This window comes from Manihot esculenta, chromosome 18, assembly GCF_001659605.2.
Source record: "Manihot esculenta cultivar AM560-2 chromosome 18, M.esculenta_v8, whole genome shotgun sequence".
NCBI classification, from domain to species: Eukaryota; Viridiplantae; Streptophyta; class Magnoliopsida; order Malpighiales; family Euphorbiaceae; genus Manihot; species Manihot esculenta.
The window spans coordinates 4,614,894-4,686,202 of NC_035178.2; the positions used below are offsets into that span (position 1 = coordinate 4,614,894).

At 33.7% G+C, this 71,309-nt stretch overlaps 5 protein-coding genes, 1 long non-coding RNA gene and 1 pseudogene across 16 annotated transcripts; 4 read left to right on the forward strand and 3 right to left on the reverse strand.

Moving 5' to 3' along the window:
- The first annotated feature begins 6,599 nt into the window (after nt 1-6,599).
- On the forward strand, nt 6,600-10,013 carry LOC110606637 (probable beta-1,4-xylosyltransferase IRX9H). 3 transcript variants are annotated; one of them, XM_021745538.2, is made up of 4 exons: nt 6,600-7,885; nt 9,059-9,308; nt 9,406-9,619; nt 9,751-10,013. In XM_021745538.2, the coding sequence occupies exons 1-3, from the start codon at nt 7,053-7,055 to the stop codon at nt 9,574-9,576; spliced, it is 1,254 nt and encodes a 417-aa protein (XP_021601230.2). In that variant the 5' UTR covers nt 6,600-7,052; the 3' UTR covers nt 9,577-9,619; nt 9,751-10,013. The 3 variants fall into 3 exon arrangements, with proteins under 3 accessions (XP_021601230.2, XP_021601231.2, XP_021601229.2); XM_021745539.2 differs by having other exon boundaries at nt 9,894-10,013; XM_021745537.2 differs by having other exon boundaries at nt 9,406-10,013.
- A 570-nt stretch (nt 10,014-10,583) lies between these two features.
- On the reverse strand, nt 10,584-33,747 carry LOC110606635. Of its 9 annotated transcripts, none has more exons than XR_002486543.2 (29): nt 33,310-33,747; nt 32,596-32,755; nt 31,472-31,564; nt 30,856-30,958; nt 30,541-30,703; nt 23,828-24,002; nt 23,057-23,185; nt 22,328-22,921; nt 21,571-22,197; nt 20,261-20,329; nt 19,285-19,398; nt 18,962-19,207; nt 18,135-18,182; nt 17,832-17,975; nt 17,239-17,403; nt 17,075-17,137; nt 16,797-16,934; nt 16,326-16,436; nt 16,125-16,208; nt 15,993-16,040; nt 15,237-15,311; nt 14,526-14,621; nt 13,246-13,326; nt 13,099-13,170; nt 12,414-12,458; nt 12,222-12,305; nt 12,028-12,131; nt 10,920-11,338; nt 10,584-10,822 (listed from the first exon to the last, which is right to left on the reverse strand). XR_002486543.2 is itself a non-coding variant. In XM_021745530.2 (29 exons), exons 2-29 carry the CDS (start codon nt 33,504-33,506, stop codon nt 11,224-11,226), a joined length of 4,143 nt encoding a protein of 1,380 aa, XP_021601222.2. In that variant the 5' UTR covers nt 33,507-33,516; nt 33,590-33,743; the 3' UTR covers nt 10,824-11,223. The 9 variants fall into 9 exon arrangements, 7 of the variants coding, with proteins under 7 accessions (XP_021601222.2, XP_021601221.2, XP_021601223.2 ...); XM_021745530.2 differs by lacking the exon at nt 10,584-10,822 and having other exon boundaries at nt 10,824-11,338; nt 33,310-33,516; nt 33,590-33,743; XM_021745529.2 differs by lacking the exon at nt 10,584-10,822 and having other exon boundaries at nt 10,824-11,338.
- Nucleotides 33,748-34,699: 952 nt separating this feature from the next.
- LOC110606638 (ubiquitin-fold modifier-conjugating enzyme 1) lies at nt 34,700-36,862 on the forward strand. The gene is made up of 3 exons (XM_021745541.2): nt 34,700-35,234; nt 35,332-35,393; nt 36,490-36,862. Exons 1-3 carry the CDS (start codon nt 34,902-34,904, stop codon nt 36,617-36,619), a joined length of 525 nt encoding a protein of 174 aa, XP_021601233.1. The 5' UTR covers nt 34,700-34,901; the 3' UTR covers nt 36,620-36,862.
- A 1,880-nt stretch (nt 36,863-38,742) lies between these two features.
- LOC110606866 (phosphoenolpyruvate carboxykinase (ATP) 1) lies at nt 38,743-44,378 on the reverse strand. The gene is made up of 12 exons (XM_043952873.1): nt 43,866-44,378; nt 43,613-43,794; nt 43,339-43,492; nt 43,144-43,228; nt 41,340-41,440; nt 40,637-40,935; nt 40,314-40,487; nt 40,131-40,196; nt 39,729-39,907; nt 39,460-39,629; nt 39,210-39,378; nt 38,743-39,118 (listed from the first exon to the last, which is right to left on the reverse strand). Exons 1-12 carry the CDS (start codon nt 44,117-44,119, stop codon nt 38,975-38,977), a joined length of 1,977 nt encoding a protein of 658 aa, XP_043808808.1. The 5' UTR covers nt 44,120-44,378; the 3' UTR covers nt 38,743-38,974.
- Nucleotides 44,379-48,168: 3,790 nt separating this feature from the next.
- Nucleotides 48,169-52,287, forward strand: LOC110606417 (annotated as a pseudogene).
- Nucleotides 52,288-53,914: 1,627 nt separating this feature from the next.
- LOC110606726 (E3 ubiquitin-protein ligase WAV3) lies at nt 53,915-57,318 on the reverse strand. The gene is made up of 2 exons (XM_021745684.2): nt 56,558-57,318; nt 53,915-56,404 (listed from the first exon to the last, which is right to left on the reverse strand). The coding sequence occupies exons 1-2, from the start codon at nt 56,915-56,917 to the stop codon at nt 54,452-54,454; spliced, it is 2,313 nt and encodes a 770-aa protein (XP_021601376.2). The 5' UTR covers nt 56,918-57,318; the 3' UTR covers nt 53,915-54,451.
- Nucleotides 56,781-58,112, forward strand: LOC110606727. Its single transcript, XR_002486559.2, has 3 exons — nt 56,781-56,922; nt 57,028-57,780; nt 57,922-58,112. It is a non-coding gene; the product is annotated as an uncharacterized LOC110606727 (long non-coding RNA).
- The last annotated feature ends 13,197 nt before the right edge of the window (nt 58,113-71,309 follow it).

Sequence of the window (71,309 nt, forward strand, 5' to 3'; positions counted from 1 at the left end):
AACTTAGAGACAGAATTTTGGTCAGTGTTCGTGCACATTGGTACTCATGTACTCGCAGTTTTGGATAAATGGGGGAGCCCCCCCCCCTTCCTTTCATTTTTTATTTTTTACTGTCCAGCTTTTATACTCTTTTTCTTTTTCTTTTTATATATGAAACTTCCATCATCCAATAAAGGCATGAGGTACAACTAAAAAGGAACAAAACGATGTGTTTTATGGTTAACCTTGTTAATTAGAGTAATGGTCTTTATATGAGTGGAATCTTCTAAATTTGGATGTATCAATCGAAACCCATCACTGTCCAGCACATCACTTGGAATCGAATAAGCATTCGCCACATGTAAAGAACAAGAATTTTCAATCTTAATTATTATTTATTCTGTATAATTGTCTATCAAAATGTGACACGTGTCTTTCAAAGGCACCACCATTTTTCTTATTTTAGTAATCTACCTAATAGCATCATTTAATATTGCATAGACTGAACAATAATAAAAAAAAAATCATAGGCCTTCCATAATCAAACCGCCCCCATTTCCCATTGGTGGAAATAATGGTCGGCTTGATGCACCGAATGAATTCAGCAAAAAGAAACCCTAAAATAAATATTAAAGAACTGCATGCTTTTAGCTTTATGTAACAATTAACACATGGAATTCTTAACACCAATGAGATGTTAATGTCGTTTTCAACACTATAAAATTTCAAATTCAATCCTAATCAGAGCCGATTAAATGAAAAAAAAAAATTATATAATCTCATTTTTAGAAGAAACACATGGTCGAGTGAGTGAAAAGGGAGCTCGTGGCCACTACATGTTTTGCCATAACAAGTGTTGAAGGAGCTTCTGATCGTGGCAAAAAAGGAGAGTTTTCCTTGAAAATCCATCTCTTATTTTGATTCCTCCCATTGCCGAAAGTCACCCCTTTTGCAGGTCTAAAAAGCTTTGCAACTATGGCTCCTTTTGTTCTATTCTCCTACAAGAAGGAGGACCCCACTCAAGGTATTTGATTATGGTGCACGATAGTACTGTGCCTAAAAGCCTCCATTTTCTTTTTCTTCCACGGCCTTATTTGTGTCCACTTGGTGCACCGTACAATCCATTTATCCCGCAGCCATTGCCTCCCTTGAGAATTTTTTTATGCATTATCGTGTACTCCATTACACACACATGCATGCAATGATGAGTATGTATACTTGGACAATATGATTCTTTATACTCGGAGTTCATCAATTGTCAATATATAATCAATTCACTCCATGCAAGTTCTTTACGCTTCTTAATTAATTAATTAATTATTCAATAAGATATATGTCTTTACCGTTGATAGAGGTTGAATCCAAATAGCATTCTTTAATTAGAAACTTAATTAATGAAATATATATTTATATGAATTGGTTTATGCATATATATTTCTATTAAAATCTTTTAATATTAAATATTACATAATAATATTGTACTTTTTATAGTCTAGAAAAAATTAATCCATTGAGATTCCTTTCAACAATATCTTCTCAAATAATTGAAATTGAGTTCTATTTTGAAAGCGAATTTGGTCCTACCACTATTTGTTGATAAATTCACATGATAATATTTGTAGTGTTTTTATATATATATATATATATTTTTAAGAGTTTAAATAGCTTTTTGAGTTATTGTCAAAGTTGGACGTAGGTCTGTTTGATATTATAATTTTAACTGCTGTTAAAGAAAAATATTTTCTTAAAAATAATTTAAAATTATTTTTAATATAATTTAATTATAAAAACACTAAAATAATAAAACAGTTTTTCCAATTACGGCTGTTGAATCGGTCGGTTCGAAATGAATCGAATCGAATTGAAAAAATCGAAAATTAAATTGTAAAAATATTAAAAATCGATTGTAAAAATATAATCGAACCGAATCTAACTGATAAAAATCAGTTTGGTTTGGTTTGATTGAAATCGAAATCTGTAATTTTTTTTAATTTTTTACTTTTAATTTCAGTAGAATAATTTAATAAATATTTCAATAATTTTACTAATAAATATTATCTGAATACATAATGATAATACTTAAAATATTTATGTAAAATTTAAAAATACGTATAAAATCAATATTTCACGTAATAAAAGTATATATAAAATTGGACGTAGGTCTGTTTGATATTATAATTTTAACTGCTGTTACAGAAAAATATTTTCTTAAAAATAATTTAAAATTATTTTTAATATAATTTAATTATAAAAACATTAAAATAATAAAACAGTTTTTCCAGGCTGTTCAATCGTCGGTTGAAAACAAATCGAATCGAATTGAAAAAATCGAAAATCAAATTGTAAAAATATTACAAGTTGATATAAAAATATAATCAAACCGAATCGAACTGATAAAAATCAGTTTGATTTGGTTCGATTGAAATCGAAATTTATAATTTTTTTAATTTTCTGCTTTTAATTTCAGTAAAATAATTTAATAAATATTTCACATAAATTTACAAATAAATATTGTCTGAATACATAATGATAATATTTAAAAACTTCATAAAAATTTATATAAAATTTAAAAATACGTATAAAATCAGTATTTTACATAATAAAAATATGTATAAAATCAGTTATTTAATTTATCGGTTATTTAATACGTTTAAATCAAACCGAATCAAAAACCGAATAAACTGAAAAATATTAATCGAATCGAATCGAATATTTCGATTAATTAAACTATTAAACCGAAATTAATCGGTTCAATTCAATTTTTCGATTCAAACCGATTTATGCTCTCTCCGGTTTCCAACTTCAAACTGAATAACACCCCCTACCCCTACATAGCTGTGCTAAAAAGAGTTGGTGGGCATATAATAGCATAGCATTCAAAGATGCCAATGGGGTGGGAAAAGGACAGTGACAGCGGCGTAATGGGCTGATTACATTTCTTTGTAAATTCTAAAAAGGGTCCCCTATAGAGAGATTGATTGTTGCATGGTACGCAGATGTTTGGACCATTTAGAAATTTGATTGCATGTCAATGTGTGGTGCACTAAGAGAATGACACGTTCTGTAACATCTTTTTTATCTTTTTGGGGAGGGTAAATGTAAGCCAGTGCGGGTGGAGCTAGCTACCGCATCAGAGGGAACAGCTATTTTCATTTGCACGGCAGGAGAGGAGAGACCAATTGCTATTGTGGAGTTTATTTGGTACACTTCCTTTTTCATCGCTATGTTATTTGTCCCTTTGTATTAACTCTTTTGTTGGGTTGTTTTCACTCTTTCACAAAATCTAGCTAGCTAGAAAAGAGAGACATTTCACTTTTTTTAAAAAATTAATTAAAATTACTTTCAATTTTTATAAATTATCATATAAAATTTTAGTCAATCTCTTTTCTCTCTTGCTAATAATCTTGCTTTTGGTAAATTAAGAAAACAAAAGGTGAAAGTGATGATAGAAGATGAGGCACGCCTTTTGCCACTAGCTAGTAGCATAAGGTTAATGGAAAGGAAAAAGAGTGAAAATATGCATGACACGTGGAAGGAGGATAGGGCTAAAAAGAGTTAGAAAACTATGTTACATATTCATGCTTGATTGAGAATTGTATCTATCTTTGCTTTCAAGTGAAAGGTAATTGAACCGCTCTCCTTCTCCTTTGGGATTTTTGTTTTCTCATATATGATTTCTCTTAGTGTTTGACCCATTAATTTTCCCCTTTTCTTTTATTGTGGGTTTGACTATTTACATGGCTTATCTTGTTTTCAACTACATCTGGATTTCTTCATTCTTAATTCTCATCAACAATCAACCCACCAATTATTATAATGGAGCACCCAACGAATTAGAGTGCTATGTAAAGAAACCTAAGTAAATTTATGAAGGATAATGATTTTTTTTCTTTGCATTTATATCCTTTGTTGTATAATAATGACTAGGGCAGTTGGCCTTTGAATTACCCTTTTTTTTTCCATGCTTAAAGAGCATAAAGCATAATGCTTGCTTGTAGTTGCAGGTCACTGTGATTAACGGGAAACTTTTTTAATTAATTATTTAAATAATAATAATAATAATAATAATAAATTTTGCTATAAAATTAATAATGACTTTAATTTATTATTATATATACTTTTAAAATTTTAATTAATAGAGTGCATCAAATAATTTTTAATAGCTAAGAAGTTTTCATATACAAGCATTTCTTAGAAACCACATGATCTATACAATTCATGAACAATCACACTTGAGAAGACTGGTCCATTTGCATAGCAAACTAACATGAAGTCCAAAATGATTGAACTCGAATATATCTGGAAAAATTGAGATGCTAAGTATTTTATTTTTTATAGATTGACATAAATTAATATTTGTTAAGAGATTAACATTATTATTAATGAAATTTAAATTTAAATAAGTTTTTTTAGCTTATTGATATTATAATCATCTTCAAAAAAAATCGACCCTTTCTTTAATAGGAAATTGGGTATATGAAAATTTAAATTTAAATCTATTATGGCATGGAAAATAAAATTAATCACATCAATTTGGATAGTAAGATTAATTACCAAGCATATGGGATATTGTTAACAGTGTAGATTGGACATAGCAACTGATGATGCATGGTCCAATGAGTGAAGACATACAAGGTCTGATTTAGAATCTCCGCAAATAACCAAACCTAACAAAGGGGAGAGGAACAAGAGTCTATAAAGGTACCTCCTCCTCCATTTCATGGGAAACAAAAAAGACAGCAAGTATTGTACTAACCATGCCTACCTAATTCAAGGCTGCTCACTGAAAATATGTTCTTTACTTCTTTTATCAGAAAAAAAGGGATATGTGAAATGATGGGGAACCCTAGTTCAAGTACAGATAAGTCTTGAAAAAACCTGCAGGAGCAAAATTATGCCCTAATCAAACCTACATTCTATATATACCTAGGCCCAGCTAGTCACCAAGACTTGACAGTGTTCATGCATGTTCATTTACATGGGAGACAAGCTCACTATTATTTATTCACCTCCTATATTAAAATGCCACCCTATTACTAAAGATGCAAGTATAAGCATGTGCTCTGCTTGTCATGCCTATGCCAATTTGCAGAATGATAAGCCTACATGTAGTGCTTGGGGTGGACCAAACTTAGTTGATTGTACAATATTTGTCTCTTATTAGTTTTCTCAATTTTTGACATGTTCATGTGTGCATAAATATCAGCGTGTACTTGGATTTATTTCCTTTCAAAGGGCAAATTGCAATTCAAGTAATAGACCCAACAAGAATAAAATGGGCCATTTAAAGAAATGAGCCCAAATTATTTGAGTAAATAAAACAAGACTAGGCTGAGGTTCAGAACTCGGACCTTGGCCAAGCTCATTTTTAACTGTTCCAACTTGGTAGGTTAACTCGGATCACTCTGGCACAGGTTTCACGGTGAGCAATATTTCGTCAAATTTGGTAGGTTAAGGAACAAACAAAGCTCTTCGTCAAATATGGTGCAGGAATCGCCTTGGCATGATAACCATTGAATTTGGCTAACGGCATAATTAACTTCCGGTGTGGAAATGCCCAAAGATACGAGTTCAAAATGCAGGTTGCGCAGATAAATTATTCACTCCCATTAAGCGTTACAAACTCTATCCTTGGCCGCTTGTTTCATTTCCAGCAAGCTTCTTCAGTGGCTTGTTGATAATCCTATTCTCCCTTTGCTAAGTCCACATCTTCGTCGTTGTTTTAGATTGTGGTTTTTGGTTATCGGCCTGCTTTTGTTTAGTATGTATTAGTTTCTAATATTTGTTATTTTCGTTTATTCCGTTCGATCCCCTTGGATCTGCTTTGGATCTTCGTTGTTTAAACTATTGAGCTTCAGCCTTTAGTTTACTTGTAATTGGGCTTTCAGGCCCTCTTTTGCGATAAATATTTACCTTCGACAAAGAAAAATAAGCATCGAAGTTGCATGTAAGAGAGCTGCAATTGACTCTTATTCGTTTTTGTCTTGTTATCACTTCCTGCCCATCCACATATTCGTTACGAATTTCATTTATGAATTTAATTATATTATACAGCACATTTATCATTCTCAGATTCGGATTTTGAAATATTTTAATCTTAAAATCTCAGTGCTAACCATTTGACCAACACCTCATTGATCATGATCCAATGGTATCTTGCTGAATGATTACTATAATGGTTTGGACTGATTATTAATTTATCCATAGAATAATGATTGGATGCACTTTGCATCACAACACGAGTGGGGCACGTGTAAGTTGGTGGCTATAATTAATAAACAAATCAGGTGGACTTACTTCAATTAAACTCTTATATATTCATACTAAATAAATTTAATTTAAATTTTTATATTTTTATTATTAAATAAGTCTTAATTTAATATAATATTATTTTTTAATAATAAAATATTATTTTTATAATTTAAAATATTAAAAATTTAATATTTTAATTATCATAAAAATTGTAAAAAATATATAAATATAATAAATAATTTCTAAAATTATAAAAATAAATTTTATCATATAAAAAATATTTTTATTATTAAAAATAATATTATATTAAATAAGAATTTATTTATCTCTTGAAGATTTAATGAGTAAAAATACAGGGACTTAGTTGAATTTATATCTATTTTTATACAGCTGTCGCGTAAAGAGCACCCAAGCAGAAAGCGCGTACGCTTTCGCTTTTCCATCTTCGCGGTAAAATCACCTAAACGCCCAAAACTCAAAACTGAAAGCTTACACAGATCTTAGGCCGCCTCCTCCATTTCCGTTTCTCTTCCTTTTCCAGATTCAACAAAAAATTAAAATAAAAATAAAATAAAATAATCTAACCTCTCTTTTACACGAAGAACCTAAATTACCAAAACGTTATCATCCAATATTTGCCAGAAAAGCCATTTTGGAAATCATTTTCTCGCTGTTATTGGTATCAATCCATTTTTGCTTTACTGGATTTGCTGCTGAAGCTAATCTCTCTTCACAGATTCTTTCCTATTTTAGGGTTTCCTGAATCCGATGAACCTTTTTCCGTCTGCCAATTCCATCATGTATATTAGTTAATCCATCAAATGGCATCTATTCGTCGAACGCTACCACCGGCGGCATATCACGACCAGACTTATCAAAACGGCATTGCTTCCACCAACTCTCCACTGTCAGTCGCTGCCCCATCTCACAAGTTTGTTACCAGCAACGCCACTAAGTCCTCTCCATTTACCTCCACTGCCGCTCCGTTCTTCAGTTTCAACGCCGTTCCTTTTTGCCGGTTCCTCTCCGCCGTTTTTCTTCAGAAACGGAAAGGATTTCGCAGATCTTTTTACAGATGCTTGATATTCTTTATTGTAGGCTGCTTGTTAGGTATTTTTCTGTTTGGTCATGTGGAAAATGATGTCCGGAATCATGATTTCTCCTTTGAGATCAAGTCGCCGCATGTCAATGTTCAATTAGATGACGGCGATAATCGCAGTATTGAACAGGATGTTTTTGCTCTAAATACTGTGAGTTTGGGGGTTGATACGCAACTGAACTACGTTTCCAGATTTGATTTTGTCCCGAGGAAGCAGTTAATCGTGATTACACCGACGTATAATCGTGCTCTACAGGCCTATTTTTTGAATAGATTAGGGCAGGTGCTCAGGCTAGTACAGCCTCCGGTTTTGTGGATTGTGGTGGAAATGAAGGCGGCGTCGATGGAGACAGCAGACATTCTGAGGAAAACAGGAGTAATATATAGGCATGTGGTGTGCGAGAGGAATTCGACCACTGAGAAAGACAGAGGTGTACACCAGAGGAATGCAGCGTTGGAGCACATAGAGAAGCATAGGCTCGATGGGATTGTTTACTTCGCTGATGATGATAATGTTTATTCGCTTGAATTGTTTGAAAGCCTGAGAGAAATCAGGTAATTTTCAGCTTTCGTGTTGGTTAGCTTGTTTTTTTTGTCCATGGAAAGATGCTAAACAAGATTCTTGTTCTCGAAGAATTGGATTTACTGTCGTTACATGAATAAATTTGCTTGTTTCGGTTACTTCTGGATACAGGGAAAGTGACAGTGATGGTTTAAATTCTAGTCTATAGGTAACATCATTTGCTTGGTTGGCACGGTTATGAAATCAGTGTTTATGGAATTGGATTGTATTTGTGCTTCCAATTAGCTTTCTTTCTTTCTTTCTTTTTTTTCTTTTTCCTTCATATGCTTGTTGCTTGTGGATAAAATTTGCTTGTCAGCTTTGTTTCCGTGTGGTTCTGATGGGTTACTTTGTTTCTAGTAGATTGCATATTGCTTCATTATTTTAGCGCAAAACATCAGTGCAATGTAAGCCTGATATTTCTGCTTATCTCAAGACTGATATTTCGGTTTGATTTTTCAATACAAGACATCAATGTAATTTAGGCCTGATATTGCCTGGTTATTTCAGTACAAGACATTAGCTTATCTCAAACATGAGAGTATGACTAATAGTCTCATGTTCGATACTTGGCATTGATGAAATATAGGCCTGATATTTCAGGACAAGTGTTTCTTGATTTGCTGTCAGTAATTTTATTTTGGTGTGCTATGCATACTTCATCACTTATTTTTTTTCCTCTTTTTTACTGTATAAGAAATGCCTCGAAAACTTATTGATTTCCCGTAGGACTCTTGAAATAGTCATCGGCATATTGGTTGACCTTTATTTTTCCTCCCTTTGAGGGGGAAAAAGAGAAAAAGCTCACAGGTATTTCCCAATTGGGCTCTTATTTTTTGAAACAATTTCTATAGGGGGAAAAGTGAGCATGACCCTTATTCTCCTTAACAACAATGGGAAATATGTATATTTTTGGATTAGTAACGTTGCTTAAATCGAATTATAGATTTTAGATCTCTCGTTACTGTTATGAAGTGGATTTTGTATATTTAGGCATGTACCATGTGCTTTGATTTCTTAAACATTAGAGCTCAAATATTATATATTTTGTTGTCTTCCACCCCCCTCCCCCCCTCCAAAAAAAAACAAAAAAACAAAAAAATACAAAACAAAAACAAAAATGCTTTGCTTGGAAAATTCCTGATATTACTTTACTTGCTTTATAGCCGCTTTGGCACTTGGCCTGTTGCAATGCTAGCACAAAGTAAAAACAAAGCAATTTTAGAAGGCCCAGTATGCAACCAAAGTCGGGTAGTTGGATGGCATACCAATGAAAAAAGTAAAAGACTCCGAAGGTTTCATGTTGATATGTCAGGGTTTGCCTTCAACAGCACTATCTTGTGGGACCCAAAGAGATGGCAGCGTCACTCTTCAAGTCCAATTCGGCAGCTAGACACAGTGAAGGAGGGTTTCCAAGTATACATCATACAATTGGATTTTCTTGATGTTCTTACCCTAGAACTTAACATTTATAATCGTCTGTCATGTATGCTGACCTTGTGCTTTCTCATAGGAGACCACATTTATAGAGCAAGTGGTAGAAGATGAAAGTCAAATGGAAGGTGCTCCTGCTGGCTGTTCGAGGATACTGAATTGGCATCTTCATTTGGATGCTCAAGGTCTTCTCTATCCCAGAGGTTGGCTGTTTCAGAAGAACCTTGATGTCGTTCTCCCTGTCAAATGATAGAAGCGTGACATTGCAATTGGATGCTAAGAGCTCAAGACAGGTTTGTGTTTCATGTATAATGAATTTTTTGTCTAAAATTTTGACGATCAGAGTTTAACCTTATACAAAGGGAAGGTTAGTCTTAATGGTGAAGATCAATTTTATGGATAAATAAGTGTTGAACTTTTGAAGGAACAAGTTGAAAAGAATAGATATGCACGAATCCTACGAAGGCACTCTGAATTTCTTTTCTGCTGATTGTATTCTGGTGATAGATAAAATTCCATCTATCATTCAATAGATGTACTCACTCGTTTTTTTTTCCCACTTAACAGTTGTGCCCTTGTTTTATGTGGGTAGCTAGCTGTGTACTATCTAAGGGGACGCTTCTTCTCAACCTATTCTTTGTATGTGATTGTATTTTTTTCATCAGAATTAAGGCAACTTGTCCAAAATCTCCACCAAAGGTTATTTATTTCTGCTTTTTCCTACTAGTATTGTCCTGGCATTTTGGTGGTTTTAGTTGAGCGATTCATACCATTTGGTGATTATACCGGGTCCGAGTACGCCTTTGATCGTGAAAGGCTTTAGTCGATAGACGCGGTATTATGCTGCTGGCGTAAGTGATAATTAACTGAGGTGATACAATTTGACCCAGTAAGAGAAAGCTGAATCACCATTGTTGCACTTTCTTGTTTAGAGTGTAGGCAGCACTACATATATCACTACCAGTGTTGTGCTGTATGCAATTTTCAATTTAACTGTTTTGTTCTTCAAAAGAACTCTAGTGTGGCAGAATTCTTTGTACCATTTTTGGTTCTAAAGATATAAATAAAGTTACAATTTGATTAATTCTTGATCTGAAATGGGTTTCTGGACATTCAGTTGGCCAGGTTCAATTCTTTTCTTTTGGAAATAATATAAGTAATTATGAAGACCTATTAATATTTTCAAATCATTTGACCTCATCCTCAATTACTTAAAAGATTAATTCGAAGCTTGAATGCATTTTAAATGAAAGCTTCTAGCGATGGAAATTATCATGTTTAGCTACGATAGTCGACATCCCGGAAGAGTCGTTACACGAAGTCCTTTCGACGATATGAGACAAACAGCAGCTACACCTTCCCTTTTCCTTCAAATTACATGGTTTCCTCGCCTACGCAGGGAACCGCACTTTTTAATCCCCTATACCTGAGCGAAATAAGACTTGTTGGCTTTAACTTATGTGGTTCCCGACATGCCAACCAGCCAAAGTTTCACCCTTCACAAAACATGATCATATTAGGGTGGATTTGAATATCAAAATTTCAAAGAATGAAATACAATAAGATACTGGGATAAAATGGGAAAAAAATTACAATTATGGTACATTTGTAGAGCATCCAGGGAAGGGGGAGTGTTGGGATCTTCTGATGTTGGGATTCTCCGTAGGCAGTTTCTTTCCAAAAATGCAGCTTCACCTGCTGAGGCGACTTGAACTCATTGCATATCAGATATCAGTTAGCCGCTTCATCGGAAGTCAAATTCCAATTACACCACCAGTGTAGTCAGCTTGTATACCCCCTTCTGGCAACTGAACCACTGGATAAGAAACCATCATCTGGAATGGTCTTCAAAGTGCCTTGCTATACAAATGGTCAATTCCTGTTTGTCAGTAGTTTATCATGTAAGATTGGCTCCCTGAACAGAGGAACTTGTGTCTGATGAGCGTAAAGAGGTAATATGTGGTTGCTGTGATTGTGAATCGTTGAGAAGACCAAGAACTGCTTGCGTAGATCTGCAAAATGCAGTGGAATAAATTAACCTCAGAAATGCCTCATCATACATATCAGCGAACAAAAAAAATGGGCAGAGAGAAGGAAATCATCAATCAATGATCTAGAGACTAGTAATCTGGCTCTCTATGAAGACAGGTCATATCCCTCAATCTGTCAATTGTAAAATCCTCTCCCATGCTCAAAAAATCACAAACAATTGCCGTAGGTAGCTCCTAACTATAAGAAGTCTGAGGTCGTCCAGCATGCTTAACTCGAGTAGTGGACCTCGTTTCATCAAATGACCTTTTGATGTTTTGTTGAACCAGTGAACTAGCTACAATTCATTTTGGCAAAGGTAATTTGAACACTTGATTATTGGTTCAATCAATTTATGGTGCATATATTAGGAAATGAAGGATCATAATTCCCAAACTCATGCACAACAGAGAACATTATAACACTCCACAATTAACAATTGAATTGGTCATGCCAAGTGCCAACTCCGGATAGATGCTCTAATGTGTGGAAACATTGATTACAAAATTCACACAATATGCTAATAATTGCACAGGTCACAGAAACTGCATTATCACACAGGAAACAAGACAAATGAATAGATAAAAATAATATTGCTCCACAAATAAATAAATTTCCCAGCATATCTCTCGGGAGCAAAAGCACTGGTAAATCAGCTCCATTAGAACTGTACCTAGGTAGTGAAGTTTTGATACTTGGTTGACTTGCGTAAGTAGCCAAGGGGCTTCTGAGATTAGCATGTTTGTTCAGAGCACTTTCAAGTAATGGAGGTGGTAACTGCAAACAACGAATGCATAAATAAAGATGCAAGTTGAAAATACCTAGGCCACCGGATAAGTTTTTGAAGGAATGAAAACCATATAATACCTGTAACAACACATTGAAAGAATGCGGCCTTGTTTGAGACACACATTTCAAGAACCCAACCCACAATTTTGGCATTTTCCATACCTGTATACCAAGTATGCACAAAAGATAAATCATATCAAACAATAGATCAAGCATGATAGTCAAATTTCTTCTAAATCGAAGAGTAGAGTTTTAACTGGGCCAGCTTACCTGTCTACTTACAAGTTTGGACAGTAACTCCATAACAAAATCAACCTGCAGATCAAACGTGAGACGGCATGATTATCATGATTATATTTTGATCTTCCACATTTCACTCTTCAAACATAGAATCACTTGAATTGTAAACATTTTAATGGTCAATGCAGAAAACTATAAACTATACCTGAGATGAAAATCACATCCATAAATAACAGAATATGTATGGTTGCATTAATAGGTAAAAATGTTCTCAAAATACCGCATTATTTACCATGGTGCATCAAAAGTTAGGGCTCAAAGGATCTTTATTACCATTGAATGGCGATGAACTTTTTTTTTCAATGGAGAAAACTGAGAGAAGTTATTAAAAAGCACCAAGGTGGTTCAAGAGCATATGTAAATCCTCCACCAAGAATCTTCCCATCCAAAAAAAGTATACCTTATAGAAAAAAGAGCTAGGGAATGGCCTTCCAAGAAATTGAACCTTCATTAATGATGTCTTACAAGATGGATCAATAAAAAAAAGATTTGACATCAAAACACCATCTATTACCTGAACCTAGACTCTGAAATGATTGCATAAATTAAATTGTGAAACTAATAAATAAAGCATCTAAAACATGCAAAAATTAGATTGTGAATGTAACATTAAAGCATCTTAAACATGAATTAGAAATTGAAATATTGGAGTTACCAGGGAAGGAAATGCATCAATTGCCTGAATTACTGTTCTCATGAAAAGTAGAGGCAATGGGGTTTGATCAACCTAACAATATAAAACAGTTACTTTAAAATTCTGACTAAGTGTACATTATGCCAGAAATAATCATCATTCACATACCATCTGATTCAGGGCCTTAGCCAAAACTTGCTGTGTAAATACTGTGCGCTGCTCAAAACAAGCTGAGCATGCATCTGTTATCTGAATATGTGAAACAGAAAGATACTAACGTTAACATGGCCATAAAGACCATAAAGTTAAAGAAGAAATTAACAAAAGCCCAAGAAACTTCTAAGCACTCATCAGTGAAATATGAAGGAAGCCAAGGCCGAGGAGCTAGAATATTCTTTACTCTGTTAAGTTGTAAATCCAAGAATGAAGAATCTATATCAGAGTATTTTAGATTTATAAACCCTAAAAGGAACTCTCCAGCATGTTATAGAAGTCAGCGAAGTAGTTCAGCAGATAAAAGATGCAAAAGCAGAACAATATAAGTTTAGAGGAAAGGCACGATGTAACAAAAAGAAAAAAGATCATCAACCATGGTTCAGCAACCCAAAGTCCCAGATCAAGTTCAGCATGTATTGATGATTGAATAATTTGACTAAGGTGCTACTCAAAATCAAAAGTGGACACAGTGATCCTCATAGCAAAAGATAAGCAAATATAAAATTATAAATAGAAAATTACTAATGAATTTTTAACTAGAAGATTGTGAGTCATGTGAAGCACACCATACGATACATCTGATGCCATCAAATTCCCTAAAAATCATTTGACCTTTGCAAATTGAAAGGTGAGCGATGCTCATCTCCAGTTGGAAAATCAACCCAGGTATGACTTGGTATAACATTAAGCAAAATGACTCCAGCAATGCTCAAGAACTGCACTCAATGGTGCAAGCATAACTGGGGTAGTCTACTTTTTACTGCAAAATCAGCTGATGACCTAGGAAATGCACAAAGCAACTAAACTGTTCTAAGCAGCCCAATCTGATAGTTTTACATCAAATACTTTATTTCTTGCAATTTAGTAACAATCAATTCTTGCCTCAAAAGGTAGGCCTTTAATGATGAAAAAAATGGAATATTAGCTAGTCAACTTATATCAATGTTCTTTTATGTCTGTTTTCAACCAAAAAGATCTATATAAATTCATTATCCCAGCAGCCAGCACTCCCTCTAACTTTCTGGGAAATACCACCATCCATTTAACACCAGATCCAGATGACAACACTAGGATACATTAGGCAGAGAACTATCAATTAAATGATGGGGTTGAAAAAAGCAACAAAGAATAGTTCAAATATTATTAATTTATATGAAGTAGAAAAACAAGGCTTCCTTTATAAACAAAACTATAACCAGTCAGGAAAAGAAAAGAAAAGGGCAAAAGAATGCCTTTTTGAGGGCTAGGCCATCTTTCTCAGGACTGATATCATGGATGGCAACCAACACTTCTGCGGGTGTTAAAGCTGGACCTGTATGAGCTGAACCCTGCCATGGCAATCCTTGAAGTCTTAGCAAATTCCGTTACAAGGAAAAGGACAAAAGAGATGGAAGGAGGAGAGGATAGAAACTTAATCAAATTATTGAAATACATATTAGAAAGCAGCGCAAAGAACTTCAGCTTTAGTTTCCTTTAGTGTATTGATTAAACAATCAAGCACATTGTTTAAATTTATCTTTGCATGTTGTAGGCAGTCAGGTAGATAAACCAAAGGCACAGGCAGCTATGCATCCTTCAAACTGGTTACGTTCAAATTTTTATGTAATTTTACAGCTGTATGAATTGATGATTTGGTCTCTTAACAGAAAAGCCAAAAGTGTACAGTAATCCTAGTAAGTTTAGCAATGAAATAAGGACCTCTGTGTCCTCTAGCTTAAGCTTAAAAAGCAAATGTTCTGTTTATTCAACTGGATTATCAATTTTCATCATCTCAGTAACACAATAAAATGAGTAGATACACTAATAAAACTGAAATGTCCCAAGTGACTAACAACTCAAAAGGGATTAAGCAGACAAAGCCAGTAAATACACACAACAATTAGAAAGAAGAGACAAAACAAAGAATAATTGCAAATAAAATCACATAAAGCATTCTAAACTACCTGTAAAATATGAGCAAGTGCCATCTGGAACTTCTCTATTGGAAGACCAACTAAACGGGGGAAAATAGGTAAAACCTGAGATCATAAAACGATTAAAATCAAACTATGGGACATAATGTCAAATAGAACAGCACAATATACTTTCAACTTATGCAATACAAGAAAGTAGAAAGCATCAGACTTGGAGATCACTTGATCTGCATGACAATGAACCCCACAACTGACCTAAGGTTTACATACATTTAAATCAACAAGGACTCGAAAGCAATAAACTAGATATACATGAAGTTAAATGCCGGCGAAGGAAGGATACAACATAAAATATCCAATCAAGCTCCCACATTTTCTCCTGCAACACTTATTAAAATAGTTGCATTGAATTATAAAACTCAAAGATAATTTTCCAAATTGAATGTTTACAGCAAATTCTGCTAGGAAGCGTAACGGACCATACATGCAACACCTATTGAAGTAATTGTATTATAAAAATTAAGATAATTTTCCAAATTGGAAAAACTGGCTGCTATTCGCTATTGTTTTGTAAGTGCTTTTTTTTTCTACATTCCTACAGTGATAAAAGAGCCAGAAAAATCCTCTGGTAAAACTCAAGGCAATCATTCTCTTTGGTTTGCACAACCAAAATTATTTGTTGGGTCTAATCACTTCTTACAACTTCCAATTTTTTTCAAATTAGATGAATATACATATGTATGAGAACCAAAAAAAAATTATAGTGAAATAAATAGAGAAACAGACCTCATCCTTAGAGAGTGAAGATAATATTGGAATTAGTATAGTAGCGTCCTGCAAGAGAACATGATGCTACATCACACCAAAATGTCAATTATTTGAAAAAGGAACAGCAAAAGCAAAAATTGTCTACAGAACCTTCAACTTAGTTTCATATAAATGTTTCACAGTGGCAATCAGATCAGCAGAAGGCATCATCTCTTGGGTCAATTTTTGCAGCACCTATCCAGAAAACAAAACCAACTTCAACATCATTCATTAATACAAAATCAGATTCCAATAGCAAGACAATTTCTGCTTGAAACAGAATTTCATATTAATCTGGAAAAAGGAAGCTACCAGCATCAGAAGATTTTCACATCCCTCTGGGGGATCAGATATAATGCGGAGCAGTTCAGAATAAGATGACCCCATGGCCCTTATAAGAATAGGTATATTGCGATGAACAGCCTGGATTCCAATTTCCAAAAGCAAAGTTAGAATTGGAGATTCAAGGAATAACATTAGCAGTTACATTTAGCATCTCAGTACTGGGGAAGATATTTGGGGGAAGAAAGGTCATACAGCAGAACATATCCATTCAACAAAGAAAATACATATTCTGCAGTAAGGCAGGGGCATAACTATGCCAGATTCAGGACACATAAAAGCATAAATCTAACTAAGCAAACATTTCATGATCAAGAATATGAAGATCTTGCATCTGTCTGATCTTTAGCAGAATCATCATATCCAGTTACCCATAGAACCAATTCAGTTCAAGCAAACCTGAATGCAGGATAATCAGTAAATATAAATGATGAGCTCAACCTCACGAATGGCAGACCAAGAATGTGGTGTGTCGTTGTAGTGGTTTGTCTTGGCATATTGTTTGAATAAACTCAAAAAGCAATCTAACTTGATTATCGCATAGCAGAATTTCTTGCAGAAATATAAATGGGATAGCCACTGAGGAGAAATTAGTAAAGCCAAATCTCAGCTTTCATAAGCTGATACAAAAAGACAGCCTATTCAAGTGTACAACAAATCCATCATCAATTGCTATTACTAACAATTGCAAAAGATATTTCCACATATGAATACAAAACCTGCTTCACAGTTTTTGGCGCTCGTCCATAAATGTCAAATACAAGTTGAAGAAGAGCATGTTTCTGGCAGAAGAGAAAGTTTTGTCAGCAACTTTCAGAAACTACAAGCAAAAAATAAATTTCACAATATCTTTCAAAACCTTAAAATCATCTCAAAATTGAACCTGTGTACACAAAGCAAAAAATAAAGAAATTAGCCGTTGAGCTTCAGATAGTGACATGGTTGACACACTCTGGACAACCAATTGTGCACTCTTTGTGGTGTTAGTTTCACCATTTCCGGTATCTGAGACTTGAGAGCCACTGACTGATGTCTCCTGGCTGCCAACCTGAAAGAATCCCCAGAGAAAAAAGGATAGGTGATCAAAATAAACTATTAGATTATGAACTTTCTCCCAAGTTTCTAACCATCCTATAAGGCCTGTGATAATTTAACTTGGCAAGTTGTTTGGAAAAAAAAAAGGATTTTTCTTTCTTTATGTAGACTAATTAATCTAATTATGTGCCATATGTGCACACTACCACACAATAGGATTAAGATTAGATAGGGGGAAAAAGGTATATGGCAGCATGACAAGCACAAATTCACTGCTTGTACCTAAATCGCGCATTTGCACTCATTTAAGTAAAAGGCATATGCCACTCACTTTACATCCCAACTGATGCACAGGAATTTCCATCACCAATTGTCCATTAAGAGATCAAACATTTGGCATAAATGACATGGAATATGAAATTAGAAATAGATGATTCATACCTCTCCTTCTCTTTGGTCACTGGACCCTGACTGTGATACCTCTCCATCTGCAGCATGGTGATCCACAGCTGACATCATCATTTTTGTCGCAAACTGCTCAATACTATCTGCTATGTAGCCTAGTTGATAGAGTTTATTTGCCACCTATCCAGATCATAGAAAAATTAAGGATTATTGGCCATCAAATACCTTTGCCTGGGGTAGCAGAAACTGAATCTGCTTTCGAAAGAAAAACTCAGCCAACAGCTGGTTAAGGCTGTTGACATGACATGACAGTCTTAAATGAATAAAAAGAAACCATACCAGACGAATAGCTTTTGCTCGAATCTCATCTTGTGAATGAACAGCACACTGTAACCAGGAAGAAATGCACAAGTAAACACCCAGTTTGTAACATTTAGACATATTTCACATTTTGCTAGGATGCTTCATCCATGATCTTTCTTCTCTTTCTTCAGAGTTAAAAGTGTAATGCACCATTAGGGTCCCCAACCAGATGTGCTTAATATTAGGTCAAAACCATAATGCATGATAATGATGTTAGTGGAAATATAGTATAAATAGACAGGAATAAGGTAAATAATATCTATATATCAATGCTTTTGAACAGGGGAACCCGTAGTATCCAGCTCACCATGATATTTTTCCCAATTTGGAAATTACGAGGTCAGAAAATGTAATCTTTCCATATGTAGCCAGTGAAGTGCACAATTTTCAATTGTAGCCTAAATGGTACATAATCCATACATAATAGGATTAGTAAATACCATGAATCATAATCATAATATGAAGCATTTTTTTAGAAATTTCTTATTCATGATCTGTATGCACTCTATGCTTTATTTATTAATCTCAAAAGCTAGTCTGAGCTTGTCCACCTCTCTTTTACTGCTGCTTCTTTCTATTTATTTATTTGGGAAGGGAGTGGATATCGCCTTCATAATTGCTGCCATAGCTTTCATTTGCCACTAATTATATGCTTTGCTTAGAAGTATCAGCGTCCATATATGATATATTGCAATATAGCTCAGAAAAGAGCATGATTGGCTTAAAAGTGAATGATCCATATACACATAAATCAACATATACAAACCATAATCAGCCTTGTTTACTTTACATGACCGGGTTACCTTCAAAGCTATATCCAAGCATGCTTGCCGATTATTTGGGCGGCCCAAAATCAAACCCCAAACAGCACCAAGGCCTTGAGTGACACGCTCACCATCACGAACCTCTTTTCCACGGGAATCTAAAACATCGCCATAGCAGAGATCATCTAACAATTTCAAGGCTGACTCTGGCAAAACTGGAACTTCACCAAGAAGCCTGCTAAAGGACTTGTCTGAAGCTGGAAAAGTATCCAGCAGAGATTTGGCCTAAAAAGAAAATGATTATATAAATCCAATTCTCACACAAATGTCATAAAATTGAACCAACTAAAAAATGTGCCTACCACTAGCAAGAGGAATTTCTCATACACAGCAGAAGCATATGAGGAAATTCCTGCTGAATCAAGAACCATGAGAGAATGTAGATGGTATAAGACATACAGCACAAGCTCATGCCCCTGATCCAAAAAGAAGAAGTTAGACCACAAAAGCTTTGACAAAAAAAAGTAACAAAAAAAAAACATAAAGTTTTACTTGTGTTGATGAATCTATAATAACAACAAAAGAGATGGACCCAACACAATGTCCAATGTGTAGTGACAATCCTAGAAAACTAAACAAAGAAGAATTCTTTCTTGAATCTCTACTTTAGGCTTTTAACAAAGGGTTTCACAAGCAGTTATGGGATACTTGGATGTCAGAACAGAAATTGATAATGTGTTTTTCATAGAAAAAATTAGAGTATCATTAGCTTCTTATATGTTTCTAACTTTCTATATAGGTTGGTGCAGAGGTCAACTAACCAATTAAGAGTTAACATTGCAGCATTGGAAGAGGGAGGAGGGGGTGGGGAGAGAGAGAGAATAAGACATGCATATCAACCATAAAAATTTTCAACATCAGCAGAGAAATCTTTTTTCCCATTTCCTAATAGCTATCTTGCTTTAAATAACCCATACATCATCAACCATTTCATCCACATGCAATTTACATGAATATTGTATATGCACGATTTATCATCACAAACATTCCCAGTACATAAAAACAGTAGTTTTTCTAAAGCCCATATACACCCAGGCCTATGGTCAATGATCGCAATATGGCATAGATTTCCAGCACCTACTTCATTAATGATTTAAAAAAACCAACACAGAGAGCACTTAGACAGAAAATGTTACATGTCATGTTCAATATCCTTCTAGTAGATATCATAATTGACAGATTATAACAGATTTTCTATACAAGCATCCAGGCATGGTTAGAAAAAAGGACTGGATGATACAAGTAGTTGACCCATGCAAGGTTCACAAAACAAAATACCTTCTGCAGCTGGTAATCGACAACAATATGGTTTTGTAGCATCACAACAATGTCATCATCTGCATCAATCTGAAAGGAGACAATACCAAATAAATTGCAAATCTAGCTGTTTACAGGTATCCAAAACAACATCCCATCAAATAATAACTAAAATATTTAGCTGCTAATATGTTTATAAAAAAAAAAGAAAAAAAAAACACTATGACAGACATTAAAAGTTCAACGAGGTATTCATGGACCATTTGATTGCAAAATGTCAAACCGAATCATAAAAGGATGCAGAATGGAATTAATTACATAAGTGATGTTCCTATTGAAACCCACTGAAACTAATCTTGAATATTTATTCCCCATGTAAATGGAAGAGCCTATCAGAGTCTGCATTCTACTTAATCTTCTTCCAACTGAAAAGAAAGCATGACTCCCAAATCAATTTCAAAACAAGCTAATTACTTTTTAACAGTAACCAGAGAGGATCCAACGCCAACCAAGACCAAATAGGTGAGCAACACAATCACACAACAGAATCTGCCATGCTTTAGAGTGGCTAGGTGCCACCAGAAGTGGTAAGGAATTGCTCGACTGTTGGGAAGATTTGGCCTGGGAAGAAATTTTCAGAGTACCACATGCCACATGGGCTACAGCACCACATGTTTATTATGGGGTTACTTATGGACTGTCTTGCTGCTTTTGATAATAGGACTTCTGATGGTGTTGAACATCCTACGACCTTCTCATGATGTTGAACTTCCTATGGCTTTCTCATGCTGCATTATTTTTTACTGCTGCTACTCCACTTGGTTCTTAGGTTCATCTAAGTATTTTATTCTTTTTTTTTAATCTTTGTTTAGGTTTTCTTTTGCTTCACTATCTTGTATGCTACCATATCCTATGGCTTTCTCATGGTAGCATCAATCGAGTTTAATTGCAGTGCTGCAACTGCAACTCCACTTGCTTCTTAGGTTCATCTAAGTATTTTACTTTAAATTTTTTGTCTGTTCTTTTTCTTTTGCTTCACTATCTTGTATGCTATACGCACCAAGTGTCCAACAAGAAGTTTATGTTTTTTTATGAGATGATATCATAATAATACGCATGCAGACACAGACAAACAAGTTGTGCCATAATGAACCTTAATTATTGCCATCAATATCAGACACAAATTGAATTATTATCTTAGATCTCATTATAGGGCACAAAACACACTCCTAATTACCAAAATTGCATAAAAATATAAACCAATTTGCATATCACAACATTCAAGAGACTACTTAGAAGTGTTGAACAATCAGAAAGTATGTTAACCCTACCTGAGCAACCAATCGAGCAAGTAATGCCATACGAGTCTGACTGTAATCAGTCCCAGGAAGATGCTTGTAAGATAAAACAATTCTTTCAACCGCCAATTTTCTCACATTTTGCTGCTGCTCTTCAGTTAATTCAATGTATAGTGGAAGCTGAGGTAAATCCTGACAGGTTTCTTCAGGTGTAGATGTGCTGGAAACAGCAGGAGAATGCTGATCAAGTTCCATAAAAGATGATGTATGAGCTCCATATATCACTTCAACATCTGCCAAATTTGGTGCAACAGAGTCCTCATCAACAGTGTGAAGCGGAGGAAGTGCATGATCTGATGAAGTCTTGATTTCAGAAGAGGGAATAACTTCCTCAGCTTTACTGAAAATCTCCTCTTTCAAACTTACTTGATCACTTTCAGGCACCAGTGGATTTTCTAAGGTCTTATCATCAGTTTCACTATTTGGCATAGGAAGTGGAGAAGGACTTTCAACAGATGACACAACTGGAAGTGGAAAAGGCTTACTTAGAGAAATAGAGCCATCAAGTTCGGGTTCCATGGCACCAGCATCATCTGCAACAGGTATGGATGGTACTCCAACAGATGACGCTGTGCGTCGTGGATCCAGGCGACGAGGATCCTGGATAAAATTACCAATTAAGTTATTTAGAAGTATAGATAATTAGATATCACAGACTTCCAACTGGTAGTAATAAACTGAGCTTTAAAAAAAACACAGGAAAATTGTATAACAAATACATGTATTTTACCCTTCTTGGATCACGTTTAGCATCAGCAGGGAAATTATTGACTGTGGATGTATCAGACAATGACAAGCCATTTATTGCAGAAGGAGGTATATGTGCAGTTGGAATTGCAGAAAAAGAATTTGTTGGAGCAGAAGGGGCTACAACTGGTGCTGGACTGCTTATAGAACCAATTTGACGAACTACTGGAAAATTTCCAGGTCTTGACAAAGGTGGGGGGTTCTTAGGCAAATGCTTCATATTAGTGATGACAATATCAGCCAGCAGGTCAGGATGAATATTTGAAATGAGAATTCCAAGTGATTCAGCGCCTCTCTCTCCTTCAGCAAGCAATGCCCCAATCATAGCAATCATTTGTTCTGCAGGAGTCAAATCACTATCTAATAAAGGAGCATTTGAGGATAGTCCATTGGCTGATAAAGCTTCCTCCTCAGAATCATTTATTTGGAGGGGCATGGTTGATGAGATATTAGGACCATAACGAATTCGCTTGGATGATATCTCATGGCCATTTGCCAGCTCTTCAGTATCAAAAGACACAGATCTTTTTCTCAACTGATCCCCTGAAACTGGAAGTTGGTTTGACAGTTGATCATCCTATTAAAAGGAAGTCAAATTCAGAGAACAATTAAAATTCCAATGGAAAGAAGAAAAAGAAGAAGAAGCTAATAGGTTCAAAGCATCAAATGAAATAAGAAATAAATATGATAAGACTTAATTCAAGTAACTCACCCTGCTAAACCTGGATTCACGTGAAGCACGCTCATTATTTTTAATCATTTTGTCAACTTGACGAATAACTTGATCAGCTGCATCTCCAGCATTCATAGCACGTAAAGCCCTAAGCAATTTATCTCTTGACTGAAAAAGAAACAGAAGAAAAATCTCAATTCAGGCATGAGGACAGTAGATAATATCACAAATGGAGACACCAGATATAATTAATAACCCAATGCATCACTTTCTTCTTATGATATAGCAATTTTCATAGAAGAGCTGTAGTCTCATAATTTTGTATTACCTTTGGGCTTTTGAGAACCTCTTCGCTTAGCAGATAAATGCTCATTTACTAAATAAATGAAAAGAAGATTAAACATGTACAAGAACACCAAAAGTTAAGTAGATATCTAAAACAGATTGTTGCAAAGCAGATTGTGGTTCTTCTCATATTATACAGACAGAATACAACTAATAACCTAGAATTTCTAATCTTAAATTTTCACCTTGTTATATATTGTTTCTTTTGGCGCATTCAATGAATAAAAGAGTTCTGGTGGCACAGTATGATTGTGTCAGAAATATTGCATAGAGTCCATTAACGAGCAGATGCCCATTTAAATTATTTATGGAAAATACTACTACTAAGAGCATGCACAACTTACAAAGTTGTTTTCCAACAATATCTGAAATCTCCAGAATCAATACGAAGTGGACAGATAAGTTTTAAGTGTGAAATAATTAGAAGCAGCCTTCAAAGAAAAAATGTAATTAGAGTAACTTCACCTCAAAAATGACTGGATGCGTACAACGCAGGAATCCCAAGAAGGCTGTTCTCAAGGAGTACTGGATGCTGGCAGTATGACATACTTTCAACGCCTCAAAATTTGGACTAAAATCAAGCAATGCAGAAAGAACAGTGCCATAGTGGAGTGTCCTTTTCCTTGCTATAGCTGCAAGACTGTCAAATAAATAAGTACATCATTACACAGAACAAATAGTAATAATACTAGGATGACAATTATGCAAAATCACTCGAGATAGGTGGCAGAGAGAAGAACAATGGACTAGAGAAAATGACAACAAATTATATTTTAAAAAAAGAACTAAATGAAACGTGTATTTCAGCTCATGAATTCCAAGGAAAGCAAACAACATTTGGAGAAATATATCCAGTTAACAGGGAATTTGGCACAACAAATTAAAGAGTACACAGCTCTAAATAAGTGATTAATTTTGCAAATTTGAAGACAAATTCACATGACTTTCAGCAAAACAATTCTTGTACTGTGGAATATGTAGTGCGGTTGAAAGATACGAGATAACAACCATCTGAAAGTCAAATATATGGCTCGCACCATTAAAGTAAAACCTGAACTAAAGCACACTCGTTAATATATACCTATTTTGAGCTAGAGAACACGTAAATTTGACGTAAAAGCTAGAGAACAGAAAAATTGGCATTATTTGCTCTAACATCAATCAAACTCTGAAATTTGTCAACATACTGAGACTGCACCAATGAATAAAAACACTCGATCACACCCACCTAAAGCCTCTGACCTCAAGGTAAGGGCATCCTCTCACTATGTGAGCACGTAACAACTACAGCATATGCAATGTTCTGTCTCTCAAACTCCAAAGAAAATAAACTAAGACATCATCCCAATGCAGTTCCACATATTCACCTAAAGGACCAAGCCTCCAACAAATTTTCTACTGCATGCTGCATTTCGACTTCTTTATAGGACAGGACAATATTAAACTCAATTGAAATCACCCTTTAGCCATTGCATTCTGATCCCACTAAAAATAAGAAACCTTGAAGAAAGAAACAGTATAGGTTTTATAATGATTCATGGAATGCTTTATACCAATCTCTTTTATCTTTTCTGTAGTTATTATCTTCTAGCTTCTATTGAGATATTCTTCTTTTATCTAAATAACTTCAAGAAAGGAAAAAAATGAACATAATTTTTGCTAGTAAAAAGCCTGGTATTCTTATTTCCCAACTTTACTGTAAATGTTCACATTTATAAAGACAAAACCACTGCATAATAATACAAGACATGATCTTCCTGTCAAACAACCCACCTTCTGCAGCCAAAGATCTAAACCAAGAAGCATACTTATGATTGAAAACTGAAAATCAAGCTCCAAAATCCATTTGAATTGACCATAACCAGGCTCCTTACACTGTCTCAAATAAAACCATAATATGTGGACTGTCTTAGCCTATAAAGGAGGGCAGCCTTCTGATACTTCCATACAATAACTAAATATGCTGGACAATAGAATAATAATCTAAAACCGATTGATTTTCAGGTCAGAAACAACGGATTTGTACTCAGGAACTGCTATAGTTCACATAGTCCATCCAAAATGTAGATTTAGAAAGCATAAAAATTTCATGACCACTTGAAATTATGATCAAAATATGGTGTGTCAAAACAAAGAAATGAACAAAAACTCAAAATATAACATGCATGTCAAACAACACAAGAATACGAATATCAATGTTCCATGAAGTCTGAAGTGCCAAACTTTGTATTATCAATTACTACACCAGTACTCATTGTCACCCAGATCTGGCTATAAAGAAATTTTGCTTAAAAAATGAGTGAAGTAAAATAAAGCTTCACCATTGGCCTAGTCACCTTCCTGTGAGTTTAAAAACTAAGGACAAAGAAAATTGATAGAAAAGCATATGCAACACTACTGCTCATGGTAATTGGTAATTGAAGAAAGTTACAGAGGGCTAGCCAACCCAAGAACAGTCAACATGGGAGTAAAGGAGAACTGGCTCCAGCCCTAGCATGATAGTAGCCTAGCAAGCAAACCCATAGGTGAAAGGTGAAAAATAAGCTTCCAAATGTTTCATTTTTAAGTTCTAACTGAATTATTTTTTATAGATACATGAACTAGGCTGCAAGTCCTACAAGCATGTTTTACAGCAACAAGAGTTGCCATTGAGCATCCCAACATCCACTGCAATTGATAACAATACAGCATAAGAATAACACCAACGAATTGAAGTCAAACACACTTGACTTAGCTTTTCCTTCAATTCATCAAAGCAAACAACACAAAAGCTTCATAGACTTCAACAAATTACAAAAAGATCATCTATGACCATGAAAGCAATGACATGACCACAATGGTTTTTCTACTTCATGTGAAACCTATAATTAAAAAGCCTTGCACATTAGCATTATTGTAACTATATATGAAAAACTTAAGAGATAGTCGTTTTTATTTAAAGCTATGAATCATCTTATGTCTAATCCAATATTATGGAAAAATATAAATAGTAATAATAGAACAACAATTTCTATTTGAGTTAATATTATTGGCCTTCAGCAGACAACATTGCCTCCATGCTTGCCCTTATTGCAGCACAATACTACCACAATTGAATAACATTCTCACCGTTATTATGCTGAAAAACAAGTCCATTCAATCAAAAGAAAAGGGCACTATTAGAATAACTTAAATTTGCTCCACATAGTTCAAAACTCCATTACTTTTCAAACATGAGCAAATTTACTCTGCTAATTTATAGAGCTTAAACGCTAAGATATTAGGCATCCTCACTATAAGGAATTCACTTTTCCTGTTACTAATGCAACTCAACCTACATTATTTCTTCGTGCTTGAATCCAGAAACTTGATTTGTATGAAAACAACAAATATGCATGAATTTCCTCCAAATTCATTACCATTATATGGCAAATTGATCACCTTCCACAAAACTGCAATCCAAAACTAACAAGCTAATGAACAAGAGAGAATACATAGCCATCTGAACAATGATATTTGATGCAGAACCCAAAAAATTCTTCAAAGTACAAAACCTTTACACTTAACCTAATATTCCATCTTTCACTTCCACATCTAGTGGTTAAATATGATATGCCATAATATTACTTTTAGTTGCTTCAGCTACATATTTATAAAAAAATAAAAAATAAAAAAACAAGTGGTTATGGGAATTGACAATACAGCAAAGAAAAATATTCATTAAATGAAAAAATTCAAAAAAAAAAAACACTTCAGGCAATATGATATGAATGGAAGATCAAAGAATTAATACCAGGTTGAAGAAATTAAATCTCGCATGATGACATGATTTAGAATGCACCTTAAAGAATGTAATAACAAAATTTTAAAAATGTGGGGAAAAAAAGAATTGATGTATTCTAGAAATATAACAATTTGAAAGATTCTAGTTCCTGTAATCTAAAAAGAAGTTTTGCCCAAAATGCCCTCCATTTGATTTGTAACAACATCAACAAACAGTACAACAGGGATTGGTGAATGTGCTCAAGAACTTCCACAATTACTATTTAGGCCAATCTTTCCAGAAGCATTCAGATTCAACACCATCATTGTAATGAATTTTGAAAGAAAACAGCCTTTCTTAATGCCTATATTTCTCCACACATCACTGCTTGATGTGTAGCTAAAATTCAAGTATCCTGAAGAAATAACTTATGAGTCAACGCATTGTTAATACAAGCATGATTCAGTAAAATTTCAAAAAACCAGGTCTATAAAAAGCCAAACACTAATCAAAAGTAATGAAGCACAAAGAATTTCATATTTGTAACTCACAAACTAACTTTATAGAACCAACAAGTATATGGGCTGAGATATTGCTCAGAGTAAACATCAAATATAAATAGTTGAACTTGAAAACAGAACGAAGAGCTATCAAAACAAGTGAGATAAATATTTGGAACCATAACAAAATGAAAAAGAAAAAGTATTGCAGGGTAATCCCCAGTTAAAAAGAACTTCTGATTATTTAAGGTATTAAATGTGTATCAACTGTAACAGAACATTAATACAATTTCAATTCGGATATCATCAGCTGTATGCACATACAGCACAACAACTCAAACAACAACCTTAACAGTTTACAAAATATAAACTGCGCTGCTGACAATCCAGTCTCTCTCCAGCACCTGAGATGACTATTTTGCCATCAGTTGACCATTCTTATCACTGGCCAATTTTGCTGCAAAGTATCCAAACAATGTGACAATTGTCTATTCCTGTAACTCCCATTATCTGTACCACCAATGCCACAGTATCCAAGCCCAATAATTCCTCATAAGAGAGCTGGTCAGCATGCTGAAATCATACCACAAACAGGCAGTTGAACTTGTACTAAAACCTGTTTCCAAGCTTCAGTTATCCCTCCAAAATTTTCAAAATAATATAACTGAAGGCAACTTGCAGTTCTCTCCATATATGAATACATAGAAAATCTTAAAGCCTTCATTATTTGGAAGATGGTTAACAAATCAGTAACAGCAATATACATAGCACACTTGCAATAACTGTAACTGAATTTCATGTTGGCAAAATAAATACGAGAATTTTTAAGTAACCTCCCAGGAAGTAAGAGAACAACTAAAACACATTTTGTCTCAAATTTCTGAGCAACACAAAAAGGACAATGTCAACTCTCTATCTCTCTCTCTGTGTCCCTCTAATTTATTGCATAGGAGGAAGAAAGGGAAAATGGGTGAATAAAATGGCATTTAGGCAAATAACTATTCCACAAGTATCAAACTCTTACTGACATTGCATAAGCAGACCAAAAGCAAGTCCAGAAATTATTGCTTATACCAAAATTATAGGTAAGTATATAATCCGATGCACTTCCAAATCTGTTATAGAAGATGGCATTAAACAAATATTTTAAATATTCTCAAAAAAAGCATGGTATATGATCTTTGCAAGATGATATGAGAAGGGACAAAGAGTAGGTGGATAAATAGCCAGGCGCCATTTCTTAGTATCATTTATATGCTTTCCAATTTTTCCATTCCTCTTTTTCAGTTAGTAATTCGCTATTCATAATCGGAGTAAACAGTGATAATTGTTCAAAGTAATAGCCTTTAGCAGTTATGATAGACAATGTAGAAGTCCATTTTGTTTTTAACCAGATAGCATAGCACTCCTCATATTAAAGAACAGATTAAAATATAAGATCAGGCAGAATCCACAGCAATTAACATATCTGATAAGGTTCTTCCATAGGAACACAATCCAATACCTTAACAGAAAATGATACCCTCAAACCATTCAGACCATAGCATCAATTAAATAGAAACCAAACGATAAACCAGTTGATCCAAATGAAAGCAAACAACAAAGACCAAAATATTCATAAAAGCTAGTCACACTGCCACAGAGTGAATATATGACTGTATCTCAGCTGGCTGACTAAAGGGATCCACGGTTATGGCTGTTCAACTCCAAAGAAACTACCAAGGGACAAAAACAAAAATAAAAAAAATGTGTGACCTATGAAGAGAAAAAGAAACATGAAAGCATAGCTTTGAAAATTACCATACAAAAGATAAGTGTCAGGGATATTAGTAAGAAAGGGAGGGTTTAGACCATCTCCAATTTTATTTATCCTTCTCATATACTACTATTTTCAAGGGAATATTTGAACTTGTAATGGATAAGCTAGCTTTAATCATGAAATTGGTGAATGAACACACTGCCGATCCCAAATTTTTTTTAACCTCTCTTCAATATTTTCTTTTTGGGTTTTAGGTATGAATGCATGCTATGGATGTGCTCACATTTATAATCTCCAGAATTTTGCATTCAGGCCCTTGTTCACTGAATTCATTCTAAGTTAATCAAGAACTGAACTTCAGAATTAAGGTGGGCAATCGGACATTACAAAATGGTAAGATTTATAACATCTGAGATGCAAGATAGACTTCAAATGCAAGTTATTTTTGAGGAGAAAAAAATATACTGAATCATAGCAAAATAGGCTTTCAAATTTGCAGCTACAGGTGAAGAAACATGATAGGACAAAAGTTAAGAAGCTCATTGTGTGGTAAAACTCTTCAATAAATGAGTTATAATTCTGCTAAGATCTTAAAAAAACTTCATAAATTCTATTATATAAATGTGGGAAAAATAAATTTGAAGCTTCATAGGTCGACTATGACATTTCTGAGTTTGCTAACAACTAGAGACCCGATAAATATGTCCTGAAAAGAGAAATGAAAGAGTAAATCATTTATGCATTTGACAGAAGAATTCTGCAATTCATGGAGACTTGAATAAGAACTGAGAATTGTCAGAAATGCATTGAAAAGCATTACAAATTAGAGAAACACAAACAAACTAGCACTAAGGAACAAAACTGAACAAAGGAACTAGTTGAACATTGATGGAATTACACTATTTTTTCAGTTTAAAAAAATAATAATTGCTACATTTTTTTACTCCAATCTTCATGATTTAGCAACATAATTTAACAACCAATTTCTCTATCATTCTTATAGATAATACTTCTACAAGATTCAATCCAAATGAAGAAGCATTGAGAAGGGAAAAAGAGAGCATTACATTACTGAGATGGTAAATTATGCACCTAGAGCTAAATCACTCAATTCATATATGCACGAATGAGATATGCACAGAAGAGATAAATTGATTAGGGATGAGTGAAATCTTACCAATTGACTACAGCAATTGTCAGAGAACCAGGAAGATGGCTGGGTGACACCAAAAAATCCAGTAGAATGCCAAGAGTCCTGTCTGCATCTGACATGAGTGCACCTGGATCCAAAACAGGATGGCCACCAACTAGCCAAGAAACATTAAATAACCGTCTATTTCCTGTGACAAGTGGAGATCATCAGCAAGGCACAAAAAGTAATATGTTAAAAGAAAAATATATATCAAAGTCCTGCAAAAACTTGCAGATGATACACAAATGTCAAATCATCTCATAGAAATCTTTTAAACCCTTAGAATGCAGTATCTGTTACCTTCTGCAACAACCTTGTCGGAATCATTGGTGTCATCTGTAAAAAGTAACACACATGTTTCCAAAAATTTCAAGGAAAGCAACCTCGTCCCAACAGAACCAGGCTACAGCAAGGGGGAGAAAAATGGAAAAAAAGGTCAGCAAAACTTTTAAAGTACTAAATGATCAAAGTAACAAAATTTACCCGGATTAAAAATATGAGATATATATTTAATAAAAGTCTAAAAACAGTCAGCAGAAGCAAAGGACTTTAAATGTCAATATGAACCCAAATACATGTCCTTGACTCTGGGATTTAATGTTTTGAGTAAATGTTCTCACCAATCATCCAGTACAAAAAGGAAGGACTTTATACGACACGACCTGTTCATAGTAGAATGATTCATATACATACCATGCTCCTAAAGGCTCTCTGAAGAATTACAGATTAATGAATCAATAACTTGCAATACAAATGTAAATTAATGAAGGATTACTGCCTCTGAAAAGAAAAGAAAGGGGTAGGGGAACATAACTTCTTATCACCAAACATTATTTCAAATGGAGGGAAAAAAGTGCATAAAGCAAGATTCCAAAGAATAAAGCAAATTCAATACAAAGACAAATTTACTATATACCTCCATTGCAATTGCAAATGCTGCATCCTTGAACTTGATCATCCATAGCCATAATTCTTCAAGACATTGCTCCACCTTACCACGCCGGCGAAACTAAAATTTTACAGGATATGTATTACTATAACACACGAAGAAACCAAAACAATTCACATTGTTTACACCGACAAAATGGGGGAATGAGAATAAGGAATTCAATCAAAATGCACAGCAAAGGTTGATAAGAAAGTTATAACAATAAGTAAAAAGAAGTATCATGTTTTTAACATCATATAGCAAAAAAGCAAATTTGAAAATGAAAAAGGCATTTGCACGAGGTTCCAACCACCATTTAATTAAAGCAAGCCCACATGAGAAAGCAGGATATTTAATTATAGGCTAAATTAAAAGTTAGTACCTGAGGTATATCAAAATCTACAGGTTACTCCATGCATTTCTGATGAGAGGAAATTTAACCTCAGGTTTCATTCCATTAACAGAATGGCCTCTCCATCCAACTTACCCTTTATATGAAATTGTTTGAAACATTTATACCAATCTAATTTATTAATGAAAAAATGGTCCCTTGATACAATTTTATTTTAAGTAGTTATTCATTTTTAAATATAAAATTTTAGAAAATGATAATTGTATATAATTAAAGCATTATACAATATGACTAATTATATAATTAAAATATATATATTATTTAATTATTTAAATATAAAACACCGAAAACTAGCTTATTAGAAACTAACATGCTTTTCAAACTTTATAATAATTTTTTCTAAATTTTAGAATAATAATAATTACTTAAACATAAATTTAGATAGATGAACATTTTATCAATAAATCAAAATTTGCAGATGTAATTGTTTCAAATTATTTTATTTCAAATTAACGGTAATTTGGATGGATGGACTATTCTATTAACGGAATAGACTAAATTGTTCTTTATAAGAAATGCAGGAGCTGACATTAAGTTCTTAACATACATCAGGGACTAACTTGTAATTTACCCTTAATTATAAACTAAGACAAAAAATAACAACCAATTTGGATAGAACCTGAACAAAAACAAAAAGAGGTTCTTTTGGTTCAAATGTTTGAATGGTTGGTACCATACAAAGAGAGATAGAGAGAGAAACCTGCAGTGCCATTTCCTCAAGAACACCACAAAAGAAACGCGTTAAACTAACAACAGACTGCCTTGCAATGAGAGGATCGGGGTCTTTCATAAATGCCAATAAGACCGGTATAAGAACAGAACAGTGCTCCATTGCTTTTAAACCAACTTCTTCAATGATCCTGCGAGTCATCCAGAACAGAAATGCAATGAAACTCAACATGCACCATGGACAATGACTAAGCAACCTCAAACGAGTGTAGCTAGATTAATTCATGACAAAGCCCTCGTTCTAATTTTTCAAAAGCTTTTAATAAAAATGCAAACTAGCCAGATAATAACATTTGAAGCAATACTGAGGAAAAACAGATGAAGTTTTCAGTTCAATAAAAATCTGAAACATTTAGCTTATTAACCAGGTATCCAATAACCATGAACTCTAAAAACACACGCACATGCAAATTACTACATTGTTTAATGCTACTCATTTGAAAGGAGCAAACTAAAGCGCCCATTAAAGAAAAAGGCTTGACAATTTGAAAAAGAAAAAGGTAGAACGCACAATGTGCAAGCACAGATACAGCTTAAAAATTGTTCAGAATTATCCCAAAAGAAAAGCCCTCGCTCCAAAACTACCATCTCGTAGTCACACAATAACTAACCAAATACTAAAAGAATAAATAAATGAAAACTAAGTTCCAAAAGAAATAGAGGAAGATTAGGGTTTTGAACTGACTCTACAAGCATTTTTCGAACGAGACTCTCAGGCGAAAATTGAAGTTCAGCCAAGTACGGGAAAAGCTCGGCAGCTGAAGACGGTTCGACAGACAAAAGAATGTCTTTAGCCTGCTTCAAGGAAGAGAGCTTCACCGCCAAATCGCTATGAGTGTTCGCCGCGGCGAGGAGAGAAAGCGCTTGGTCTCTCGAAGCCATGGTGGATAACCTACAGGAGATAAAATAATTTGGAAGAGTCTTGGAGTGTTTTAGGGTTTTGAGGAAGAGGGATGGGGTTTTACCAGAATCAGCATGAGCATGAAATCAGAAATTTGGGAGAAACAGCGGGATTTTTCATGTATTAGTGAATTTTAGAAATGAATTGATTCTTGGATATGGGGGATTCTCACAGTTGATAAAATTGGTCGATGTGAGTTTCCAGCTATGTGGATGAACCGGAGTTACGAACTTTTTTATAAGGGCCGGCGCTAACGTGCGCCTCCTAATTGAATTTATAATTATAATTTAATATTTTTGATAATTATAAAAATAGGTTTAAACATGTGTTTTTCTAGTTAGGTTTAAAAATGGTTTTTAAAAAAAATCATATAATAAGTATTTTAAATTTTTTAATAAATATAGGAAAATAGTTTTAAATAACTAATTTGTAATATATAAAACTTGAAAATATTTAAATAAAATTAATATTTAATGAGATCATTCTTTTATATAAAAGGATAAAAATGTTTACTCTTTTAACATGTTTATTGAGTTTGGCATTTTAATAATTGGTACTTGAAAATGTTTAAATAAAACTAATGTTTAATGAAATAATTTATTTTTTATATAAAAATATTCATCACATTATGACTTTTTAAAGCATTATTTAAGCATTTTCATTGAGTTAAATGCCACACTCTAGTAAAATCATACATGCATTCAATATGGTAAGTTATATTTTTATGAATTTTACATTTTTAATAAATATAATAACAGGCATTAATTAACTTATGTAAATATTTTTTATTCTATTTAAAAATATAAAAAATAATATCCTTTTTAAATGATAATTTACAAGTACATTTAGATAAAAATAAAACTTGATATTTTTAATATTATTATATAATTTAGATAGAGTTATTTTAGTATATTTTTATTGAATTCAGTTATTAGTTAATGAATTATAAAAATTTAGTTTTCAATTATGGATCATTCACATTGAAATCAAATTTTTATTAATAATTTATTTAATTATAATTTTATAATTGAAAATTTATCATTTTATATTTTTATTTTTATGTATAATTAATGTGCACCACTAAATTTATGGGTAAATTTAGACTTCTTTCCATAAACAATTGAGGGTTATTCTCCGTCTACACAGTAGTTACACACAGGAGAATCTCATCCTTTGACGGGTCACGTCACCACCATGGTTAACAGATTGAGGCTCCTTTGGGCTTCTTTCAAGCCCAGTCCGTTCTGCTCAAGGTAGCATCGCGTATGGTTGGGGCCAATTTGGTGAAAGAAGCTAGAAAAATATACGTTGAGAAGATAATCGACGAACACCCATAAGAATCAAAATTAGGGTTAGGGTTAGCTTGGAGGGGGAATATGGAGGGTTGGGATCCAAACACGAAATCAACATTGACTCAGATCCCGCTTCTGGCAACGAAAGCTGGGCCAAGGGATGGAGTTGCATGGACACAGAGGCTGAAGGAGGAGTACAAATCTTTGATCGCTTACACTCAGATGAACAAGTCCAACGACAATGATTGGTTCCGTATTTCCGCTGCCAATCCAGAGGGGACGCGTTGGACAGGTAAGTGCTGGTACGTCCACAACCTGCTTAAGTACGAGTTTGATCTCCAGTTCGATATTCCGGTTACTTATCCATCTACCGCTCCGGAGATCGAACTACCTCAGCTTGACGGCAAGACTCAGAAGGTTTTTTTTTTTCCCTTTTCTGGTTTAGGGTTATGATAGTTCATTTTTTTGCAATTATTTATTTTCATTAATGTTTTGATTCTTTTGGTGTATGTAGATGTACAGAGGAGGGAAGATTTGCTTAACAGTTCATTTCAAGCCACTCTGGGCCAAAAATTGGTACTTTTTTTTTTCTTATTAATTGTAGTATTATGGTTGTTTATTGAGCCAGTTTATTGTATTTTGCAGCTATTCGTAGTTAGAAAATCTATATGATGGGGGAATGAAGTAAAATTATACTATTGTGTTGCTTTCCATATGTGATTAGAGAAATTTAGAATTCCAACTCGTTCCAACTTCCCTATGGTTGATTCAACTGGCTGACATTGTTGGTTGTTTTAATATACTTTTTAGTTGGGTTTGAATGCAAAACAGTTGGAAGCATCCCAGTATGACCACAGTGTTTAAATTTATTTCTGATGGTGTTTAATGGAATAATTGAAATAGACTTATGGTTGTGTTTAAGATCATCTTAGGTTGTATTTCTTTTTTTTTCCCTTGTTTTTACTTTCGGTCTTTGGTGCTTTTCTAGCATGTTAAAGGCTAACATCCTGCTTAGTTTTGCCTCCTTGGGAGTGTTTCTTAGGAGAAGTATTCATTTGTTCTGAATTCTGTTTTAGGACTCCTATAGCCGTCAAATTTTTTGCATTCTAAGTCAAAACCTTATACTGACTATTGCTTAGAACAACTATGGAAATCTTCAATTTTCTGTTATTTGATTGGACATTAGGTTCTCTATTTGATGGACGAAGTGAGATGTTAAGGGATTGAGTTTGCTAGGAAATGGGGGTATATGAAGTTCTTATATTTTTTACGAAGTTGACTTATATTTGATTTGGAAAAGAAGAGTAGATTTATTTGCAGTGTCCAGTGAGAGAAGAAAGAAAAGCAAATAGAGAGTAGATTTGTATTTCAAAGAAGAAAATGAGAATTGATGTGGGACAGTTTGTACTCTCTCTATATATACATACACACATAAAATTAGCATTGCTAAGTGATACTGCCAACAAATTTGCATGACTCATACATAGGGACAGACTGATTGTCTGAGAATGACCATTCTCAATTGGTAAGAGGATTTGACACTTAATTATTTTCTGCTTCATGAAATATTGTTTATGTTTTTCATTTGGTTTAATTTATTCTTTCTCATGTCCCTTTTATCTACTAAATTTCATGTACCAACAGTATTTTGGATCTTGCTTTTGATTTGCAGTCCTAGATTTGGCATAGCACATGCACTTTGCTTGGGTCTTGCTCCATGGCTGGCAGCAGAGATTCCAATTCTAGTGGACTCTGGCATGATTAAGCACAAAGATGATGCTTCCTCATCCACTGATTCCTAATCACTGTATACGACACCCCAGCTGTAAAGGCTATAAAATAGTGTTGCTTCATTTTCAGAGTTATTAGCTTCTAAAAGAAAATAAGGAGTATTGAAGCATAAACTGACAATTTACAGGGCCCTTATTGTGTACAATCTATCAGCCAAACTTGGTAAACATTTTTTTTAAATTAAATACAATATTTGTAGTTTATGACATCCGTAATTTTGAAATGGAAAAGAAAGATCATTAGATATTTGCTTATTCTTTGGATACGCTGCTTGGTTTTGACTTGATGTTATGTAATTAAGCTCTGAAAATGTGAGCCTTCTTTGCTGATTACAATTTTCAGAAATTTGTTTTGATGCGATTGTTAAGTTAGTGCTCATCCAGTGTTATCGGATTAGAATAGGCCTAATCATCTCAATATTCTAAACCCGCTGGCCCCTCCAATTCAAGTCAAAGCTGCTAGTTTTCTTGTGTCATGATCGTGAAGTCCTACTACTAAACAGCAAAAGCTGTCTTTTTTTTTTTTTCCGCTTCTGCCAATTAAAGCTGTCAGATTTCTTCCCCAGGTGATTGAAGTTTGACTTGTTGATGCTTTTTTTAATCTCACGGTAATAACAGACTAACGTTTGACTTCGAAATGGTTCTCTGATTTTTGTGTGATTGATTTATTTACTTTTTCATATAGAACAAAAGTTAAATAATTTATGTTATTAAACTATTTTTGAAATTAATATATATATTTTTAATGTATATTAAATAAGATTAAATTAAATGTTAATAAATGAATAAATGAAATTTAAGAAAAAAAAAAGTAAATTGCTTATAATTTAGAAAAAGATGATAAAAATTATTATTATTATGTGGAAGACTAGAAAATAAAAAGGTTTGAATTTTACACAGATGCATAAGGTGTTTAGGCTGTACTGACTCCCAAAAAACACTTCCTGGAGAGAGAAATTTCAACTAGGGTTTAGGTACTTGAATTTTATGCAAACCATTTTTTTTATTTTGGTGGTGGGGTGAGGGGGTCACCAAAAGCAAATTGCAGAATACATAAAAAGGGTGAATCTCGGTCTGAGATTTAACAGATACCGGAGTGAAATAAGGTTTGCCATCCATTCTGTAATTCCATGAATTTCAGGCAGCTGTGAATTTCCAGGGTTTGTCATGGTCAAACTTTTAAGCGCGGACAGATGTTGCAGGCCATAAGTAAGGGAAGCCAGATTTGAGCGCTGCACAATGGTTAGGCGCTCTAGCACTGGTGTGTTGCATGTCTACCGGTAAACAAATGACCCCATTACATTCCCCGTAGGAGAGTAACCCAAGTGAGCTCAATCCTTCGACACATGCTGTTGGCAGAACAAACTGCTAAGGTTGGCCAATCCATGTGGCAAAGTATCTAGCTGTCGACACCAACCAATCCTTAGTGACTTCTCCACTTCTGAGTGCCCAAAAATTTGTGGCATCGAGCAAAGCTTGGGACAAGAACAAACTGACAAGGACAGGAGCAGTGGTTTGTTTCTGAGTAATGCAGCAGTGGTTTGTTTCTGCGTAATGCTTTGGTATGAATTCTTAAGTCTGGAAATTTTTCGATAGGAAGAGTGCAGAGCGACAGTAGCTATGCTGCGGACCTTAGCATCAAGGTACTGCAGTTCCTCATCTCTAAAATCGAAGAGACGGAAACCATGGCATGTTAATGAAGATTGGTTGATTGTTTTCTGAAACATTCTCCAGGTGTTTGTCGATATTGTAGCCGGCGAAGGCCGTCTTCACATCCTTGGCCAACAATGAATATTGGAAATGTTCAAGGATTACATCAAAACCCCAATATTGGCTGGAAAGCGAACGAGGTGAGTACAAGACCTGCAACTTCATGGACCAAATCTGTAGTTTGTATTACTGAAACTTCATTATTCAGCTTTCAAGAAAAGCGTCAGGGCTTTTCTATTGAAGCATGGCCTTTAGTTTACATTCGATAAACTGGTTCTCTCGGCTTGATTTGACATTCTCCTGTTTCAGCGTCTATTCCTTGTTTAGAAATACACCAGTGTCGGGCCAAAAGTCTCATTTGATTATTTTTAGCATGTATAGTTTATATACTATATTTTTAGCTTGTATTAATCACATAATCAAAATTATACACAAGGCACAACAAATTTATAGCATTAAAATTATGTATGGATTACACAACATGAGAAATCTTGCATGAATCTTACTGCACACAAGAATTCTCCTACAAACCACCATATCCATTGACCCCAAGATTTTAACAAAAATTAACTTAGCATATGCTGTTCTATGAATTTAGTCTTCTTTTTTTATTTCTTCACACATCACCCAATCCACCAATTTATAGAAGCATTATGATTAGAAAATAGGACCAGCTGCAAGGATCTCCTCGGTCAGTTTGTTGTCTTTTCCAATCTTATAATTCGCGAACACCTCAAAATTAGTCCTGAACAGACCGGCCAGCTTCAAGAGGGCATCTTTGTAGGCCTTTTTATCAGACCACTGCAATTCAACAACCATTCAAAGCAGTCAGATTTAGGAAAGAAGGTTTAGCAAGGTCTTGTAAATGTAAATTAAAGAGAAGGAAGCTTACGGTGTTCACAGGGTCCAGGACTTCTGAAGGCACACCCTCGATCTCAGTTGGGATTTCGAGCCCAAACACTTCAGTCTTTTTGTAGTTTGCCTTCAAAAGGCTCCCAGAATGTATAGCATCAATGATTTTCCGAGTGTATGCTAACTTGATACGGCTTCCCACTCCATAGCTGCGGATTAAAAGCTATGGAATTTATACGCTGCTGAACCAAAATGCATGATCTGAATTCTGAATGGGTTAAATTTCATACCTGCCACCTGACCAGCCGGTATTGACGAGCCATCCTGTAGCCCCATGCCTCTGCATTTTTTCAGCCAACATAGCTGCATACTTAGTAGGATGCAGCATTATAAATGCTGCACCAAAGCAGGCTGAAAATGTTGCCTGTGGCTCCTTAATACCATCCTCTGTCCCAGCCACCTGTTTAAGAATGGGGCTATTAGTAAACCGAAAATACTCTTGAACCTGCTACAAATCTACTTCAAAGTGTATTGAAGGAACAGCAGGTTTAACAAGTACCAAAGCAGTATAACCACTGATGAAATGATACATGGTCTGCGCCAAGCTCAGCTTGCTCACGGGTGGGAGAACCCCAAATGCATCACACGCCAGAAGGATGACATTCTTTGGATGCGGACCAACACATGGTATCTTAGCATTCGGAATAAACTCTATAGGATATGCTGCCCTTGTGTTTTCTGCAACAGTATATCAAAAAGAATTAAGAGGAGGGCTCAAGTACTAGACAGCCACAGGAAAAATCCAATGCATGCTTTGTTTAAAAGATATCCATTTCACACATGCATCCGAAATAATAATTATTTCAGTGTCTAATCTATTTACTATTAGCCATTGTCGAGCAGTTCATAGTAAAATACACTATGAATTAAAACAAAAAGCAGATCCATTATTAGTTATTACCTGTGACGGATTTGTCAGTATAATCTACTTCTCGAGTATGCTCATCAAACACCACGTTCTCGAGCACTGGAATATGCAAAAAATCTCGTTAGCACTAGCTAAGCAGCGGCGATACAGCCTGCTAAAAAAGCCTTGTTCACTTTCTTTTGAAACGAGATTTTGGAACATGGATCAGAATGTTACCAGCTCCAAACTTAATGGCATTCCAGATATCTGGCTCTTTGTCTTTTGAAAGATCAACGCACTTGGCATAGCAACCTCCTTCAATGTTTGACACACCATTCTCACTCCAACAGTGTTCATCGTCCCCAATTAAATACCTATTGTGGTCAGTAGACAGAGTGGTCTTTCCAGTACCTATGACAAAAATAAAACAGAAATTGTATTCATGAGCAACAAGAATTGTGATAAGAGATAGCATTAGATAGAGATCATAACAGGCACGTATCAGTTAGCAGCTGACTGGTCTCCACTGCGGGAAGGATGAAGATCCGGTGGTAGTTTACCTGATAATCCAAAGAAGAGGGCAACATCCCCATGTTTTCCCATATTGCAGCCAGAGTGAAGGGAGAGAATTTGACGCTTAGGCATCAGATAATGCATTACGCCGAAAAGACCTTTCTTCATTTCCCCAGCATACTGGGTGCCAAGGATAACCATTTCTCTCCTAGCAAGATTGATGTCTATGCTAGTGGAGGAAGTCATGTAATGGGTGTAACGGTTACATGGGAACTGCCCGGCATTGTAAATAGTGAAGTCCGGAGTTCCAAAGTCCTCCAGCTCTTCAGGAGTGGGTCGGATGCACCTGTAACCCACCCAGTTATCGTATATACACTTACTTGGCCTCTTATCTGGCTACTTCATTCTTTTTAGATGGTGAAACTAATGAAAGCACATACACAGATTATACCTATGATACGCAATGCGTATGAAATATAGATTATTTCAATATTAATGCTCAAAACCTAATGCAATTATCTCATAACTGCAGTTTCTTCAATAAAATTAATACTTAGAGGACCGCATAAGCAGTTCAAGGATCCAATTGAACAACATTTAGTTGAAGGACTGAAAGACAAACTCAGAAGTTCAATGAGCTTCATATTGAATGTGACCAAAAATATTAACATCATTTTCCTCTTCTTATATCTTTGCTTTTACTGCGGTCTAACAAAAAACTATGCTGAGAACTTTAGCTTTGTCACTTACATGTTGTGCATGAACAAGGAATGATAAGCCCTGGCAGATACAATACGAACTTTTATTCGGTGCTCTGGATCCCAGTTGAGGAACTGATCATTTACGAAGACCTGAAATACAGATTTTACCAACGTCGTCACTTCAATTTATTACTCAATTTGAAATAAACATTGAATAGCCTCAATAGGAAGCTTACACGTATAACATTAGACTTGGACAGTTTAGGGGCTCAATTATTAGACAATTGCTGGATTTTTGTTCCTTTTTTTTTTATGGTATTAATTGATTCCATGACAAACCCCCAAAAAGCGGAATTACTACATGTTCAACTCATCATAAAATGGAAAAGAATAAATCCACAAATAACTGCCAGGTGGCCATTCCTTGAATCCAACCAATTAGAAGGGCAGAAGGACACATGACCTCCTGCATAAAGCTTGAGTATTGTATCATTCGTTTGAAATTTGTGGTCGTGCTCTTTAAGTTTGTGACTAAACAGCAGCAATTCTTAATCTACAGAGACACCACCACCATAAAACATTAACCTTGCGTGATAAGGGACGTCTCATAACCTCTATGGACCCAAAAGTTGAAGTGGACACAAGGACAAGGCACACCAAACAATAAAATCCCACCTCAAGAAATTTTAGCTACCTGGTCCCATTGTATATTTGGAGTACTTCTAGAAATTGCCTGGCACTACATGCGACACACAATCCTGGGCCATGTATTAATAATTAAGGGTAAACGACAAAAAGGAGCTGATTACCGTCTGTTAGTGCGTCAAATATTTAGGAAGCCTATAAGTTCTCTCTAGGATAGCTAGACAAGACAGGGGTTGGTACACGTAACTCCATGCTAACCATACGTGTGGTTGAGTGCAGATTTTTCAAGCTTTGCTGGACCTTGTGACCCATAAAGCAAAAGAATTATGGCCATAGAGATGCATGATGTGATATAGTTACAACCGCTTTCATGCACAGACAAAAACATGCCCATATCGTCCTCGTATTTAAGAAGATGAAGATGGGAATCTCTTTAGACCCCACTCAGAATTTAGTCATGTCAATTTCACAGAACAAGTCACAAAAGGTATCCAGCATCATCGTTGGAAAAAATTAAAAATAGGAAAGTGAAAACAACCGTTTCATCCTATTTTCCAGTTTAAAAGAAATTTAATTTAAAAAAAAACACCTTTTACGGCCCAAAAGAGCTATGAGCATAAACTCCCAATTGACCAACTCACATGCATGTGGGGATAGATAGGAACACCATGATAAAATTGGAAGAAAATTGAGATTTGTGTTGAAAGGAAATAAAACAAGAAATCTAACTTAGCTCGGTATGCTACCCCATCAGTGGAATCACAAAAAAAATATAAGTTTACAATTAATCTAAAGAAAAGTTAAAAAAGCAAATGCGTATTCTATGCATAATCAATGACTAAAAATTAGTACTCGCTTTTCTTAAGCTCATTCAATAATCTAATTAAGAGTTCATCATAAACCGGTTAGCATTGAGTTTAATTATTATCATTGACCATTATAATATATGGCATTAAAGTTCTTGCGGTTAAGAAATGACTAAATTAACGTATTTCCCAGGAATTTATATTAACCAAATACATGCTAGGATAGAGTCGAAACTCAAAAGCACTGTCATAATTTTTTTAATTTAGGTTTTACTCGATGAGAGGACGAAAAGGTAAAGAGCCAGCCTAATGGGAACTAATCAAATCTAGTCTCTCTCTCTCCAACAGCAATGGTTCAATGACAATAATATGAGATAGAAATTTTTAGAGAAGGAATTATACCTTATCCAGTGAGTTCAAGTAATCAACAGCTCTTTCCCTGTTAACTAAGAAAGTATGTTCGTCCATCTCAATGTTGGGGGAGCCCCTGCAAGAAATTAAACAAATTAATGTCTCACATCTCATCTACATAACTGTTTGGATTAGAAGGACTCTCTCTTGGGCCATAATAATATTAATAAATTAATCATCACTTACTTTCCCCACCAAAGTTCATTTTCGGTGGTTTTGTCTTTAACAACGCGTTTGTCTCTTGGCGACCTACCTGTCTTTGCCCCAGAAAGCGTGGCTAAGGCACCAGCTGATGTTATAAATGAGCCCTTCTCGTACTTGATGGCTTGCTCATACAGCTCTACAGCAATAACACATTCAAATTACTCTTTCACTCGATTGCTTTCTTCCAGTTATTTAATTAGAATCCTTAATTAATTAATTATGTTGAATAATATATGATTTTTCAAAATGAAATTACCAGCAGGGGAGAGATTGTAGAGAACGTGGGTGAACTTGAGGGCACTATCACTAAGGCTGAAAGATGGAGTAAACTCGTAAGGATGTGCAACGTGAGTCAGCTTCTGTCCCTCTGTCTTCCTCGCCGGGTCTCCTTTCACAAGCTTCGGCCCTGTCTCTCTCGTCAAGGACGCCAAGGATGCACTGCAAGCAAACGCGTATCATTCAAAACAACACTTACAAATTTTCTTAAACTAATAAAATATTTCAATTACCTGATGGATTGGAGTTGCTGTTTCTGGCGTTCCTCCTCCGTCTTGGGGGAGAAAGGAGTACCCGGATGAATGGGTGTGGTGGGTGCCGATTTCTTCTTTTGAAGAGAATGAAGTTCATCGATTGTCTGAGCTTTCACCGTCGGTCCACTGTCATCGTGACAGACATCGTTTCTGTTCTTCTGAGTGAGAATTTTGGGCAGCCCTTTGCGTCCGCTGCTTTTGCTTTTGAAGCTGAACTCTCCATTCTCAGCCATCTTAATTTTCTCTGAAATTGATATGAACAACCTGAGTCAACCACGTCCAAGTCGTGTTCTTGTAGTTCGTCTTTATATATTGAGCTCAGGATGAGGATAAGGATGGAAGAAGAGTCTGGAAAGAAATTCAGGAAAATAAAGATAAGGATTTGACAGAGGAAAATCCTGGAAAGGAAGCGAGGAGGAAATTTCTCCGTTGCATACGCTACAAGCGTAAGCAAAGGGAGTTTTGTTTGCAAATGCCAATGAGCTGTGACAGACTCTGCGCTCACGGTCCCTCTATAAATGCCTCCCATTCCGCGATTTCTGCACCGCGTACTTAAACCTGAGTTTATTTAACCATGGTTACATTTCGTGTGTATCCGTTTTTAAATAAATTTAATTGTTTAAAAAATTAAAAAATTTTGTTATTTAATTACTACGTTACTGTAAAAATCATTAATTAATTTTTAATTTTAAAAAAATATATTAAAATATTTTTAATGTTTTAAAAATATATACTAATTAATTTTTTAATAATTTTAACATTAAATATTTTATTATTTAATTTTTAAATTTAAATAAATTGTTTAATTAATTTTTATTTTTATAAAAAATTTATTAATTAATTTCTTTATATCAAAAATTTTATAACATTTAATAATTAAAATTAAATATTGTTAGTAAAAATAAATTACTTCTATGGAAAGAGGTTTAGCAATGGCAACTAGGGAGGTGGATGGTTTAGCTTAGTGATTACGGATAACTTTTTTACTTTAATTATATTAAAAGTAAACAATCATTAAATTACATCATACCAACTGCGATGTTTCAAATTACTTGTAAACTACTTTCTACTATTTACAACTTGTCCAAACATTTCCCATTGCAATTTTTTTTTGAAAAGTAAATTGAGAAAATATAAAATAATAAAATTCATAGAATTATGCTTCGGTGGAATTTTGGTATGAAAGAAGTATAATTTTATATATTCTGCACAATTTAAAAATGTTAAAAGTCAAATGGATGAAGATAAATTAACCACCAGAGAACCATGATGATGACTGGTTTACAAGGTGAGTATGATTTGTCAGATTAAATAAAATGCAATTAACTTATAAATTTTCCAAGTCAAAGATTTTAGTTTAGCTGCCAACTCTACGTATGTGCTTAGCAAACCACGTTGGATCCACACATACATTTGATTCATTCTTCCCTTATTCTCGCCAACTTCGCCCTTGTTTTTTATGCAAAATTATTATTTAATTTATATAAATTCAATAGTTAATTTTTTGATTTTAAATAATATATTAAAATACTTCTTACATTTTAAAAAATTTACTCATTAATTTTAATTGTTAAATATAATAAAAAAATTAAAATATTATTAATAAAAAAATTAATTAATAAATTTTTTAAAAATTTGAGAAAGCAAGTTTTTTCTTTTCATCATTTTTTCTCTTTTACTATATCTTGAAAACATTATTGTATACAAAATAAGTTTTGTACTTTTTGCGTTTAAAATGCTTATACAAATTAATGAATTAAATTTTCTCTGTTAAATGAAAATTTGATAGATATTTAAGGGAAATAACTTAAAAGAGACAACGGACTTCCAAAAAATTTTTATACAGAAATTTCTTAATATTTTTCATTTTTTAATATCAGACTAAAGTGAAAAAAATTATTTTTTTATAAATATTTTTTATGAAGTATATTTTATTTTCAGATTATTTTTTTTATATTAGACTCCGTTTATTTTTAAAAAATAATTTTAAAAATATAATTTTTATATTTGATGACATTTGGAGCACTTAAAAATTTTAATAAACAAAAAATATCTTTTAAATTAAAAAAAATAAATTATATAAGAAAAATGACTTTTTTATCAAAATAAAAAATTATTTCTCACATATTTAGATTCTTATTATTATTAAGATCTTTATATAAATTTATTAATAAATTTTATTTTTTAAATAAAAATTAAGTAATTTTCTGTAAAAATACAAAAAATATTTTTATAAAAAATATTTTTTAAATATAAATTATTTTCCTCACAAAGTATTTTTAAATGGTAAATTACATTACAAGATCAAAAAAGGAAATTTACAATAAGAGACTTAAAATAAAGAAAGGCGAGAAACTCGAGAACATAGTCTAATTTAGAGTCAAGTCGGACAACCCAATTCAACCAGAAAAAGCTTAGAAATACACCGTTTATGGTCGAACAGAACAGAACAGTCGTAAAATTGCAAAACGACCAGAAGAGAAGCTCCTGTCTTCGTCAAGCAAAGCTTAATATTTGAATTCTGTATTGAAGGCAACGGATATGGATGGGTACACTACACCAAGAAAATAAAAATCTTGAAGAAATATGGAATTGAAATGGTGGTGGGCGCACTAGATAGGATGGGACGAAGAAACTTGTGGCAGAGGATAGAGAAGATCTTGATTACTTTGATGTGTCAGAAAAGTAATGAATGGAGTCGAGAAGGGTGTGATGCTGAGTCACCATAATCACAATCATAATGTATATATATGGAAAATTAATATTTGAAGGAAATGAAGTTCACATAATTTTTGTCTTACAAATTAATTGGACATTCTATTACTAGGTTATTAGGTTATCTGATAATTAACAGTGTCCTAACAAAAAAATCTAGAGGTTATCTCTGAAAACATAGATTTTTACAGTTCAAATTAGTCTTTCATCCAAATATTCAAATGGCATAAGATTTCTACTATAATATTAAGGAAAGAATATAAAAGTCTGCAAATGCCATTACAGTTCAAAGAAGGCCAAGAGTTCAACAGCCCATCCCCTTTAAAAATTTCCAAGTTTCATTTAAATCTCAGTGGAAAAATGGTTAGAAAATTGATTCCTACAATGCGTGTACATCACGCCATTTGATACACAATTCCTAGGAGTTATTTTATAGTATGATATAAAATTGTGGAGAAAATTAATTTACCTGAAAAATCAAAAGTCAAAATTAAAATAGTGGGCATGTAAAGCTAATTAAAAGAACCTGTCCAGACCATTGGATATGATTCTTATCAATAATCAAACGGACGAGAGGGTGTCATGATGTCACGTTAATTAGGATTTGGGTGCAGGCAAGGCAGATATACCTCAACTTCCATATTTGCATTTTAATTTCTTTAAAATGAAAATAAATAAATAAATGAATCTGGAAAAGAAAATGCTGACAAATTCCTTGAATCATTGCAACATTCATCGATAGTTTGAATTCTACGTCCCAATTAATTTACAATTTTTCCTAAACAAAGAGAAAGTGGCTACTCCTTTGCCCAGCATTCTACTTTTTCAAAATTTTCAAAATTTTGAACTTTTTTCTTGATTTTGATCGGATTAAATAGATTTTTTAAAACTAAAAACAGAATATTAATTAAATAATTATTAATTATACTTTGAAAAAATAAATTGATTGCATATATATTCATAGAAATATTAACAAAATATATCATCATCATTAATAATAATAATTTTAGAAATATTTAAAATTTGTGCTTGCTATATATGTGTATATAAAATTAAAAAAAATAACAATTAGATAAAAAAAAGTTATAATAGATAAAAGAGTCAAATATGAAATTATTTTTATTTATGTTAGAAATTTAAAGAATATAAATTACAAAATTAGTTGATTTATAAATACTATATCATATCTTTATTCGAATTATATTATAACTAAATAAATCTAAAATTTATTAAAATTTTAGTTATACTAAAATAAATATAAGGAGGATGGTTAAAATTTTTTGTTTATGTTAAAGTATTTGTATCAATAAGAATAAAAAACTTAAAGTTAGAAATTTTAAATATGCTAAAAAATAAATAAAAAAACACGTAATTTTTAAAAAATATTTGAAAATATGAGATCATAATATATATGATAATAATTTTTTTAAAATAATAAAATATTTAATAATAAAATTAATAAAAACAATTAATTAATAAATTTTTTAAAATTTAAAATATTTTAATATGTTTTTTAAAACCCGCGAAATAAGTTTCTCCGCACTAAGTAGTAATTTTCCTCACAGCCTCGAAATCGAGGAATTCAATAATTCCTCCAATATAGTCTCATGAAAATTACCAAAACCCAAAGGCCGGGAGCCAGGAGGATGCCACACTCCCATTCTCTTCTCCTTCCCTCCATCTTTACAAATACATTCATGTCCCCGTTAGACCTTACTTCCTCTCCTCGTTTCATCCAATTTCTGGCTGGGTGTGCGGGTACAGGTTTATTTTCTTCTATTATATGGCTGTTTCGAGTGCTTTTGCCACCACTTTGGCCGGTGTCAAGATGGAGACTTTGTTGCTTAATTCTACGTTTTCATCATCGTCTTCATCTGGGTTGTCTCCTTCGTTGAGGGCTCATTGGTCTTCGTCTCCGCAGATGCAGGTTGTTTGCAGGCTGGCTCGGAACAATTGTACAAGGATTTTAGTGCAGAGAGGAGGGGTGAGATGTGAGGTTGCTGCTTCGACGGATTCCCTGGTTGAAACCGACTCCAATATTGATCCGGCTAAGGCTTCCAGCTTGTCCGCTCTTGAACAGCTCAAGACCTCTGCTGCTGATAGTAAGTCTTAAATTATACATTTGGATAGCTTTTTTATTATTTGATTGTTAGTTGTTTATTTTGCCAATGCATTGCCCTGAGCTGCTTTTATAGAATAATATAGTCTCTGATTGAACCTTTTTTTTTTTGTTCTACATGCATTTTGTAGTCAAATTGATCGTCTTGTTAGGAAAATGCTTGTTTTGGGTTTGTTCAATTCATAATTAAGGTGATTTTATACGATAATTCAAGTAAGAAATTTAAGTGAAAGATGAAAGTTTAAGAGCTTTAAGCAGTTCTGCAACATTTGGGGTGCGCTGACATTTCAAAAAGTCGTAAATGTGCATTTGAGATAGTTGAAGAGTTTTGCTATGAATTATCAAGTTTTAGCATCCGATAAATGGTTCAGTCTAGTTATAGTTTCTGACAGGCGCTGTTCAGTGACTGGGCTTTTCATATTCACTGTTTAGAGAAACGGAGATGGGTTGTGCCATGGAGGATTTTGTAAGTTATCCAATTTGGGTGGCAGAGAATCGTACGCTAACTCTTTAGTTCATAAGACATTCAAGAGCTTAGGAGCTCGTTGAATTCCAATTTACAGGGTAAAAAGTGCCTGGAACCTTACTGTGTTTTGGATTCCAGGAATCAGATTGAAGTCATCCTTGAGTTTTACTGTTATTGTATAACTACACAGACATTGTATTTGGTTCGCTTTTACAAAGAATAAAATTATTGTAGAACTACACAGACATTGTATTTGGTTCGCTTTTACCGACAATTTTATTCTTGGTTTCCATAAGTATATACAAAGGAAAGGGCTAGCATTGTGGTCATTGGGCTGAGTGTTCACAATGCACCAGTTGAAGTGCGTGAAAACTTGCCATTCCAGAAGCTGAATGGCCTCGAGCTATTGAGGAGTTGTGTGGTTTAAATCATATAGAAGAGGCTGCAGTTCTTAGCACTTGCATAGGATGGAGATATATGTTGTGGCACTATCCCAGCATCGTGGGGTCAAAGAAGTTACTGAATGGATGTCAAAGGTAATCACTTCTTTTTTGTATTTGGTCCTGATTTGGCTTTTAAGAATCCTTTTGCAGTTCATCTGCTTCTTTGGGTGCACTGAGAACTTTTAAAATGATAAAGGAAAGTTGGGGTTGGAATGAGAATTAAAGAGTCATGTGCCCTAGGTGGATTATCCTAGAGCGGTTAAACTCATATGAACTGCCATAAATGATTAATCATACCAGAAGATTGATTTAGTAATTCACTTTTTGCTTTTCAAAGAAATTGTTGTTCCCTTGCTATTAGAGTCCTGCAGTCTGTTCTGATTGACATGTCATGATCTTCATAGGCTATTTGATGTGCAGAGAAGTGAAATAACATCATATTTCAAGCTTTAACATCTTGATGCTGGTTGCTAACCTGGCTGTTTTCTTCCCTGGCAGACAAGTGGCATCCCTGTTTCAGAAATTTGTGTCTACAACAAAGATGCTACGCAGCATCTCTTTGAAGTATCTGCAGGTCTTGGCTCACTTGTTTTGGGAGAAGGCCAAATTCTTGCGCAGGTTAAACAAGTTGTCAAAGTCAGCCAAGGAGTTGTTGGGTTTGGAAGGAATATTAGTGGGCTGTTTAAACATGCAATATCCGTTGGAAAGCGGGTTAGGACTGAGACAATTGCTGCTGGGTCTGTCTCTGTAAGCTCTGCAGCTGTTGAATTGGCTTTGATGAAGCTTCCTGAATTTTCACATGCTACTGCCCGAATGTTGGTGATTGGAGCTGGCAAGATGGGGAAGCTTGTGATCAAACACTTGGTAGCAAAGGGTTGCGAGAAGTTGGTTGTTGTAAATAGAAGTGAGGAGAGAGTTGCAGCTTTAAGTGAGGAGCTAAAGGATGTTGAGATTATTTACAAACCTCTAGATAAGATGCTAACTTGTACAGCTGAAGCTGATGTAATTTTCACTAGCACAGCATCAGAAACTCCACTATTTTTGAAAGAACATGTTCAGGATCTTCCTTCTGTTGGTTCAGATACTGGGAGTTTGAGGTTATTTATAGATATCTCTGTTTCGAGTGTCACGGGCTCACTTATTTCCCAAGTGCTTTTCCCCGTGCATCACTAGCTAACTCCCCGATGAATAGGCTAGTCGATCTTAAAATCCCCTAGTTGGCTTGCTAAATTTGCAAGAAGATGGCTAAGAAAACGTGGGTGTGAAAGACAGAGAGGAAAGTGTGGCAGTAGCTTGGCAAAGAAAGTTTATTAACTCTCAAAGAAGGCTTTACAAGAGAGAGTGTGGGAGCTTTATAATTTCACAGCTGCTGAAGAACGAGGGTGGCTATCCTGTTTATAGGCCTAAGAATTCTAGAGAATTTTATATATAGCAGCTGCCTAAAAGAGTTGTAAAACTTCCAGAAGATTCTGACAGATTGTGGCAGTGATCTGGCAAATTCTAGAGTCTTCTCGTCCTGCCTAGAAGCTTCTGGTGCGCGATGGATTCTTTTGGAGCAATCTGGAGCCCTCTCGCGCAGACTAGCCCGTGGTTGGCCGCGCACTCTCTAGCAGCTTCGAGAGAGTTTCTGCAGTTGTCCTCCATAGGCCTGCGGGACGGGCTCATTGGAACCTCAGAGATGTTCCTTGCCTATGCGCCATCTGCCTGCTGGGCTGGGCAGTCTGTCTGGCCCGTAGGCCTACCAACACTCAACGGCCTGGTGGCTGATCAAGATGCGAAAAATTAGCCCATTCTGCAGGGTGAGTCTTTTGGTAGACGACACGAGAAATGTGAGCTCGTGTGTCAATGATGTTGAAAATGCCTGAGTTTATAACGTTGATGACCTCAAGGAGGTCGTGGCTGCTAATAAAGAAGATCGTCTCAGAAAAGCAATGGAAGCACAATGCAATTATCACGGAGGAATCAAAACAATTTGAAGCTTGGAGGGATTCATTGGAGACTGTTCCTACCGTCAAGAAGTTGAGAGCTTATGCTGAAACAATCAGAGCTGCAGAGCTACATAAATGCCTATCAAAATGGGTGAGGATATCCCAAAGAAAACAAGGAGAGCCGGATGATCTTAGCCGTGGTATAGTTAACAAGCTCCTTCATGGTCCAATGCAGCACCTGAGATGTGATGGGAGTGACAGCCGAACACTAAGTGAGACCCTTGAGAACATGCATGCTCTCAACAGAATGTTCAGCCTTGAGACAGAAGTAGCCGTGTTGGAACAAAAGCTTCAAGCCAAAACCGGCCAGAAGTAATCTCCCATTGTAACCAGTATATGACATTTTACTCCAAATTGAGCAAGCGAAAAACCTTGTTCACAGCGTTGCAACGTTCAGTATAGTTGTCCAAGTGTAGGTCCCTGAAGGGAATCCTTAAATTCATCTATCTTGTGTAAGACTCTCTTCCTAACTTCCATTTGGGTCCAATCATGTCATCTCGAGCTCTTCCTTAGCAACCATTAATGTTTCTCGGTTAGACGTGAGGAATAGTGAGTTTAGTTCGATCCATGACTGATCTGCTTTAGATTTATGGCTTGTGTCTGGATATTGTTTATCATTATAAATTACTTAATATCATTTCAGTATAGAGATGTGCTTTTGTTGCGGATATTTTGTTGGTCTTACTCTTGATGAGCTTTGTTGCTATTGCTTTCTCTCTCCGTGACCATATCAGATGCAAGTGCAAGGTTAATGGCTGGGTGCTCTTTAACCATGGCAGAGATGTTTAACAGCATAAACTTAGAGTTGGGGTGTAGTCTAATCTACCCCATTCTTCTGGGTTCCCTCAACTACCAAGCCCTATGATCTCCTAGCCCATAACCATTGACTGCGCTAGAGCCAGTCTATGAGTGACAACCTGGATTTGGAAGAATTTTCCTGCAAAGCGGAGCTAATCTCCAGTTTTTGGTGCGTCGATTGCAAACCTGATCTAAACAAGAATTTCCCTTGTATGGCTGGCTAAGTTCTAAAATTCTTTTTCTACTGTAGATGTGTCTAGGCCTCATTATGAAGCGTGTGCATATGCAGATTGGGCCTGCTAAACTGTTGTTTGCATATTAAATTTTGAATGGAACAAGATTTTAATGATTCCTGAAATTTAAAATATTCAGATTTGTTAAAAACAGAGTGGATGAGATTTGCTGGCAAGAGTCTGCAATTAGAAGGTAAGAATTTTCAGTGTTTTGCTTGTCTTAGTTGTTTTTTTTTATTTTTTTGTAATATATAATCCTGTGAATAATTCCCTGGATTCCACCAATAATGCTCTGGTGATTGAATTGAATCTAGCTACAGTTGCTTGACAAAAAAGCTTAGTTGTCAATTGACAAGTAGTGTCAGTGACTGAATTTTGTTTTTGTTTTTGTTTTCTTATTTTTATTTTTAAAAGTATTTGGTGTAACAATCAGTGTCTTGTGGCTCTAAGAATCCAAAGAAAGGTGGGTGAAAATGAGAAGACATATCACTTATGGCCCTCTCCTTCTCACAGACAGTAATAATCATCTTGCTTCTGTCACCACCAAACAGAAATTCTGGGCCCTCATCTCCATTCTTAGGTTTTTCACTGCTTCATTTGTTCTTGCATCAAAAACAGGAGCAATTCCAAACATGCTTTAATGTATAAACTTTTATTTTTTGGGTTATAAATAATTCTCTTATTCTTGACAGAAGAGAAAAAAAGGTTAGATGCTACTCTGGATAGGCAACCTACAGCCAATAATTTTGGGTGAGTATGTAAATAATTCAGTTTCAAACAGTAACCTCTCTAGTCTTGAACCAAACCAAACCCATATTCCCTTAGATTTCACATTGTGAGCTAAGACAAATGCTTGAATCATTTACATTGGATTGATGACCCTGGGCCAGCTTCTTAGATTTGGACCAGACGAGGAGTGACTAATAAAAATGGGAAACAGTGAGATTCGTAACCTTTCATAGAAATGGCTAAAGTTTTATGTGATTCTGTGCGAGAAAAGAACTCATACAAGAGAAGAAGTACTATAACTTGTTAATACCGACAGAATCATCTCTTTCCAAACTAAATTTTGGAAACGAAGCGAAAAGAAAAGAAATACCTGTGCAAGTATGTAAAGATGATGCTTAAAATTTGGAGAAATCAAAGAGATAGACGGAAAAAAAAAGAACAAGAAATAGAAAAAAGCATCATTATTATTTGGGACCTAAGCTCCATCATCTACATCACTGAAAAGTCTATCATGATACTTTAAAAAAATTCCAAAAATCAGATAAGGTAATATCATGTTCATAACAAAAGAAATGATTCGATCATCATTACAAGTCCAAGCTAGCTACCCCAATCATACTGTCCTATGAGCTCCCATCTCCACCTTTTCTCATTTCATCATGAGAATGTGAATTTTTTTATAAAAAACAGAAAGAAAGAAAAAAGGGCTCTATTCCACTAGCCATTTACAACTTTGATGGGGTTTGAAACAAATCATGATGATGAAAGATCAAAATGCCTAAGAAAAACAAATTGGAGTCAAATGTGGATTCAGCTTCTGATTGAAAATTAAAAAGACAAGCTCAAACACTCAGGCTCTCCATCATCCTTGTGCACAAGGCCCGCGCCGTCTGCTACCAGCTTGTCCCTCCTTTTTATACTGATATTATATAATTATTTTTTATATCTATCTAATTATAATCCACAATTTCAACGTCCCTTTCGGTTTTTTTTTTTTTTTGTTTTCCTCCATTCATTTCCCAAAATCAATAATGTCCTGAAGAAAAGGTTTTCTACTTTTCTTTTTTTCATTAATTAAAATCTAGCATTTTCGAAGCCGTGTAAATCGCTGTCTTTGTTCAACGACTTCTTCATCATGGCTACCTTAGCCAGCTTTTCGGCGGCTCTCCAAGCTGAAGTTGGTGTAAGCGGCTCACCATTCTCATCAATCACAACCATTGTCTCCCTCTCGCTTCCTTTCCGCCGTTGGATCATCATCTGCTGCTGCTGCTGCTGCTCTAGTTGATGCTGTTTCCTCCAGTGTAACTCCGCCAGCTCAGCCTCCAACCCTCTCACATACCCATCAGTGCATATGGAGCTGGATTGTAATATCAAAGCCCGAGACGACGCCAGCAAGTGATGAGCGCTTGTGAAGTCGTTGTGCTCCAATAGCCTTCGAGCTTCGGCTATGGCTCGAGTGGTGATGAAATGATTCCTTAGCCGTTCAATTTTGGGCGCCGATGATCGTACGGCGTGGGGACGGGGGACGAGAAGGGCCCTATCGCGGCCGTATACAACCTCTTGTGTGGCGGGGTCCTTGTAAAGGCAACGAACAGAGATCACGTGGTGGGACCCAACAGCTGAAGATGGGACCCTCAGCTCCACCAATAGTTCCCTTTCTTCTTCCGCGTACAAGTCGCCCAGCCGCACCGAGCCAGAGCTGAGAACAGTAGGCCTAGCATCGCATGAATACACAGCTAATATCTCAGCCGGCGCTGAGCCGGAAGCGAAGCTAAGCTGAACTCTCAAGTCTTGTACCACCACACTCAGCAAACCACCTACGCATTTAGCAAACGCATCCTCAGCCGGCTCGTGGCTGTAGCTGCCGCTTTGGCCAAACCCAAACGCATGGACTGGGATCTCAATATGAGCAAATCGGGTGGACGAAACGTGGACTGAAGCATGCCGTTGATTCCCGCTACTGCTTTGGACTCGTTCATCCTGACCATCGGATAATAGCATGATGCTTGCAACGGGATTCCGTTCCCTCCTGTCTTCGAGCACCTTACTTGCTTTTCTTAATGCATCTCCCACGCTGGTCCCTTGACCACACACGAGCCGGTCAATGATGCGGCGAGCAGACCGCTGACCGTGAGCCGTCATTCTCCTCAGAGGCAACAACCTCTTAGGACTGGAAGAGAAAGCCACAATTGAAAGCCGATCAGCCGAGCCGAGAGATGAAATCACCAGTCTCATGGCGCGTTTAAGCATCTGCAATTTAGCTCCGGTCATGCTTCCACTCACATCAAGAACTGTGACCAAGTCTATTGGCGCCCGATGAGAAGGATCCAAAAGCGGTGCCGTATTTCTGCTGCGTGCCTGTTGTGGAGGTGGTGGCGCTTTAACTCTCAATGCCACCGCATAAGTTTCATAGCCACGGCCCACGGAAACAACAGCAGCTTCGGGCAATAGTCTAACCTGAACATTTCTGGAATCCCCGCTGCCATTAAGCGTAACATCATCTGATTTGATTGAAGGGGTAGGATTAACGAAGAATCCTTGAAATTCCTCGACATCGTCATCTTCCCCGTCTTCGACATTCTCATCAGCTTCAGGAATAGGAATAAATCTGCCACCGGCGGTTGGAGAAAGCAATGGCTCATCATCATCATAGGATCTGGAATCAGAGGTTTTTGGATTCAGTGGTAGTGGTTGTTGGGGTTCGTGTCTTGGGGTGGTCTTTATGGCTCTAGGTGAAGATTCCACCACCACAACTTTTTTCTCTTCGAGTTTGGGTTTGTTGTTGCAGTTGGAATCGGTATCTGCATTGTTGTTCTGAACAGTGTCATTTTGTGGGTGGAGATTCTTGTGGATAGCGAGCAAAGGAACATCTTTCCAGGTAGCGTTGCAGACTGGGCACACGAGGCTGCCGTGCTTACGGACATGGGCAGCTATGCAAGGGAAGTGAAATGCGTGTGCACATTCTGCCGTGTATATTGCCCTGCCCTGACCTGTCTTCACACTATTCAAACAAATTCCGCAGCTACTCTGGAAAAAAAGGAAAACAAGCAAACAAATTCCATCAGCCAACAAAGTCAAATTCTTTCCGTCAACAGATCTCGCACCAACTCCCTTACGTAGTTGAAATTAAAAACGAAACCGTCTTATTAAAGTTTTAAGCACGGATACTGGAAATCTTACCCTGAATTTGAAGCTATTCTTGAAGAGAGACAGCTTCAGAGGAGATCGAGGAGATGATGGGTTTGAACTCTTAGCCGCTCTGGGTGTGGTTTTGGAATGGAACATGGGACTTTCATTCGTCGAAGGTGGTTCCGAAGCATTAGTTGTGGTTCGGCAACGTAAGCTTGGGCTAGAGATGGGCTGCGACTGTAGGCGAGGCGTTGTGGGGTTGCTTCCACCAGAAAGGAAGGCTAGTTTGGCACAGCTTCTGGGCACTGGACTATGACTAGGACTTGTTTGCTGTTTGTCTGAAATTGAGGTGGTATCAGCGTGGTCTCTAGGAATGGTAGTGCAAAAGGCTCTTCTCCAACCTGTACCCATTATGAGTGAGTGACCAAAGCAAAGACTCTCTTTTTGCTTTTCTTTTATGCTTCTACTGAATCTTTATGTATCTCTTTCTATAAATCTCCACCTTCCTTTATGTTTTGTAGAGGTGGAGAAGATAAAGAAAAAAGTTTTGTTTTGATCGATCTGAGGTTGCCACAGAAGACAAAAGCGCAGAGCAGTAAGAGCATGGGATCAAACGAAAAGAAAAGCAAAGAGACAAAGAAGTGGATTTAAAGAGATAAAAGAACCCCAACACACACCCAGGCCTTTCTTTCTATTTCTACTTCTCTTTTGCTCTCATTTCATATTTCAACTTTCTATTCTATACTTCTCTCTCTTTCCATCGATAACCCCAAAAAGATATCTGGCAACCTCAAGGCTTGAGATCTACTGCTTCTGTTTCTCTGTGTTTGATATAACACAGTTTCTCTCCTTTGAAATATATATTCCTTGGAAATGGTAAATCAAGACTTTTCACCCAGGTGACCGCCACGTGTTGGTTTTTTTTTTACCTAGCCCGTCAACGTTCCAGCCCCAACTGTATACCACGTTTTGGCCACCGACCTGTAAACTAGTCACAATCTCTTACATGCTCCCATGCTCTTTTAAGGATCTCGTTTCACGCGCCGTGCCGGCTCTAACTTCACGTGATTCTCCATTCATACATGCGTGGGATTCACTTTCGTAACTGCGGCTGGAAACTGAACTAGAACTGTCGTTCTTGTCTCTGTCATTCAATGCATGATATATGTATACATGGGTTTGATAGTTGTGTGAAGAATCCCGCGCGGCCGAGAGCAATACTTGAAATTTGTAATCAGACATTTCAGCCGTTCATCAATACGATATACTGACAGGTTGTTATTCATCAATATTTTAAAATTAATGAGATGCATGCAATTATATTTCATTTTTCTGTTTCAAACAAAGAAGAACTAATTTCTCTTGTCTTTTATACCATTATTTTCTTCCTCTGAATTTTGTTTTACTCTTTGCAGGTTAAAACTGGCGCGGGACCACAGGAGTGGCGGTCGACGAAAATACAGGTTTTACTTCGATTAAAAAAAATAAAATATGGACAGCTAGATAGTAATATTTAGGAATGAAAGAAAAATAGAGAGTAAAAAAGGAGAAAATAAAAATTAATGAAGAAGTTTCTTTTTAATTGTTTAGATATTAAAAAAATAAGGGAGAAAATAATTTTTAAATAATAAAATTTTATTTATTTGTAGAAAATAATTTATATTTTAAAAATATTTCTTAATTAAATAATTTATTTTTTATTATTTAATTTTAATTTAAAAAATAAATTTTATTAATAAATTTTTATATAGAAAATTTAGTGAAAATCTTAATATAAAAAATGATTTTCTTTTTTAAAATTTTTTTTAAAAAAATTAGTTTTACTTTTAATCAATAAAATATTTTTTATTAACTAGATTTTTTGAAGGTCTCAAATATTAAAAAATATAGAAAATATTTTTTAAAAAATATTTTTCTTAAAATAAATGGAAATTAAAATAACTAAATAATTATTAAATAAAAATTAAAAATAATTACATTCATCTTATAGTATTTCTTTTCCAAATTTAAGCAAAAATGAATAGTAATTTTATTAATTGTTTTTCTTCTTCACTTTCCTTCATCTAAACAAAGTAAAATGTAAAATATTTTTATTTTTCTTCCAATTTTCTTCTCCTTTTTTTTTTCATCTAAACATAGCATGAATTGGAATCGGCCAATAGCCAGTCAGCCAAGTTAAGATGGTAAAAATGGGACTGGTGAAAGGCTTAGAAATGTGAATATTACAGATTTACATTACAGTGAGAATGAGAAAAACAATAGTAAAATAAAATAAAGCAGTAAAAGGTATTTTCTTTTCTAAAAAAAAAAACGTAATAGTAAAAATCTCAGATCGTCCGAGTGGCTCAGACACCCACATGACTAGTCCTTTATAGCGAGCTCTACCGGATCAAGGCCTCTCTTTAGGTCCCTTCTTTTTTCTATTAACATCTCAATTACGATCGCTGTGGGCCCAATATTTTTTAGTTGGTATATACTATTATTCACTTTTTATTCTAAATATAATAAATTTTTTGTATTTATGTGAATTTTATTTTTTTTATATAAATTTTATTATATATAACATAATTTAATTTTATAATAAATTCCATAGTTTATAAAAATTATCCTTTAATTCATAATCTGATTGAATAAACAAATTCGGATAATTATGCTAGATATTTGTGGATTAGATAATCATGGGTCACTCGTTTTCATTACTCATTAAGTCCTGATTATGAATTTTAACGTATAGCACTTCCTCCTTAAAATAATATTTTTATTTGTATTAATTTAAATTTACTATAATAAAATAAAAACAATATGTCACAATCATTACAACATGATCCAATGAAAAAAAAAAGCCTTAAAGTTTTTCTTTTTTAATGTATAAATTAATTAATAGAGGCTTCCCATACATTATCCAAATTATGATACTAAATAATCGGTTTTGAATTGAATTTAAATTAAAAAATAATATATATTGTAGTTTTGAATTTATTTATAGAGTAATTACGATTTGTTTATATAAATAATTAATTTAATATAAAAAATATATTTTATAATAATATTTATAATTTTGTATATTTTTTATTTAGAAATTAAAATTTAAATATTTTTAAAAATATTAAAATTTTTAAATAAAAATTATTAATAAAAAATATTTTTTAGATAAATTATTTATTAAAATATATAAAATTAAATAAATTAAAATTTTATTATGTAATAATAATCAGATTTAAAATAGCTTTAATTAATTTAATTTAATTTTTAATTAAATTTAAATATTATTAATTTAAATTAAAATAATTTAATTTTTTCAGACATCCTATCTATTAACATCCCTATTTAAAATTCATAACTATTAACTCGAGCGGATTGTAAAAATTTGATAAAAATCAATCTGGGTCTAATTCAGTCGGGTCTATGCTAATGTTAGCCAAAAGCAAAAGTGGAGGCTAGATCTAGCGTAGACTGAGAGCTTATTAAATGCAGGCAGAGAGAGAGAGGATGAAGCAGTGGAAATTTAATTAGTCATTAAAGTCAGTAAAACCAAAAAGTAATAAATCAAACGGTCACGGTTGTGGTACCTTCCCGAAATGAACGTACCTGACTCCACACTGCCCATTAAACACTCACTGACGCTCTCTCTCACGTGGGGCCCATTTTTCTAGAGTCTAAATTTAACGCCGTTTCCTGCATTCCGTTACTGGTGCTGCTGCTGACGTTTTCGGGTCATCGGGAACCGCATACCCGCTGAAACCCGATGCGTCAAAATGTCAACTGATTCCGGGAATAAAGTATGTGATTCTAATTATTTAACTAATCATTTTTTAATTAATTATATTTTTATTTTTTAATATTGAGTTAGGCAAAGCAGAGTCACCTTTTTATCTTTTTATAGCTTCCGTGTAGAAATTAAATTAAATTCGTAGGTTTTTTTTCCTTTATATTACATAAAAAAATAATTTTGATTGATTTGGAAGGGCTACAACGTAGGGTTTCTAGTGGTGCTTCGCCAATTTTTGGAAGTGTTGATGTTTTAAGAGACAACACTCCATTCTTAGAACAAACAATTCTCTGCATTCAAACAATATAAACACTGCACTTCATCGCCCTGCGTTATTGTTTCTTCTTTGAAAAAATAAAAAATAATTCAAAATTGCCTTTACACGGATAATAACTTTTTTTTTTCATTAATTTTTTTTTTCTCTAAATTTTAAAAGAGAAGAAAGTGGAAGAGAAGTTTTTAACATTGCAATTATTTCTCTATATTTATTATGCTCTTTTGATATTTAAGGTTAAAATTGTATATTTAACTATTTAAAAAAGTTTATGCATGTAAACCATTTAATTAGGAATTTAATTAATCATGAAGTTGGAGAGAAAAATAGAAAAGTAAGAGAAGAAGCAGCGCGTAGTATAGCATTTTAATACGGACAAATCTTCTCTATTAAATTTAGTTTTGTACATGTATAAAAGTGTGATTATATGATGTTTGTTTTTATATTTCTCTTGTGTGGAGTTTTGGTTGCATGGGTTCTTTTCTAATGTTCTTTGGCCGATTAATATTTAAGGCTGTGAGAGATACTGAAACGTCTTTATAGTTGTAGTACAAATCGCCTCTGAAATGTTATTTTATAGTTAGTTTAGACTAAAATTGCCATGACATCATTTTCTTTTCCTTTAATCTCGATTGCCGGTACTCATGAAGCCTCCGTTCTTGGCTTGGTGGAAGATTGGGCTTATTATACTCCATTTCATATTATTTTATTGGCTCCTTTTTTTTTTCTGTTTTTCTTGAGCGTCAATTGAATCTATTCACATATGAGTTTAGCAATCGACGGTATCTTTTATTTATTTTTAACTATTTATTACTTATCAGAATCGATGAACTGTGGAAACGGTAAAATTCTCTCTGACTGGGTTTAAATCAATAGGCTGAACTTTAATTCTTTGCCTGTTATTTAATTTGTATGGAGTGATTTATTTCTTGATAGTTTTCATTTTCCATTTAGACTTTTAATACAGTACTCTTGCACTGCTCAAGAAAAGAAAAAAGGGAAATCGTTTTATAGTCATTGGCTTGGCAACCAATATTAAAGCAGATTGAGATAAATGGAAATTATGCTTTTGATCCTCCTATGATTGAGATCGGAAAAATAATATAAAAAAATGAAACAAAAATCAAAACTATCTACGATCTCGAGTTTAGAACAAAAATCTTAAATTAAATAATAATAATAATAAACAGTAGAAATCAATTAAAATTTTAATAAAAAATAAAAAAATTATACAAAGTTATTTTATGAAATTGAAAATATATTGGTAGAATTATTTGGAGCTCAAGGCTAGGAATGGCTACCACTAATATCTTATGAGTAAAGCTATTTACAAAATTATTTCAAGAAATTAAGAAAATTAATTGAAAAACTGAAGCCTCATAATATTGAAAAAGGAAGCAATCTTGGACAAAATAAAAAAATAGTAGGTAGTTTTTAATGTTCAAAAAATTAAAGACACTAAAATCAAGCTGAAATCAACAAATCAAGATCACAAATATATCATTATTGTTCCTGAAATATTTAATACTTTCAGGGTTTTTTTTTTTTTTAAATTACTTTTTAAACTTTAAAAAAAAATATTTAATATATATATATATTTTTTGTTTAGATTGAATGAGTATCTCATCTAAATGAAGTGGGGGCACCAATGATTTTGTTGGGAAAGATTAAATGGCAGTATGAGTAGGAAAATATTTTCTTGCATTGGGTGGAGCCCACTTGGCATCCAACGTGGCCATATAGCATACCATGTGGAATACCCATGTCATCCCTCATCAACAAGTTACTTATCTTTATCCACGTGGCTTCTTTTTCTATTTAATTATATTCTTGACCAATAGTTTGTCATAATAGCTAGTGGCGTTGAATGGTCAGTGCTGACCATAAAATTATTTTTTAAAATTTTCAATCAACGCTTAAGTTTCATACTAATTATGTAGTAAGCATGCTTTTTTTTTTCCAATTTATTTCGTATTTAATTTAAATAATATAAAATAGCACAGCAATATCAATTTTTTAATAAAAATAATTTCATCAGTCTCATAATTATTATCCGCTTTATTCTTTTATACATATTAAAAAAATAAATAAAAAATATTAAATTACTACTAAATCAACTCGAGTTTTACTGGTTTGTCCAAGAATTAATCATGGTTGATGAAGAAAAATAAAATAAAATAATTATGATGTGGAGCCCTTTAAAACTTAGAAACAATAACAGAATATGCATCCCATAACAAAAAAGGTGATCTCTAATGGACCCTCACATGGAGATATGTTCATAATTTTGTTGAAAATTTAAATATTAAACATCAAAATTTGAGATATAAATTAAGAATCCGACGGTGAAATGTCTATCTTATATATGAAAAAAAATATCTCTCAAAATTTAAAACGATTTTATTATGAGGGGATTATTATATAATTAATAAATAATGGTAAATTTAATAGATAAAGGATGTGGGAGCAAAGAGGTTGAAAGGTGTTTTGGCATTTAGAGACGAATATTGCAAGAGAGACTTAGTGGTGGACTTGTAGTTATCCATCTTTATCGTCATGTTCATGTATCATTCCAAAATCTTGCTTCTACGATTCCACTTCTTCAAATTCCCCCTTCCTAAATTCTCATTAAATTATTAAATATATAAATAAATGGATAATTTTTTTATGACCTTTATATAAATATCAATTTTAAAAATAATTTCGAATAACCATCACAAGTTTGTTTTTTTAAAAAAAAGAGTTTTATACCCTTTTGACGAGCAAAAGAAAACGTGGCTTATGCGTATCTTTTGCAATTAGTTTGGTTGTGCTATCATTTTGATTTCATTTTTAATATATTTATTCAGTTCAGAAATATTAATAAATTATATAATAAGAGGTAATTTTATTTTTTTATATAAAATTATTAATTTTAATTAAAATATGCAAATAAAAACGTAATTTTACAAATAAATAAAATAAATTATTAGATTTGGCTGATTTTGCCACGATTCCCTTTAAAAGTGTATGTATTTATGAAGGGCATATACCCACTAACGGGCACGTGAATGGTGGGTCAAGTTTACCTTTTTATTTTAAAAATAAAAAATAAAGTTTAGCCATTTTTTATTTAGTGTTAAATTAATCAGCTGTACATGATTATGGAGAAGTCCTTCATGAATATGCTTTAGAATTTAGAATTAAAAAAATAAAAAATTGCCCACATGTCACGTGACATAATTGGACACCCCATATGAAAGAGGCCCAATCATTTCAGACACTCAACTTGGATTATTCATTTGACTCTAAATTTCAATATTCAATACCAAATTCAGCTATTTAATTATTTTTAGAGTTTTAATTAAGTGATATTATAATTTGATGTTCTAATATCTATAAAATAAAATTCATAATGGTGTGTAAACCTGCTATAGGAAGATCATGCTCCTTTTTATTTTTTATTTATCTACTAGTGATAGTTAATCTATTTTAATTATTTAGATTCGTAATATGAACATATCAGAACACCTCTCTATTTCAAGCGGCCATTTAATTATCTCAGCGTGTATACTGACGGTACTGCAAAGTAATTGGACTTGCTTTTCTTATCTTATATCATATCACTAAACTAAGACTTTTCATGGGTAGACCTGTACACTAAGTCAATTTGATTCAACTCTCATCGTAGGACTGATCACACATTGTTGAACTAATCTATCTGCATGTGACTTGATAAATTTTGAGGTCGTAACTTTTTTTAGAATTGTTTCTCAAACTCGAAAAGTCCGGCGGTCATCATAATTATTTTTTTTTTAATTTTAAATAAAATTCAAATAATAAAATAAATAATAACGTATCTCCCTATTAATTATCTAAGTTTAATAAAATCCAATAAGAAAAAAAAGGAAATAATTACAAAATACTCAAAGCAGCATGTGTTGCAGCAGGATTTGCATATGGGAGAGTGATGATGCCCATAAACATAATCGAATCCCAAAAAAATTTCATTTTTAAAAATATATTTCTTATGTAATATAATAATTAACTAAATTAAATGTTAGAAAATAAAATTAAACTTTGATTAATAATAAAAATGTGATTTATTTATTATTAATAATTAAATTAACTCTATTTGTTTAATATTGCGAGTAAAGGGATCTGAAATCAGAGAGTTAATGTATAAATAAATAAGATTACTCAGATATTAGGAATTAAATAAGATGACATTCCAGTTTCTCCATTCAACCTGGTTGCGCTGGCGGCGGCGTGGCCTACTACTCTGGTTTTGGCATCTTTATATTCTTAATTCATCGTCTCTTTTATTTAATTATTTTGCCTTCATTAATTCAAAATAATTTAATCACTTCTTAATTACTATACCATTTTCTTGTTTACTTCTCCTCTCACAAAACAAGTCTTATAATGATTCCAACCTTTTTCTTTTCCATTTAAAAATAAAAAAAGAGTGAAATTTACGTTTGTAATCTGATTATTCATTTATTAATAATTTAATAAAAAAACTTTCCTTTTTTACTGTACATAAAAAATCATTTTAACTAAAATTCAGATAATTTTTTTTTCATTATTTATATAAATAAAACACAACTTGAATTGGGATAGTCAATAATTCAATTTTTTTTTATTAAATGGAGTCTAATTCGAAGTTGATTGCTAATTAAAGATTGGTTAAAGGAGAGATTAAAGTAGTTGGAGAAGGCACATGGATGATAATTTATTTTTTTTTTTTTATAAAAAAAAAAGGGTTAGGAAATTAATGAGAGAATCCATAGAAAATAATAAAAGCATTTATGAGTTTGAAAGTGAAAGCTTTCCTTCCTGTTTGTTGTTGAGATTTTTGCCACAAAATGGAGCACATGCCCATGAGCTATGTTATTCAAATAAAAACTCATTCAATCTCTAACAACTTCAAAACCCATCTTCCAAATAAAGAATATTTAAGATTTGGCAGCCTTCAAACTTATTTTTCTTCACCTTTCATTTGGGTCCTAGCCAAGCCATGTGCTCCTCTACTCTCCCATCTTATTATTGCAACAATCAAGAGATTTAACTTGAAATTTGGGGAAAAGGGTTTGTAATTAAGTAGAGTTTTAACTTAGATTAATGAATAATTAAAGATAAACTCTATTTATGTGTATGGAAGTGTCATTCATAGAATTTGATGCCAAGGAGAAATGATAAGAAAGGTTGTTGGGAGGCTTGTTTCAAGGAATTGAAAGTGACAAAAACAAATAGCAATTGGGCAGAATTTTGGAAAAGGACAATTGAAATGGAATCAAAATCAATCAATTAATTTCCAGATTTTTGACATTATTAATTTGGCCAAGTTCAGACACAAGTCAATTAGCATATAAATTTGATATGGTGAAGTCAAATTTTGTCACCATCTATAGATTATTACATGTGGTTGAGACTATCATCACTGGTTGGTTGCCTCGTATTCTGGAACTGTGACAACTAGTGATGATGAACTCTCTGATTCTAGGTAATCAAGTAAACCCCATGTTAATTAATTAAATTAATTACCCTCTAGGGCCCACCCATCATTTATCATAAAGAATTTAGCATCCTAAGCTATTTATATGTTGGGTTAACACTCTGTACAATTTCCCTCTTGATGATAGTATAATTAGATACTAATCATTAGGATCTGGGCTGGCTGGTCCAGTCAGATTCCTGCAATTAGCTAGGACCTTAAAGAACTTATCAGGATGGACAGCTATGATTGGGTGGTGCAAAAATCTTGATGGACTTGTGACTGAGGATGGAGATTCCATTTAGCTTGATCAGCTAAGCCAAAAGCCAAATGATTTTGATATGACCCCTTCGGCTAGAGGGTAACGTGATAGTGGAAGGTTACTATAACAACGCGTATTAGAAAGCAAATTTGTGGTACTAATTGCTTGTAGTTCTAATGGCAAAAATGACTAAAACCTATTAATTTATTTTTTAATTTTCTCAAAATTATTATTTATTTTTTTATATTATAAATGTAATGATGTGGATTACTTCTTTCTCACACAGTAGTTTTACTTCTTAATAAATATATAATATACGAATATAAATTAGTTAAATTAATGTAGTAATATCGGATAATTTGGAAAAAATGGATAAAACCTAGAGAAATGGATAAATTCAATGCATATCCTAGAATGTTTAGACCTAACCTTTTTCCCCTTTTCCTTTTTAAATCTTAAAAATTTGACTCTTGCTGTGGAATGTCGTAATCTTCTAGATGTTAAAAAAGAGAAGGGGTAGGGCAAAATCATGTATTGGTAACTGAGTCCGAATAAGAAGAACTTAGGGAAAAAGGCTAAGCTAATCTATATTAGCATTGTTTTAATTAATTCAACTTTAAAAGAATTAAAAAGTGATGCTGTTAATTCTAATTTTTATTTATTTTAATTATATACATCTTTAGAGTATTTTTAATTAAATTCTTAAATCTGATGAGAGTGAGTTATAAGTTCGATTTTAAATGATTTAATAATATTCTCGCATTATTTTTTTAATAAATAAATTTAAATTATTAGTTTTAATAAAAAAATTTAAAGTAAATCGTCTGATTTGTTATAAAAAAAGAAATTAAAACTCTAAAAAAAAAAATCCGTTTTTAGTGAACTCTTTTTTTGAAACCCTAAGATCACTCTCTATTCCATTATTTGAATTGCGTATCCAATTGAGTAACAAATGAAGATAAAGAGAGTTGAAGGTAATGAATGGGTTTGGTATGAAAGAAAACTCTAAGTTTACATGTATTAGGCAATATAGCAAACTTAGAAGAAACAAAGCATGTGGAATGTTGTAGTTGACTTGATTATGATGTTAACTACTTCATTCATCCCTTATAGCTAATAATAATCATTGATTTTTCCATTTTATCTCTTCATTTAAAAAAAAAAAAAAAAAAAACAAAAGCCACTGGCTGAAGCTTCTTGTTGATAGCTCAATTTCCATAGTAATCCAAAACTATGAATATATATATCTTTGTTTTAATATCTTCTATAACTAATTACTCTTTTATCTCTCATAATTACTCGCTACTTATTATACTTTTTAATTAATATAATAGTAAAATATTACAAAGAGAGTATATTCAAAAAAATTAAATAAAATTATAATGACAATAATTATAAAATGATTATATGTTTGTTTTTTTTTTTTTATAAATTAGAATGAAGTAGGCCAATTGTTGACAATGATCACATGTGATTAGAGTCAAATCACCCATTATGGGATGTTAAATAATAATAATTACACCAATAATTAATTTCTATAATCCAATCCCCATTTCATCAAACTTCTGTTCCAACCAACACTGCCAACCACTCCAACTTCCCAGAAATCATACAATCAATCTTGGAAAAATGAAATTTTTAAAATTAGCCCTTTAAAAAAAAAAAAAAAAAAAGAAGAAGTGAGAATCTGCCTAACTACTACTTTATATAATTGAAATGCACTTCTCATACTTCCATTTATTTAATCTAAAACCCTAGCATGCATTTTGAGACTATATAAATGACAAAATAAATAAATTATTTTCAAAATTATGAGATATTAAATTCAAATCATTGGGTAAAATTTTCTTTTAGATTAAATTTAGATATTGTTTAATTGGGGTAATTTGAAATTTTTAAAAATATTAAACTTGTGTTTATTTGATAAATATTTTTTTTGGATTTTTTGAAAAATTAAAAATTTTTCTTTTTTTGATAAAGCGGGAAAATAATTTATTTTTTTCGATGTAAGTAAAATTTTTTATAAGTTATTCATTCGAGTCAAATAAATTTTTATGTCAGTAGAAGAAAATTAAATTAATATTTTTGAAAGGTTGTCTTGTTTTACTTTGCAATAATGGAATGCTGTGGTGACACCACACATTGAAAAGAAAGTTTACTGTTTTTAGTGTTGCCTTTGTTTCCCAGCAACTAATGGGTGGTTTTAACTTTGCCACTCCTCTGCTTCTTGATTTGCAGCCATAGTTGCAGAGGGATGGCTTCTCAGAGGATTAATACAAGGAATGGGCCTCTGCTTTGAAGCCAGATGATGGGTTTTCAACAGCAAAAAAATGTCCTCGTTCATTTGGGCAGACCCAATCTTTTAAATGATAGGATATGCTGTCTTGCAACTTTGTTCATAATCAATTTTATAGAAATTAATTCTAACTGACAGATTCAAATTTCAATACTTGCAACCATGTCAGTAAAATATTTCTATTAAAAATTTCATACATATGTATAAAAATAAACATTTTAATCGCACTTAAAATAATATATAATTTAGATATTAGCTAAAGTTTCTTGCTTTTACATATGGGTATGTGTCAGTTGGAGGGGAGACGCTTTGATGAGAAATGTCTACACTGATATGCATGCGCACTAGCTGTTTGACAAAATATCTCTAAGAAGCAAAAGCGTGTAAGTTAAACTTTAGATGTTCTAAGGTGCATGTATATGCATTTTAATTATATATCCGATCACCATGTGAGAAAATTCTAGCTAATTATAATATTTAACGTAATTACTTTAATAAAAAATGGAAATTCAATTCATTATTGAATGTGAACTCCTTATATCAATTCATTATAATTTTGCAATATCCTTTAATGTTATCAACAAAATTCTGAAAACGAATTTGTAGTAAGAGAAGTAAACAACATACTCACTATTTTAGATCATGCTGAAAAAGTAGTACTTGTTATGGACGTAATTTCAGTTTGCTTTGGTTTAGTTTGACTTCTCTTTGAAATTTAAAAATTAAATAACATTAATGTAGATTATGTGGCATAAATTTATAAGATATAGATTCATAATATATTATTTTTAATTTGAAAAGCAAAAAAATTAAAGGGCACTACATCATTTTTTAAAAAAGTTGAGCAGTTTTTTTATTGAAGTGGTAGGGATGAGTAGACTTGAAATACACAACCAAGTGAAATAAATGTCAAAAAGGCTATCTTCTTACCCTACACATGTTAATCTTCTATTACAAATATTAAAAATAGGATGAGGGTCCCAGTTTGAATGAAGGTGAAATTAAGTATAGGTCATGATAATGTGATTCTTTTAATATTGATGAACAGATGCTGCTGTGAGATCATGATTCAATCTGCAATTGACATTGTTATCATCCCAACCCAGATTGGGAAGAAAGATTATGATTTTACCAAAAGAAATTGTTTATTAGATGGGAATTAGTTGACACTCAAAAGCTGATGTCTATGAAGGAAAGCAGAAGCAAAAAATTTTCAATTTTAACAAGTGTTTTCATCCATAAATAAGCAGAAATTTCTTAAGCTCTACCAAGTGAGGGAGCTTTCTGATGTCGTTCATAAACTTTTTCTCTGGGTATAGACGTGCAATACAAGAAAGACAAAAACACCAGCTCACTTGATACTGTTTGGATTTTAAAGGTGGAATACTTATCCTTATTTAATAAAGTTGGATTCTAAAGGTGGGAAAAGTTTTCTTACTTGATAGAGTTAATGCTGGACTTTTTCTTTCTTTTTTTTTTTCTTTTATGTTCGAGAAGATGAAGATTCATATTCATTGATGCAAAGGTACAGACCCAGGCCTAGGGAATAAAGAGCCGAGATTTTAGGCCCACAAATACATACAAATCTTAAGCCTGATAACCTTGATAGAGTTAATTGCTTGGATTTCGAATCATGCATTCGGAAATTTTGGGTGGTATTATGTCACTTTCTTTTGGAGAAAAAAAAAAAGTAAAGAAAAGAAAAAGGACTATGGAAAAACATGTAGCCAACCTCTATCCTGAATTTAGGCTGAATCTGCTTCCCCCAAAAATAACTTTTTCATCCCTGTCAATTTTCCTCCAACTTATGGGCCCTAAGGGAGATATTTATCCGGACAAGTTTCATTAATGGTTTTAGATAAAGACAATGTGTTCGATTCCATCACTTTCAGTCCTCCATGTCAGTTCACGACCCTGGCCCTTCCACATTTTCAAGTCTTGAATTTTGACACTGCTGTGAGAATCTATTCTCATGTACCTGTTGTCGCTCGACATATTACACCTTGGTTAATTGATTTGGCCTTATCTGGGTATTTGTATTTTGCTGGTTGCTCAACTACTTCGGTATTTATCTTCAAAGCAGGCGAAGAGGCAAGGCTATAATTATCCGCAAGGTAAAGGACAAGGCCTCTTATTGGAGTCGCAGTACCCTCTCTTCTTCCTCAGCTAAGGACACACACACATTACATGTACTGTGTACGAAACGCTACCAGTTCCTCATTGATCAATGCCCTCAATCTTCTACTGCATAGTCTTTCCTCTATCCTCACAGGCTATGCAAATTATTATGTGCAACCAAACAAATGATGCACCAGCCCATTAACTGTATGAATGACAATTTTTTCTGAGCCGCCTGATGTTTTGCTTTCTCCTATTCCGACCCAAATCCCATAACCCACTCCAAGAGTAAATTATTGATTCTTAATACAAAATATATTTATCATTATGAAGGATGCGTTTAAAATGATAAAATTTAATTTTTTAATAAATAAATTTATATTTTAAATTAATAAATAAAAATAAAAATTTGAGATCAAATGAGCAGACAAACATATCAACAGAGCTTTTCATATTTCATTCGTTTAAGAACAGCTTCATACATTATTTAGCTTGGGAATCATTAAGGAGTAGTTTTGCCCACTAATCATGTTTAAGTGTCGGCATTGCTTGAAAACAAATATTCAACTAAATCAACTGTTTACCAGTCATTCTATTTCTCCAAAGCA

Excerpts from the sequence above, each read along its gene's own strand:
- LOC110606638 (XM_021745541.2), top strand. The coding sequence starts at position 34,902 with ATGGAGGGTTGGGATCCAAACACGAAATCAACATTGACTCAGATCCCG. Across the intron at positions 35,235-35,331 it reads TTGACGGCAAGACTCAGAAG|ATGTACAGAGGAGGGAAGAT; the intron begins GTTTTTTTTTTT and ends TGGTGTATGTAG. Across the intron at positions 35,394-36,489 it reads CCACTCTGGGCCAAAAATTG|TCCTAGATTTGGCATAGCAC; the intron begins GTACTTTTTTTT and ends TTTGATTTGCAG.
- LOC110606637 (XM_021745537.2), top strand. The coding sequence starts at position 7,053 with ATGGCATCTATTCGTCGAACGCTACCACCGGCGGCATATCACGACCAG. Across the intron at positions 7,886-9,058 it reads GAAAGCCTGAGAGAAATCAG|CCGCTTTGGCACTTGGCCTG; the intron begins GTAATTTTCAGC and ends CTTGCTTTATAG. Across the intron at positions 9,309-9,405 it reads CAGTGAAGGAGGGTTTCCAA|GAGACCACATTTATAGAGCA; the intron begins GTATACATCATA and ends GCTTTCTCATAG.
- LOC110606726 (XM_021745684.2), bottom strand. The coding sequence starts at position 56,917 with ATGGGTACAGGTTGGAGAAGAGCCTTTTGCACTACCATTCCTAGAGAC. Across the intron at positions 56,405-56,557 it reads AGAATAGCTTCAAATTCAGG|AGTAGCTGCGGAATTTGTTT; the intron begins GTAAGATTTCCA and ends CTTTTTTTCCAG.
- LOC110606635 (XM_021745529.2), bottom strand. The coding sequence starts at position 33,506 with ATGGCTTCGAGAGACCAAGCGCTTTCTCTCCTCGCCGCGGCGAACACT. Across the intron at positions 30,704-30,855 it reads CGACAAGGTTGTTGCAGAAG|GAAATAGACGGTTATTTAAT; the intron begins GTAACAGATACT and ends CACTTGTCACAG. Across the intron at positions 16,437-16,796 it reads CTTGGTCTGCCATTCGTGAG|GCTGTTCATCGCAATATACC; the intron begins GTTGAGCTCATC and ends ATTGGAATCCAG.
- LOC110606866 (XM_043952873.1), bottom strand. The coding sequence starts at position 44,119 with ATGGCTGAGAATGGAGAGTTCAGCTTCAAAAGCAAAAGCAGCGGACGC. Across the intron at positions 40,488-40,636 it reads CCTCTTCTTTGGATTATCAG|GTACTGGAAAGACCACTCTG; the intron begins GTAAACTACCAC and ends TTTTTGTCATAG. Across the intron at positions 39,379-39,459 it reads ACCGGCTGGTCAGGTGGCAG|CTATGGAGTGGGAAGCCGTA; the intron begins GTATGAAATTTA and ends TTTAATCCGCAG.